We start from the raw sequence: 72,089 nt of genomic DNA, 5'->3' as shown, positions 1-72,089 counted from the left end.
AAAAGAGCACTCTGTTGGGAGGCAACCCAACCTGAGGTAGTTTCCTTTTCATTTTCATTTCAATAAAGATCACAAGTTGTTTCCCCTGTATTGCGAGGAGATAAGTTTGGTGTTCCACACCAAAACATTCCAAGAGTGAAAGTGTAATTCTAAGATTGGTGTCCCACCAAAGATATTAGTTAGAATCACACTACACCCCCAAAACACATTACTAGCTCCAACCAATCAAGGGAACCACTTAGTTGTAGTTTAGTCTCTAGTTAAGAATTGTTTTGTTAACAACATGATATGAGGTTCTCTGCATGTATGCAAACTTTTGTACTGGGCAAGAAACTAAGTTTGGTGTTCACACACCAAATTCAGTTCAGAAGTTCACAAGCATACATTCAAGCTAACTATTTCTCAAGTGCTTCGGGAACAAGCAACTTCCAATAACTTTGCAGGAACCTTATGAGGAAATGGTGCACCTTCATCCAAGGAAGTAAAGTAGCAAAGACTATGGATGATGACAAAGAGGAGGACAACTAGAAACCATCACCCGAAGGTTGTATTGTTACTTAATTCCATGTGCTGAGAATGCTAAAATTGGAAGTCCAAATGCACCTTTGATTAATAGTTGCTCGGAACCCTTTCAATTCTGCATTTAATTCTCCTTGCTTAAGTCTGTGTTATTGAGCCTGATGTCTCGAATGTTCACTTGCACCTTTCTTACTTGTGTGCTTGTCTCTTTTAAGTTAATCAAAAAGGAAATGTTATGAAAAGAATGAGAGTGGAGTTATTTTGTAAAGTGCATTCTGAATGTTTGTGGTAGGATGATTAGTGATGAGCGGATAATTTATACGCTTTTTGGCATTGTTTTTAGTATGTTTTTAGTATGATTTAGTTAGTTTTTAGTATATTTTTATTAGTTTTTAATTAAAATTCACTTTTCTGGACTTTACTATGAGTTTGTGTGTTTTTCTGTGATTTCAGGTATTTTCTGGCTGAAATTGAGGGACCTGAGCAAAAATCTGATTCAGAGACGGAAAAGGACTGCAGATGCTGTTGGATTCTGACCTCCCTGCACTCGAAGTGGATTCTCTGGAGCTACAGAAGCCCAATTGGTGCGCTCTTAACGGCGTTGGAAAGTAGACATCCTGCGCTTTCCAGCAATGTATAATAGTCCATACTTTGCCTGAGATTTGATTGCCCAAACCGGCGTTGCAAATCAGCTTCAGAATTCCCAGCGTTTAACGCTAGAACTGGCATAAAAATTGGAGTTAAACGCCCAAACTGGCATAAAAGCTGGCGTTTAACTCCAGGAAGAGTCTCTACACGAAAATACTTCAATGCTCAGCCCAAGCACACACCAAGTAGGCCCGGAAGTGGATTTTTCTGTCATTTACTCATTTCTGTAAACCCTAGGTCACTAGTTCACTATTAATAGGATCTTTTGACATTGTATCTGTACCTCATGACACTTTACACGTTTCTTTGTGTACCTTCTACGGCATGAGTCTCTAAACCCCATGGTTGGGGGTGAGGAGCTCTGCTGTGTCTTGATGGATTAATGCAATTACTACTGTTTCTTATTCAATCATGCTTGCTTCCGTTCTAAGATATCACTTGTTCTTAACCCGGATGAATGTGATGATCCGTGACACTCATCATATTCTCAACTATGAACGCGTGCCTCACAACCACTTCTGTTCTACCTTAGATTGAGTAGATATCTATTGGATTCCTTAATCAGAATCTTCGTGGTATAAGCTAGAATTGATGGCGGCATTCAAGAGAATCCGGAAGGTCTAAACCTTGTCTGTGGTATTCTGAGTAGGATTCAATGATTGAATGACTGTGACGAGCTTCAAACTCGCGATTGTGGGGCGTTAGTGACAGACGCAAAAGAATCACTGGATTCTATTCCGACATGATCGAGAACCGACAGCTGGATAGCCGTGCCGTGACAGGGTGCGTTGAACATTTCTACTGAGAGGATGGGAGGTAGCCATTGACAACGGTGAAACCCTACATACAGCTTGCCATGGAAGGAGCCTAGCGTGTTTGAAGAAGAAGACAGTAGGAAAGCAGAGGTTCAGAAGACAGAGCATCTCCAAAACCTCAACCCATTCTCCATTACTGCAAAACAAGTACTTATTTCATGTTCTTTTGCTTTTCACAATCAATCCTGATAATTTCTGATATCCTGACTAAGAGTTACAAGATAACCATAGCTTGCTTCAAGCCGACAATCTCCGTGGGATCGACCCTTACTCACGTAAGGTATTACTTGGACGACCCAGTACACTTGCTGGTTAGTTGTGCGGGATTGCAAAGTGTGATTGCAATTTCGTGCACCAAGTTTTTGGCGCCGTTGCCGGGGATTGTTCGAGTTTGGACAACTGACGGCGTATCTTGTTGCTTAGATTAGGACTATTTTGTTTTAGTTGGTTTAGAGTCTTTTATTTGAGTTTAGTTTCATATTTTAAGTTTGGTGTCAATTGCATGCTTTTGTTTTTCTTTTAATTTTCGAATTTGCATGTCCTTAGTCCCTTTTTCATCTTTAAAAAATTCTAGGTTTGGTGTCTTCCTTGTGTTTTCCTTTAGGTTTTCGAAAATTAGTGTTTGATTTTCTAAAAATTTTAAGTTTGGTGTCATTTTGTTGTTTTTCTCTTTCCTGATTTCAAAAAAAAAAATCAAATCTTTTTCAAAATAATTTTCAATCATATCTTTTTAATTGCCAATTCCAAAATCTTTTTAATTAGTTGATTGATTTAGTTTCCAATTTGCTTTGATTTTATTTTTCTTTTAGTTTTCGAAATTCTATTTTATTTTCCTTTTGTTTTATTTTATTATTTTCGGTCATTTTTAAAAAAAAAATAATCTACTTGCAATCCATATCATTTCCCTTTCTCCATCATGGACCTAAGTGGAATTGAGCAGTCCAGAAGGACTTTGGGGTCATATGCTAACCTCATTACAGCTGCATATGGGAGTAGCATCTGTATACCTCCCATCAAAGCAAGCAGCTTTGAGCTAAACCCTCAACTCATTATCATGGTGCAGCAAAATTGCCAGTATTTTGGTCTTCCACAGGAAGAACCTACTGAGTTTCTGGCACAATTCTTACAACTTGCTGACACAGTACGTGATAAAGAGGTGGATCAGGATGTCTACAGATTATTACTGTTTCCATTTGCTGTAAAAGATCAAGCTAAGAGGTGGTTAAATAACCAACCTACAGCAAGCATAAAGACATGGAAACAGTTATCAGACAAATTCCTGAATCAATTTTACCCTCCAAAAAGGATGACACAGTTAAGGCTGGACATCCAAGGCTTTAAACAAGAGGATAATGAATCCCTTTATAATGCCTGGGAGAGGTATAGAGGTATGCTAAGAAAATGCCCCTCTGAAATGTTTTCAGAATGGGTACAGTTAGACATCTTCTACTATGGGCTTACAGAAAAGGCTCAGATGTCCCTAGACCACTCAGCTGGTGGATCTATACATATGAGGAAGACGATTGAGGAGGCTCAAGAGCTTATAGATACTGTTGCTAGAAATCAACATTTGTACTCTAGCAATGAGTTCTCTACAAAAGAAGAAGTTATGGCAGTAGCCACTGATCCTAATCCTCAAGAACAGATGGTTGAGCTTAATCAGCAATTACACCTGATGACAAAACAGTTAGCAGAATTTAAAGAGATGCTCCAAGAAACTAAAACTGCTAACAAGAACATAGAATCACAATTGAATCAGGCAAAACAGCAGTTATCTAAACAGATAACAGAAGAATGCCAAGCAGTTCAACTGAGGAGTGGGAAGACATTGAATAACACTGCTCAAAGTAGCAAAAAGCCAAATAAGGAACAATTGACAGAGGATAACCAAACCACTGTCCAAAATCCCTCTGAGGACAGTAAGAGCCCGGAGAGGAGTACTTTTGGCGTTCAAACGCCAGAAAGGGGAGGAAAGCTGGCGTTAAACGCCCATTCCCTGCCCAGTTCTGGCGTTCAAACGCCAGAAAAGGGAGAGAAGTTGGCGTTAAACGCCCAATCTTCACCCATTCCTGGCGTTCAGATGTCAAGGGAAGATCAGACACCTGAGAGTGCTGACAGTAATCCCTCTAAAAAGGCTTCTCCAACCACTTCTATAAGGAATAAACCTGCAGCAACTAAGGTTGAAGAATATAAAGCCAAGATGCCTTATCCTCAGAAACTCTGCCAAGCGGAACAGGATAAGCAATTTGCCCGCTTTGCAGACTACCTAAGGACTCTTGAAATAAAGATTACGTTTGCAGAGGCACTTGAGCAAATACCTTCTTATGCTAAGTTCATGAAAGAGATCTTAAGTCATAAAAAGGATTGGAGAGAAACTGAAAAAGTATTTCTCACTGAAGAATGCAGTGCAGTCATTCTGAAGAGCTTACCAGAAAAGCTTCAAGATCCAGGAAGCTTTATGATACCATGCACATTAGAAGGTGCTTACACCAAGACAGCCCTATGTGATCTTGGAGCAAGCATCAATCTAATACCTGCATCCACTATCAGAAAGCTTGGGTTGACTGAAGAAGTCAAACCAACCCGGATATGCCTCCAACTTGCTGATGGCTCCATTAAACATCCATCAGACATAATAGAGGACATGATTGTCAAGGTTGGGCCATTCGCCTTTCCAACTGACTTTGTGGTGCTGGAAATGGAGGAGCACAAGAGTGCAACTCTCATTCTAGGAAGACCTTTCCTAGCAACTGGACGAACTCTCATTGATGTACAAAAAGGGGAAGTAACCCTGAGAGTCAATGAGGATGAGTTCAAGTTGAATGCTGTAAAAGCTATGCAGCATCCAGACACACCTAATGACTGCATGGGTGCTGACATTATTGACTCTTTGGTGGAAGAGATCAATATGACTGAGAGTCTAGAATCAGAGCTTGAGGACATCTTCAAGGATGCTCAGCCTGATCAAGAAGAAACAGAAGAAATAAAGGAATTTTCAAAAATTCCTCAGGAGGAGGATAAGCCTCCCAAACCTAAACTCAAACCACTACCACCATCCCTGAAGTATGCATTTCTGGGAGAGGGTGACACTTTTCCAGTGATTATAAGCTCTGCTTTAAATCCACAGGAAGAGGAAGCACTGATTCAAGTGCTAAGGACACACAAGATAGCTCTTGGGTGGTCCATAAGTGATCTTAAGGGCATTAGCCTAGCTAGATGCATGCACAAGATTCTGTTGGAGGATAATGTCAAACCAGTGGTCCAACCACAAAGGAGGCTAAATCCAGCCATGAAGGAAGTGGTGCAGAAAGAGGTCACTAAATTACTAGAGGCTGGGATTATTTATCCTATTTCTGATAGCCCCTGGGTGAGCCCTGTCCAAGTTGTCCCCAAAAAGGGAGGCATGACAGTGGTTCATAATGAAAAAAATGAACTGGTTCCTACAAGAACAGTCACAGGGTGGCGTATGTGTATTGATTACAGAAGGCTCAATACAGCCACCAGAAAGGATCATTTTCCTTTACCATTCATAGACCAAATGCTAGAAAGACTAGCTGGTCATGATTATTACTGCTTTTTGGATGGCTATTCAGGTTACAACCAAATTGCAGTAGATCCTCAAGATCAAGAGAAAACAACATTTACTTGCCCTTCTGGCGTGTTTGCTTATAGGAGGATGCCTTCTGGCCTGTGTAATGCTCCGGCAACCTTTCAGAGATGCATGTTATCGATCTTCTCTGATATGGTGGAGAAATTTCTGGAAGTCTTCATGGATGACTTCTCAGTATATGGAGACTCATTCAGCTCCTGTCTTGACCACCTAGCACTTGTCCTGAAAAGGTGCCAAGAGACTAACCTGGTTTTAAACTGGGAGAAATGTCACTTTATGGTAACTGAAGGAATTGTCCTTGGGCACAAAATTTCAAGCAGGGGAATAGAGGTGGATAAGGCAAAGGTAGAGGTAATTGAAAAATTACCACCACCTGCCAATGTTAAGGCAATCAGAAGCTTTCTGGGGCATGCAGGATTCTACAGAAGGTTCATAAAGGATTTTTCGAAAATTGCAAAACCTTTGAGCAACCTGCTAGCTGCTGACACACCATTTGTGTTTGACACACAGTGTCTGCAGGCATTTGAGACCCTGAAAGCCAAGCTGGTCACAGCACCAGTCATCTCTGCACCAGATTGGACATTGCCATTTGAACTAATGTGTGATGCCAGTAACCATGCCATTGGTGCAGTGTTGGGACAGAGGCATAACAGGCTTCTGCACGTCATTTATTATGCCAGCCGTGTTCTAAATGATGCACAGAAGAATTACACAACCACAGAAAAAGAGTTACTTGCAGTGGTCTATGCCATTGACAAGTTTAGATCCTATCTAGTGGGATCCAAGGTGATTGTGTACACTGACCATGCTGCTCTTAAATACTTACTCACAAAGCAAGATTCAAAACCCAGGCTTATAAGATGGGTGTTGCTTCTGCAAGAGTTTGATATAGAAATAAGAGACAGAAAAGGGACAGAGAACCAGGTAGCTGATCATCTGTCCCGAATAGAACCAGTAGCTGGGGCGTCCCTCCCTTCTACTGAGATCTCTGAGACTTTCCCAGATGAGCAACTCTTTGCCATCCAGGAAGCTCCATGGTTTGCAGATATTGTAAATTATAAAGCTGTGAGGTTCATACCACAGGAGTACAGCAGAGTGCAAAGAAAGAAATTAATTTCAGATGCCAAGTACTACCTATGGGATGAGCCATATCTCTTTAAGAGATGTGCAGACGGAATGGTCCGCAGATGTGTACCCAGAGAAGAAGCACAGAGGATCCTGTGGCATTGCCATGGATCACAGTATGGGGGACATTTTGGAAGTGAGCGAACAGCCACTAAGGCCCTCCAATGTGGCTTCTACTAGCCTACTCTCTATAGAGATGCCCGAGAGTTTGTGCGTAACTGTGATAGCTGCCAAAGAGCTGGTAACTTACCTCATGGATACGCCATGCCTCAACAAGGGATCTTAGAGATTGAGTTGTTTGATGTATGGGGAATTGACTTTATGGGTCCATTCCCACCATCATACTCAAACACTTACATTCTGGTGGCAGTGGACTATGTATCTAAGTGGGTAGAAGCAATTGCTACACCCACTAATGATACCAAGACCGTGCTGAAATTCCTCCAGAAACACATCTTCAGCAGATTCGGTGTTCCCAGAGTCATAATCAGTGATGGGGCACTCATTTCTGCAATAAACAGCTGTACTCTGCGATGGTCCGATATGGAATTAGCCACAAAGTGGCTACCCCGTATCATCCACAGACAAATGGGCAAGCTGAAGTCTCTAACAGAGAGCTAAAAAGAATCCTAGAACGGACTGTGATGGCCCGAAGAAAGAATTGGGCAAGGAGCTTGGATGATGCTCTGTGGGCATACAGAACAGCATTTAAAACCCCAATAGGAACCTCACCATACCAACTTGTGTATGGCAAGGCCTGTCATTTGCCCGTGGAACTGGAACATAAAGCCTACTGGGCAACCAGATTCCTAAACCTGGATGCTAAGTTAGCTGGTGAAAAGAGATTACTCCAGCTAAATGAGCTAGATGAATTTAGACTCAGTGCCTTTGAAAATGCAAAGATTTATAAGGAAAAGGCAAAGAAGTGGCATGACAAGAAGTTGTCATCCAGAGTCTTTGAGCCAGGACAAAAAGTTCTGCTCTTCAACTCTAGGCTCAGATTGTTCCCAGGAAAACTTAAATCCCGGTGGAGGGGTCCGTATGTGATTACAGGAGTGTCACCATATGGATATGTTGAGCTTCAGGATATTGATTCTGACAAAAAGTTCATTGTCAATGGACAGAGGATCAAGCATTACCTTGAAAGCAATTTTGAGCAGGAATGCTCAAAACTGAGGCTGGAATGATCCTCAGTAAAGGTCCAGCTAAAGACAATAAAGAAGCGCTTGCTGGGAGGCAACCCAGTCATTAGCAGGTTATATGTTTTATCTCTACAGTGGCAATTATCAAAATTGAAGAAATTCACAGAGTTACAGAAGGATTCAATGCAAAAAGCAGAGAAAAAGAGCTTACTGGCGAAAAAACGCCAGTAAGGGGTACTTTGGGCGTTAAACGCCAAAATGGGCACCATTCTGGGCGTTTAACGCCAGGTGTGCAGCATCCTGGGCGTTTAACAAAACGCCCAATGACAAAGGGGATTCTGGCGTTTAACGCCAGCCAGGGTACCTGGCTGGGCGTTAAACGCCCACAATGGCTAGCAAATGGGCGTTTAACGCCAGAAAGGTGGGGGACTGAGATTTTGCTTTCCAATCAAATTTTTTTCAAACTTTCCTTTTTTGACCCATACTTTTCTACATAAACACATTTCAACCTTTCATCATTCACCTTCAAATCTTCAAAAATCAAAATCATTCTTCAAATCTCTCTCAAATCCTTCCCAAATCTTGTTCAAAAACTCCACTTTCTCTCAAATTCTTTCCATATCTTCTCAAATCTCCTTCCAAATTTTCAAAATCTCTCCTCCCTTCCTTATAAATACACGTTCGGCCTCCCTATTCCCCCCACACCATTCGAATTTGCTCTTCTCCTCTCTCTCCTCTGTCCTTTCTTTTGCTTGAGGACAAGCAAACCTCTAAGTTTGGTGTGCTTTTCCGTGATCACTAAGCCAAGATTCATCAAGATCATGGCTCCTAAGGGAAAACAAACCAATTTAAGAGGAAAGAAAGAGAATAATCCAAAGAATCTTTGGAATCAAGAGAAGTTCTTAACCAAAGAACATGAAGACCATTATCATAAAATAATGGGTCTGAGGTCAGTGATCCCGGAAGTCAAATTCGATCTGAAAGAAGATGAATATCCGGGGATCCAAGAGCAAATTCGAAATAGAGGATGGGAAGTTCTAACCAATCCTGAGATAAAAGTTGGAAGAAATATGGTTCAGGAATTCTACTCAAATCTGTGGCTAACAGATAAGCAGAGAATGACTGGAACTGCTTTCCATACTTACAGAACCATGGTCAAAGGGAAAGTTATCTACTTCCATCTGGACAAAATAAGAGAAATCTTCAAATTGCCTCAACTGCAAGATGATCCTGAATCCTTTAATAGGAGAATGGTGAGAGCAGATAAAGGGTTGGATCAAGTTCTAGAGGACATATGCCTTCCTGGAACTAAGTGGATAACCAATTCAAGGGGTGTCCCCAACCAACTCAAGAGGGGAGACCTCAAACCAATTGCAAGAGGTTGGCTAGACTTTATTGGGCGTTCCATATTGCCCACTAGCAACCGTTCTGAGGTCACCATCAAGAGAGCAGTGATGATTCATTGCATTATGCTTGGAAAAGAAGTGGAGGTTCATCATCTGATTGCTTGTGAGATCTACACAATTGCAAATAAGAATTCCACTGAAGCCAAACTGGCTTACCCAAGCTTGATCTCCTTGCTCTGTAAAGAGGCTGGGGTAAAGATGGGAGTAGATGAATTCATACCCATTGAACATCCAATCACCAAGAAGTCAATGGAAGGACAAATGCAAGACAACTCTATCAAAAAGAGGGTGCAGGAGTTCCTCCCTGAATTTCCTGAAATTGGCTACTGGGCCAGCCTAGAAGCATCTATCACCAAGTTGCAAGAAACTATGGAGCAACTTAAGGAAGAACAGCAGAATCAGAACTGCATGCTCTGCAAATTGCTGAAGGAACAAGAGAAGCAGGGGCGTGAACTTCAAGAACTGAAACGCCAAAAATTCTCCCCTCAATTTGAGGGAGCATCCACTTCTCAAAATCAAGGTTGTTGAGTCCCAACTCTGTGAAAACCTCTATCATTAGGAGCCTATTTAAATTTTTGTTTTTCTATTTTTTTTACTAATCTCATCTTATATCTATTTTTGAGTCTTGTTCTTAATTCATAATTAATAAAAATTTTTTAAAATTCATGTCTTAAAGCTATGAATGTCCTATGAATCCATCACCTCTCTTAAATGAAAAATGCTTTAATCACAAAAGAACAAGAAGTACAGGATTTCAAATTTATCTCTGAAATTAGGTGAATTAGTTTGATGTGGTGACAATACTTTTTGTTTTCTGAATGAATGCTTGAACAGTGCATATGTCTTTTGAATTTGTTGTTTTAAGAATGTTAAAATTGTTGGCTCTTGAAAGAATGATGGAAAAGGAGAACTGTTATTGAGGATCTAAAAAATCATCAATTGATTCTTGAAGCAAGAAAAAGCAGTGTTTCAAAAAAAAAAACGAAAAAAATAGAAGAGAAAAAGAAAAAAAAAGCAAGCAGAAAAAGCCAATAGCCCTTTAAACCAAAAGGCAAGGGTAGAAGTAAAGTTGTGATCCAAGGCAAAAGAGTGTGCTTAAGAACCCTGGACACCTCTAATTGGGGACTCTAGCAAAGCTGAGTCACAATCTGAAAAGGTTCACCCAATCATGTGTCTGTGGCATGTATGTATCCGGTGGTAATACTGGAAGACAGAGTGCTTTGGGCCACGGCCAAGACTCATAAAGTAGCTGTGTTCAAGAATCATCATACCTAACTAGGAGAATCAATAACACTATCTGAATTCTGAGTTCCTATAGATGCCAATCATTCTGAACCTCAAAGGATAAAGCGAGATGCCAAAACTGTTCGGAAGCAAAAAGCTACTAGTCCCGCTCATCTAATTGGAACTAAGTTTCTTTGATATTTTGGAGTCTATAGTATATTCTCTTCTTTTTATTCTATTTTGATTTTCAGTTGCTTGGGGACAAGCAACAATTTAAGTTTGGTGTTGTGATGAGCGGATAATTTATACGCTTTTTGGCATTGTTTTTAGTATGTTTTTAGTATGATTTAGTTAGTTTTTAGTATATTTTTATTAGTTTTTAATTAAAATTCACTTTTCTGGACTTTACTATGAGTTTGTGTGTTTTTCTGTGATTTCAGGTATTTTCTGGCTGAAATTGAGGGACCTGAGCAAAAATCTGATTCAGAGACGGAAAAGGACTGCAGATGCTGTTGGATTCTGACCTCCCTGCACTCGAAGTGGATTCTCTGGAGCTACAGAAGCCCAATTGGTGCACTCTCAACGGCGTTGGAAAGTAGACATCCTGGGCTTTCCAGCAATGTATAATAGTCTATACTTTGCCCGAGATTTGATGGCCCAAACTGGCGTTGCAAATCAGCTTCAGAATTCCCAGCGTTTAACGCTAGAACTGGCATAAAAATTAGAGTTAAACGCCCAAGCTGGCATAAAAGCTGGCGTTTAACTCCAGGAAGAGTCTCTACACGAAAATACTTCAATGCTCAGCCCAAGCACACACCAAGTAGGCCCGGAAGTGGATTTTTCTGTCATTTACTCATTTCTGTAAACCCTAGGTCACTAGTTCACTATTAATAGGATCTTTTGACATTGTATCTGTACCTCATGACACTTTACACGTTTCTTTGTGTACCTTCTACGGCATGAGTCTCTAAACCCCATGGTTGGGGGTGAGGAGCTCTGCTGTGTCTTGATGGATTAATGCAATTACTACTGTTTCTTATTCAATCATGCTTGCTTCCGTTCTAAGATATCACTTGTTCTTAACCCGGATGAATGTGATGATCCGTGACACTCATCATATTCTCAACTATGAACGCGTGCCTCACAACCACTTCTGTTCTACCTTAGATTGAGTAGATATCTATTGGATTCCTTAATCAGAATCTTCGTGGTATAAGCTAGAATTGATGGCGGCATTCAAGAGAATCCGGAAGGTCTAAACCTTGTCTGTGGTATTCTGAGTAGGATTCAATGATTGAATGACTGTGACGAGCTTCAAACTCGCGATTGTGGGGCGTTAGTGACAGACGCAAAAGAATCACTGGATTCTATTCCGACATGATCGAGAACCGACAGCTGGATAGCCGTGCCGTGACAGGGTGCGTTGAACATTTCTACTGAGAGGATGGGAGGTAGCCATTGACAACGGTGAAACCCTACATACAGCTTGCCATGGAAGGAGCCTAGCGTGTTTGAAGAAGAAGACAGTAGGAAAGCAGAGGTTCAGAAGACAGAGCATCTCCAAAACCTCAACCCATTCTCCATTACTGCAAAACAAGTACTTATTTCATGTTCTTTTGCTTTTCACAATCAATCCTGATAATTTCTGATATCCTGACTAAGAGTTACAAGATAACCATAGCTTGCTTCAAGCCGACAATCTCCGTGGGATCGACCCTTACTCACGTAAGGTATTACTTGGACGACCCAGTACACTTGCTGGTTAGTTGTGCGGGATTGCAAAGTGTGATTGCAATTTCGTGCACCAATTAGTAAGCTAAGTTGGTTCACCAAGAAAGGAAAGAAAGCAACTATCCATCCTAAGTCCTATTTTTGAGACACATTCTTTGAGGCTAGCTAAACAATAAGGTCCCAGCAAGAAAAGAAAAAAAAGAAGAGCAATACAAGTGAAAATAAGAAAAGGAACACAATAAGAAACAATGCTAGGCACCAAGGGTTTCGAAACTAAGGCATGTATCTGTGGTGTTTATGTACAAGGGATATACTTGGATGAATAAGCTCTTAGGGGTGCTTTATCACTTGGTAACTTGGATTAACTAATCCGGGATTATCAGCTGAAAGTCCACTATCAAGAGTAACCCTTGTTACAGAGCACTTAGTAACCCAAAGAGGTGCTGGACATCAAGGTCTCAAGAAAGAAAGAATAACAAACCATGTGCCTGTGGTGTGTATGTATGAGGGAAAGAGACTTGAGGGAGTAAGCCCTTAGGGGTGTCTTAACACCTAGCACCTTAAAACCAACTGGTTTGGGAGTGTTGGCTGAAAGCTTATCATAAAGAGTCACCCTCTTACAAAGCACCTAGCAAAAAGAAAAATAAACTTTGAAAAAAAAAGAAGGATCAATAAGAAAGAAGCCTCAAGGGATACAATCAAGAGAGTGACTTATAAAGGCTTGAAACCTAAAAGGAAAGAACCTAAGTTGATATGCATGAAACTCCATGAACCATGAATGCTGCTTTCATCTTATCTTCTTGTTCTTTCATTTCATTTTTCTTATGCTTCAGTACTTAGTTAGGGATAAGCAAGCTTTAAGTTTGGTGTTGTGATGCCAGGGCATCTAGGCCAGTTTCACTGACCTTTTCTTTACTGTTTTAGGGTAGTTTCATGCATTTTCCTAGTAAACAAGGCAAGTTTTGGGTGAAAATACACTTACACCTTCATTTAAGCAACTATTGTGAATTTTGCATGATTTCATGAGATTTTTGCCAGAATTGCATGATATTTTAATGATGCATAATCTCATGACTTTGGCTAGAGCTTTGATGCACTTTAATTGCTTGATTTCAGGACAAATGAAGCATGTAAGAATCATGTTAGCATTCACGTTAACTTAGTTAACGTGACTACTAACGTGGGATGGCAAATAGCTTGCAACGTTAATGAGAAAAGTGATCACTAATAACGCCTGTGAAGCCATTCATAGCCTACGTTAAGAGCCACGTTAGCTAAGTTAACGTGGAACTTAACGTAGAAGAAAAAGAGGACTCCACGTTAATGAGAAACGTGAACTCCAATAACGTTTCTCCTCAACGTTAGTGGTAAAAGTGAACACCACTAACGTTGGGAAACTAGGCAATGCCCCACGTTAAGAGTCACGTTAAATAAGTTAACGTGAACTCTAACGTGGAAGAGGATCAACAATGCCAACGTTAGTGACATTCACTTTTGTCACTAACGTTGAATCATTTGCATTGCCTACGTTAACTCTCACGTTAAAATTGTTAACGTGAAAGTTAACGTGGAGTGGGGTTCAAAGAGCCAACGTTAGTGACACTCACTTTTGTCACTAACGTTGGGAAATGGCTTCATTACTACGTTAAGAGCCACGTTAACTTAGTTAACGTGGGTTCTAACGTAGGGGCTTAAGGCAATTGGAGCGTTAGTGACAAAGGTGAGTGTCACTAACGCTCTCGAAGGTGATAAGTGCCCACGTTAGGAGCTACGTTAGCTAAGCTAACGTGAGACCTAACGTAGGGAGCAAGAGGCAAGCAACGTTAATGGGAAAAGTGATTCCCATTAACGTTTGCGAAAAGGGCACAAGCCAACGTTAATGGGAAAAGTGAGTCCCATTAACGTTGGCCAAGAATTGAGAAGGAACGTTAGAAGTCACGTTAAGACTTCTAACGTTGAGAATAACGTGGGCATATAAGGGTGGAACGTTAGTGGAAAAGGTGAATGCCACTAACGTTCTCGCACCCAGAAATGTATTCCACATTAATCTTACTAAATGCCCAAGCCTAATTGATATTTCTCTGCAAGCTAGGCCCACTAAAGATGAGAATTGCTTCAACTCAAAGTCCAAAGCCCACATCCAAGACTTGAAGAACTCACTAGAAGATCATGAAGAGTAGTATATATAGGAGTAGTTTTGAACTAGCTGGGAGCTTTTGGACTTTTGGGAACTACTCTCTGTATATTTACTTTTCTGGATTCTTCTTTTCTGCAATTTTTTATTCCTAGAGCTATGAACAACTAAACCCCTTTCATTGGGTTAGGGAGCTCTGCTGTAATTTGATGGATCAATATTAGTTTTCATTCTTCTTCTTCTATCTTTTCTCTTGATTTTACTAGAAAGCTTTCAATCTTAATTCAATTGGTTAGTTGTCTTGGAAAAGAAACTCTCCATAATTGGATCTCTTCGGAACCTTGGAAGAGGAATAAAGAGATCATGCTAGAAATGCTTTCTCATGATGGACCAATTTGGGTTTGGATGGATATGTGACTATAATCCTACCAAGACTTGATTTGGGAAATGCATGTGGTATAATCAGTGACCATACTTCATCTCTTCTCATGAGCAATTGACCAAGGAATTGGCTATTGATCAAGATTTGAGAGATTAGATTACCAAGGAATTGGAATCCAATCACTTAAGATTGCCAAGGAGATCAATGAATGCATTGATTGAGGAAGAGATGAGAATGAACTTGATCCGGAGAATTGCAACATCTCCTAAACCCAATGATCTCCCCATTTCTGATCTTACCCATTCTCTTTAATTTCTTCCATTTACTTTTATGAGCATTACCCCAATTCCCCATTTAAGATTCTGCACTATAATTTCTGCTATTTACTTTCTAATCATTTAAATTTCTGCATCTCAATCTCAATTCTGTTTAGTTCAACTAGCATATTCTTCTAACTAAAGTTGCTTGATCAATCAATCCTTGTGGGATTCGACCTCACTCTATAGTGAGTTTTACTTGACGATAATCCGGTATACTTGCCGAAGGGAGATTTGTTGAGAGACAAGTTTCCATGCATCAGGGTCCATCTTAGTCACTTGTTGAATACTCTTCAACATATATAGTATATTCTGGTGGTTTAAATTAATGAATATATTCATAATAAATAAATTCTATATTTATGATATATAATGTATTAAATTTTTTAAAAATTAATAATTAATAATTTTTACTATGCACTTTCTAAATGTTAAAGAATTTAAAAATAGGATAACATAAGGGTTATTTTGAAATCGCAACTACCATTAGTGTTACACCAAAGGAATCAATTAAATAATATCAAATGTTATTGAGGTAAGCATTTTTCAACAAATAATTTGCCAATAAAATAATGAATAATTAAATACTAATTTAAAAATATTTTAAAATAAATAGTCAACTATGTTATCAGAATTTATGTTATGGTGTATTCTTGTAATTTTCATTATCGGAATGCCATAGTTGATTGCAGATTAAAAATTTTTTTCCGATAACAAAGTTATTTCTTTAGTAGATAATTACAAACATTGCTCAAAATTTATAGTTTCTGTAGCAATTGAAACTTGATTTTAATTACCAATCAAAAATAAGTATTTCTCCAATCATGTTTTATATGCATCAAACATTTGTTGGGAAAGAGGTCATACTATTGTTTACCAAGATAAGCACTTCATTAAACCTGACTGAAACTCCCAGGAAAACTGTATTACATTAGGATACATATTAAGTTTTTTTTTAACATAAACCCCAACCAAAACACCAGCAGCATAACCACTTACAACCTAACGCTTGCAAGATCTAGTTAACATAAAAGGAAAGATTAAAAACAACAGTCTATTTGTCTAGCATTTTCCCAAACATTTCAACTTGTCTCCTACGATCTTCATTTTCAAGCTCCAATGAACAAATTCGTTCATTTAATCTGTCAACTTCCTCCTTGTTAACTTGATTCAACTGCTCCGTGACACGTCTAAGAACGCAATAATTGTAATCACACATAGCATAACCTGTAGTAGAAAGATTATTATCAACCATTATGAATGAAACTTCTTGATGAGCAAAATATTTTTCGTAGCACAACGGACCATGAGCCACAAGATCTAGACCTTTGGCATTGTGGGAAAGAAACACCGTGAAGCCGAAAAGCACATTATCATCGATTGAGTTGATTTCTTGAGGAACAAAACTTGGGACACCAATCTGGAAGAATGAGCATGCTCACATCAACATTAGCTCCATGTCTTCAACATGCATGAACACACTCTCTGTAACTAGCTCCATCACTATACGACCCACATCAATAATATGACATTCCTTCCGGCAGTAAAAAATATTTCAATAAAAACCCAGGTACAAGCATTAGTAAAAAAATTATATATAATATCTCACCTCCTTGTTGACCGGAATTATCGCCACCACCACAGTGCTGGCTACCGGCTACCACTACTCTCGAAGATACTTGTTGAGAGGAAGGGATAGAATAAAAGGCCCCTTCTAACAATCTTGACGATCTTCTTCTCACTAGTTGAACAGGTCGTGTTGGCTAAGAGCTATGGTGCTGCACAACCAAGCAAGAGCCTCCGACAAATCACGAAAGCCACGATGTTCACTGTTCCAGTAACTGTTCACTTGTTGGTCACACTCTTACCATGATATATACATGCTGAGAACACGACCCCGCATGCACCACATAGATCGAAACCGACCACCATCACTGCTCGTCACCACTAACACGTATAAGAGAAAAGGTCTATTCGAAGAGGAAAGGGGAAATGGGGGAGGAAATAACATTGACGCAACTTAGACCCTCTCTCTCATCCAACATTGACTCATATACTGCAAAATAAAAGCCTTTATGTGTTTTTCGAAAAAAAAATGGATGAAAAAAATTATTTACATATCTTTATCTATTTTTTTTTATCAAAGATAGGGAGACTCGAACCCGCAACCTCTAAGTGAGTATGGGAAGACTATGCTATTTGAGCTATAGCTCGTTGGCATATCTTTATCTATTTAGTTTTTAGTATCTTTTAAAACTAGGAAAAACTACCAAAAGTACCTATGAAGTTTACGAACGCTGACAAAATTACCCATAAACTAAGGAAATTAATGATATGCCCATGGAAGATGAGTTCCATATGACAAAAGTATCCAAATCTTAATTTTTCGTTTATTTTTTAATAAAATTTCCAAACTATCCCCACCCTCAACCTCAACTCACTTTTTTAATCTTCCATAACTCAACATGCACATTTAAAACTTGCCATGGAATCCAAAACTACTCCTACAACAGATGAAATGAACCTTTTATGGTGGAAATTTTGGATAATAACGCAACATAGGATTACAGCGCCGAGATTAACAATAGAATCAATCAATACTGATGAAAAATCAGAGAAAGAATCATAAAGGAACAGTTTTTAATCGTTTCATTTATTTTTTCCTTTTTTTTCTTAATTTGAGGACTTTCTTTGTGTGAAGGGATTGGCGAAAAAAATGAAAAAGAGCTCACCATACTAAATTTATCTGCTAGGAATCGGTCGAAGTCCTCTACCACCACTACCACCATTGATTTTGACCTATTATAGGAGTAGTTTTAGACTCCATGACAAAGGTTTTAAAGGTACAAGTTGGGTTATGGAAGGTTGAAAAAATGAGTTGAGGTTGAGAGTGAGGGTAGTTTGAGAATTTTATTAAAAAATTAATAAAAAAATTAGAGTTTAGATACTTTTGTCATATAAAACCCATCTTCTATAGGTACATTATTAATTTCCTTAGTTTATGGGTACTTTTATCCGCGTTCGTAAACTTTATGAATACTTTTGGTAGTTTTTCCTTAAAACTATTATAAAATATTGTATTCTTAAGTTAAGTATATGATTTAATTTATTCATTGACATACGTAGTTCTTTTTCCGGAAGCTATATTATCGTAGTAATACTCAAACTGTGGAAACTTAAATTATATTAATATTTATTAATGATTATATAACTAATAATAATGTTAAAAATGTATTAAAAAATAGCATTTTTTTATTATACTTTTCTTGACCATAAAGAGAAAGAAATTATGGTCAGTTCCACAAAAAAAAATATTTTTCTTATATTCAAACATAATATAAATGTTCTGAAAAATTATCCTCATTTACTAGCCTAAAGTGTTTTCAGCTATCACTGTAATGCGTTGTTATAATGTAAACTCATACGAAAAGGAATACCAAAAAAATCATGTAAATTTAAATGCTTAATAGTTACCGGAGAGATATACTATTTACTTGATCAATGTAATTACGATTTTCAATTTTTTCTTCCACCACATCTTAAAAGATAAAAAAATATGAAAAATTAGTCAAAATGACCATCAATAATATTTATTTTTTAGAAAAAAATATTTTACAACAATTTTATTAAGAATGGTCAAATCTTTTCGTTAATATTTATAATATTTAACAAAAAATACCAAATTTTTTTACAAAACGACAAATATATCTTTAATTATCTTTTCATTTATGTTTCAATAAATATAATTACACGTATCGATCTTGCTGAATAATTTTTGTTTAAAAGATTTTTTTAATAACTAAATATTTCAAACAATCTTTTACATTAATTGTTCATAAATGTACTCCTACAAGAGTAGGTAATCATCTTGTTAAGTGGATCATACTTTTTAAGAAAATTCACTATACACACACCACGTCACATATCTTCACTACCAATTTAAAATAAAACTATGAACATTGTCATGCGCTTCCGCCAAGGATAAAAATACATAACCTATGGAACTGCCACGGGTGCAGACGGGTAAAAGATTGTAAAAGATGAAACTGTCACGGGTGCAGACGGAACTGCTGGAAGGAAGTGCAGAGGGAACTGCTGCTGTCTGAAGGAACTAGGAAGCGCAGACGGAACTGTCGCTTGTCTGAAGGAAGCGCATACGGAACTGCCGGAAAGAAACGCAGATGGAACTGCCACAAGGAGATGAAACGCTGACGGAACTGCCATGAGAAAACGCAGACGAAACTGCCACGAGAGAACGCTCACGAAACTGCCACAAGAGAATGCAGACGGAACTGCCACGAGAGAATGAAGACGGAACTGCCACGAGAAAACGCACACGGAACTGCCACAAGAGAATGCATATGAAACTGCCACGAAAGAATGCAGATGGAACTACCACGAGAGAATGCAGACGGAACTGCCACGAGAAAACGCAGACGGAACTGCCGAAAGAGAGCAAAAACTATATGATTTCTTCATGAGAATAGGAAAATAGCGAATGAATTGGTGTTTGATCATTCGACTCGAGAATATACAAGACGGAGAGAATAGGCTAGTCGGTGAGGTGAAAAAGCATCAAAGGAGTGACAAAAAGAAAAGAAGAATGGCACAAAAAAAATGCAAAAACTACGGTGATTTCACCGCAAGAAAAACAACCTATCCTCATCAAGGAGGATACCATGACTCTGATACCATATTAGAAATAATAGACTGGACTAGAGAAAGGATTTGTGTATTATTGACTACTCAAGTTGTAGAACCTATGCACAATTACTCAAGAGGGGGGTGAATTGAGTATTGCAACAACAATTAATCTTTTTACGAAAGTTAAAGACAATATACAAAAAGTGTTATTGTACTAGTATTTTTCCAAGAGCTTAACTCAATTGCTAAGCATTTATAAGGAGCTTTTACTTTCCAATAGACACCAACTCAAATAAATTGATCAAGCTTTTCACCAATCGGACTTAAGCCACTCCTTAAGTACTTACGAAGCTACTTTTCGATCACAATTTATTTGCTCAAAGGTAAAAGACAATAATATTGAAGAGATGAGTTTGGAGAGATGCAAACGCTATTTAGAGTGGTTCGGCACAATCCTTGTCCTACGTCCACTTTCTTTCTCAATCGCAATTGAGAAGTTCCACTATTGCCAAGCTTCAAGGTGCTCGCGCAAAACCTTTTACAATCCGAGTCCTTAGTTTCTAACACCTCACGGTATATGATCACCACTCGTATACTAACCCACTCCACTTAGAGATACCTTCTCTAAGATTTGCCTTGAGTACTTAGTATACCTCTTTGGTATCCTCACCGACTATAGTGTTTATAACTCTTGACTCAACCTTGGAGATCACACTCCAATTTACAAGGTGTACAAGAAAACAATTCTCAAAGAATTGTTGAGATGAAATGAGTACTCTCTAGAAGAGTGTATGATTACAAGTTTAGCACTATTGAACCAATTGATATTGCTCTCACAAATTGTGTATTATATCACCTTAAGAAAAGTGTAGAATGAAAGAATATGACAAGATAGTTTTCAAATACTCAAAATTAGTGAAATAAGGCTTCAATCCATCTATTTATAGATTCCCCAAACCTTAGAAACGTTGGGGAATTAATGGGATGAAGCCTTTATGTCAAAACTAGCCGTTTTTTATGTTTTTGAATTATTTGCATCGATGCATAACACTTTGCATCGATGCAAATGTGTCTTTGACGCTGAAATTTGAATTTTCAGCTAGGTTGCATCGATGCAAACATCTTTGCATCGATGCAACAAGTCGTTGCATGCTTTGCATCGATGCAAGATGAGTGTGCATCGATGCAAACCTTAAAGAATGGCTTAAAATCACTTCAAAATGCTTAGGATTGATCTCAAACTTGTTGGAGTCAATTCCTATGCTTTTGTACCTTTGAAAAACAAGTTTTTAAACCATTTGGCTAGCATCGAATTGCAAGATGTGCATCAAAACATTTTGTGAGTGTGTGTTGAGAGATTTAGCAATTGGTTCTTAACAAGAGGTTACCTAAGTCCTAAGACACTATACTTGTCTTCAAATGTTGTGGACTTGAGTTTCTTGTTGTTGTTGTGTTGCTTTCAACTCTTCATGCTTGTTCATTCAAGTTGTTTGTTGGTTTGTCTTTTCATGTCGTTTGTTGGTTTGTCATTCATCAAAACCTACGAATACAAACTTCGCATACAAGCAACATGATTTACAAGATATAGAAAAAAGAATGATCAGAGCAGAGAAAATAGACAAAAAGAGAAGAGTAATATAATGAAGAGATGTTTGTTTATTCATTTGTTGCTTGAGGCAACCCAAGAGATGTTTGTTTGTTTATCTGCTGCATTGAGGCAGTCAGATAGATGGTGTTACGACCACTGAGAATGCTTTCCTGGGATACCTTGCTATAATGCTTTACTGTAAGACAGATGTTGCTTACAGAGGTATCGAGATCAGTGTGCTCCTGTAAGACAGAGGTTGCTTACAGTGAGTGTGTTGTTGTTCCTGTAAGACAGAGGTTGCTTATAGTAAGTGTGTTGTTGTTCCTGTAAGACAGAGGTTGCTTATAGTGAGTGTGTTGTTGCTCTTGTAAGATAGAGGTTGCTTACAGTGAGTGTGTTGGGCGTTTATCGGCTAATAAGTTCCGCCCTGCAAGACAAAGGTTGCTTGCAGTGGGTGTTGCCAACAGGAAAGCCTTATCCAGACAGAGGTTGTTGGGTAACGTCAGGAGCGGGTATGTAACCAAGAAATGAGCTCATTACCTGCGCTAGGGCTAGACATGCATCATACTTGGCTGTGCATTTTCCTCTGTTATGATTGTTGTATGAATGTATGCCTTCCTTGTTTGTATTCTATTCTCTGTGTCTGTGTTGTATTTTCTTGTATTTTTCTGTTTGTGTTCTGTTTTCTATTTTCTCTATTTCCTCTATTTATATGTATCTTCTATTTACTGCTTCTTGTATTCTGCTATTTGTCTGCTAAACAACACGGAATTAATGAAGTTAACTAATAACCCCGATCTTACTAAGAACTCCCAAGTTCTTACCCCTTCTCTCTCTCTTTCCCCTTCAGATGGATGCATGAGTACCCTTCCGTAGTTTGCTGATGACTATTCTGCAAAGAGAATTCCGCTCTAGGTAGTCTTTTGAGTCTAGAGTGAACTCCGTTACCTGTTTATATGTATATACTGTGAGGCCAGCCAATGCTTGCACCCTGCTTATCTACAAACTTTAGCCTAAGTCCTCCGTACGATGCTGCTGTTATGTGGCCACTCGATGAAGTATTTGAGAGACGCTCTTTGATGACATATGATCGTGCAGAGGAGTAGTAGACGACCTTCCACCTTTTGATGACGTTCCACCTGACTTGAGTTTTGAAGACCTAGAACGTACTTTCCCTCGCTTTAATAGTTTAGAGGGACTAGGTGGGTATAGAGTCTAGACTAGCCTGGGGGCCAGCTTAGGGACTTCTTGAACAGGTCAGGACTTGGGATGTTGTATGTATATAGATATTATTTAGCTATATCTAGGGGTGTCATAACTAAAAGTCTATACTCTAATAAAGGCTGGATCACGGAATGTTACCAACTGCTTGAGATGTATTTATGTGTGGTTGTTTATAACTGTTTTATCTATTATTATCTATGAATTGATTATGAATGATTCTGTTTATTAATCCCAAACGTTTAAAAAAAAGTATCTCGCAAAATAACTACGCTTTTAACAACGAATCAGGTTCATATAATAAATAATAGATAATAATTAGGAAGACAAGTTGGTAGCGCTCAGTTTCTAGTATAATCATGACGTACCTGGGTCGTTACACCCATTACTCCATATTGTTCTTGGAGACTACGTACAGACTTCATATACATAATTCTCGTATACACAATCCGAGTTCATCCACAAAATAATTTTGTTCAACTTGAAAAACAAAAATCACTTTCAACCCATTCACTACCAATAGTCCTGGGCTGTTACTCCAATACTCTAAAAAATATTAAATCTAAGCCCATTAACAATCACTCCACGTGGCACGTTACTCCATTAAACCAAAAAAGTTAGGCCTCTTTTCTACATTAATGAATCTATGTGAGTGGAGTAATTAGTCCATTAACAATCACTCCACGTTGCACATTACTCCATTAAACCAAAAAAGTTAGGCCTCTTTTCTATATTAATGAATTTATGTGAGTGGAGTTATTATCATTCACTAAACCAATCAACACTAACCTTTTAGAGCAGCAGTCACATCCGATTCCCTTCCACATGTAAGATACTAAAGAGAAACACGTAATATCCACATGTGTGGACGTTTTATATAACCACATCATAGAATTTTTCTTACACATACAATAATATTTTGTCAAATTTTTTTTTGGATTACTTTATCTTCTTAATATTGACCATTTATAGAAGTGAAAAATGATATATTTGTTCTGCCCTAACAAATGGGAATCATTTCGTCTAAAAAGGCTATTTAAAAAATTGACACCGCTCTTTTTTGACAAATTTGCAAGTGGATATATTAACTTGGTAAAAATAATTTATTTTCAAAAATTTGAAAAGAAAAATATTGTTATTATCAAATAAATTAAAATAAAAAAGAAAACCCATAACTTGATAACCAATTATCCATAAGAAAAAAAAAAAACAAAGTAAGAATAATTAGTCAGCTAGAGATTTAGTCATTTAAAGAATAGGTTAGGTCTGAAAAATTATTTTATACTTGAAAAAATAACTATTTATACTCATGAAAGATATGAATGCTGATAAAACTATTGATAGATCAAAACAAACTTTATACTTATAAAAATTTAGTCCCATTTGCCAAAAGTATATATCCAAACGTCAAAGACGCGTTAGAAATGTTAAGTGAGAGCCCAATGTGGCATGCTAAGTGAGGATGTGGTATATTATTGCTATTCTAACGTGTCAAGGATGTTGTTAACGTTATAATGCTACCCTTCTCTTTCATTTGTCCCAAATTAAAATTCCTAAAATGACAACACGTAGTAGATCCAACCCTTGTGTTTTGAATGGTACCTTCAATGGAGATAAGGCTTCATTTTCGTGAGGAACCAAGAGAAGAATTTGTCTGAAAATTACTTTTGTGGGTAGTATATGGTATTATTACAATATGGAATGCTGAGTATTTCTGGGAGGTGGTTCATTCGCTGCCTTCTATGAAAGGTAAATCATGCTTGTCTATTAATTTGTATTGATGGGAGTGAAAGGATAAATGTGTTTGGCGTGAGTAGAGTCTGATTTCCTATTTTAATCTAGCTGGAAAAATTAGAAATAACTAAATAATAATAAAAACAAAAGATTATATGTCACATCTTCCCTTAACGTGCCAGTTAGACTCTCACTTAATGTTTTTAACGCGTCTTTAACGTCTAAATACTTTTGGCAAATAGCGCTAAACTTTCATGTATACAAAGTTTGTTTTGATTTATCTTGGTAATTTTATTGACGTGCGTATTTTTTATAAGTACAAATGGTTATTTTTTGAATTTTTTTAAATAAATAATTTAATTATTTTATTTATGAATATAGATAATTCGTAGTTTAAATATCATTTTGCATTATTTTGCATATCTCGAGTTGAATTCAAGTATATCTCGATTATATTGTAAACAAAATAAGCCACATGTCATGTACACAAATCACGTTTGCATACGTGATACATGGGAAGAGCGATATGCATGTATCTCGTTTATATTAGGGGTGTTCATAAAATAACCAAATTGTGGTTAATCGGTTAAAAAACTATAACCACATTTTGGTTAACCAATTTAATAAAATAATTTTAAAAACCATATCCATATTATTAAAAGTGGTTAACCAAAACCAAATTTTATGCAACTCTTGTGTTCAAATTGGTTAACTGATTTTTTTGTAAAAACCGATTTTTAACCGATTAAAATCGGTTTTTAAATGTTTTTGAAAAATCCAATTTTTTATGTAAAAGATCGGTTTAAAAAAATAGTTATTTTTTAAAACTGGTTTTTATTTTTATAACTGGTTAAAAACCAATTTTTGAATTTTTTAACCGGTTAATAACTAGTTTTATCACATAAAACCAATTTGGTTAATTAACCAAATTATATTTTTGGCTACCACAAAAACAGGTTTGGTTTTTGGATTAACCAAACCATGAGCAGCCCTAGTTTATACTGTAAATGAGATACACTTGAATTCAACTCGTTTACACTGTAATCAAGATATTAGAAAAGTTAATTCTTTTGCACGGTAAACAAGATAATGTACGACAAATTTCGATCAGCTATAAAAGGATCTACAACCATTACTCTTCTCTATAAACATTTCACTTCGTCTCCTCTGTTTCTTCAATATATTTAGTATAAATATCTAGTGGTAGTGGATATATTGTTGTAAGTGTATATCTCAATTGTCACATGAGAAATAGTGACACTGGGATTATATTTGAGTGTGATAATCCTATTCTGTTACGCACTCATTCTTTGTCTGATCTAAAGAGTCTAATATTGGCGATTCTCGGTGCTAATGGGACAAAAAATGTTGAAAGAGTTGGGTATAGGTTACTAGTACCGATGAAAAGTGATGTATTTCAGTTTCATCTATTTTGGCTCGATGGCGATGAGCATGTGCGCCTTATGTTTGATATCCTTGGGAGAATCATGGTAGAACAAGTGATGGAGCTTTCTATGAAGGTTGGTGATGTTGGTAGTGGTGGTTCTGGCCACTCAAATTTTTTCTAGGATGACCCATCTCTTGCACCACCGCCCATGCACTGTGCTAGTCTAGTGGTACACATGGACGTGGACGGTGAGGAGTCCGACAAAGAGTATGTTGCCAATAGTAACGAAAGTGGTTCTTTTGAGGATGATGATGATGAAAAATTTGTACCAGAGACTCCGATCAGTGGATTAGTTCGGTATCTTCTACCTACTCCGCAACTAATTCCGGAGTTATCATTATACCCAGCCACTATCATACATTGGATCTTGACGCAATGCACAAGAAAACTCAATTTTTCAATACGGGTAAGGACGATTACAACACAGACGGTGGTATGGAGTTTCGCATTGGTCACAGATTTAAAAGCAGAGAGACAGTAATGCAAGATGTGAAGAATTACAATATTTGAAGAAGTTCTAAGTACCGAGTTGTGGAGTCGGATTCATCAAAGTACTATGTGCATTGCAGGCAATTTGCAGCAGGATGTCTTTGGAGTCTCTGTGTTGCCTTCTAACAGAATCTCGGATATTGGTAAGCATTGCTTTATATTGTAATGTATATTCTTTTTTATCATGATTATTTTGGGGAGAATGTCTATCAATCCTATTTTAATTTATTAGGGAGGTGCGTAAATTTGGTGGACCGCACACCTGTTTATCCCCCACCATGTTTTAAGACCATCGACAGTTGGACAACAACCTCATTTGTATTGTCATCCTGTCCCTCATATAGTCCAATCCATCAGTTAATATCCCTATTCTTTGAATAATTCAGTTTCCCTCCTTACTCAGACAGCATTTGTAGCTCAAAGCAATAAGAATGTAACTATTGACCTTTGGCATTAACGTCTGGTCACTGTTCAATGCATAACGTTAATTCTGTTTTGAAAACATGTGGAATTTCTGCTTCTTTTGATTCTAATCTTGTTCAAATATGTGAATGTTGCACTATGGACAAAATGCACCAATTTCCTTTTACTAAATCTGAATCTGTTTATGCAACACCTTTAGATCTAGTTTTTATTGATTTTTGGGGACCAACCCCTATGCTTTCTAGAAATGGATTTAGGTATTACATATCATTTGTTGATGCTCATACGAAATACACTACTATTTTCTTACTGAGTCATAAATCACAATTTCTACAAGCCTTGAAAAATTACAAAGTGTTTATGAAAACACAAATAGGATTGAAGCTTAAAGCGTTACAAAGTCATGGGGGTATGGAATTCAGGTCTCATTCCTTTACTCAATTTCTCACTAAACATGGCGTTATGCATAGAATTTTATGTCCTCACACACACCAACAATAAGGTAGTGTGGAGAGAAGACACGAGCATATAATAGAGGTAGGACTATCTTTATTAGCTACTGCTGCATTGCTAATGTTTTTTTAGGAAGACTCCTTCACTTCTGCAGTGTTTATTATCAATAGATTATCCAGTTCTGCATTAGAAAATAAATTCCCCTTTGAAACTCTTTTTGGTAAATTGTCAGCTTATCATAATCTGAAAATATTTGAGTGTCAATGCTTTCCCTACTTAAAACCTTATAATAAAGTTAAATTTGCCTTTAAATAAGAAAAGTGTTTATTTCTTGGCTATGACAATCATTATCGGGCTATAAGTGTATGACTAAGGATGGTAAAGTTCATCTTTCAGGGCATGTGATTTTTGATGAAACAGATTTTCCATATATTTCTTTCTTTGGCAATAATTACAGCTGCAGATACGACCATCTCTAGTGATCTGTCCGCTTTCACTTTTAGCACTTCACCACCACCTCAGAACTCCCCTGCAGCCTGTGATGGTTCATCGCAACCCTCACCTCCTATAGACATACCTGGTTCATCCTCATCACCCACCAATCCTGACACCCAATCTTTAGACCATACCTCTTCTCATACTAGTCTTAGGTCCGATCCTTCTTTTCCAATTTCTGCCCTTAAAGTGCCCTTACCCTTAGATCCTCCTACAAACACAACTAATACTACCCCTTCTAATACTCATAATATGCTAACAAGATCAAAAACCAGAAGTCAAAGGCCTCAAGCTTTAGTTGCTAGTACAGAAGAACCTTATGATTTGCTCGATAACATTCCCAAGAATGTTAGGCAAGCTCTTCAGTGTTCCCACTGGAAGAGTGCTATGGATGATGAAATTCAGGCGTTGGCCAGATGGAACACTTGGGATCTAGTTAATTTACCAAACAATAAAACTGCTATTGGATCTAAATGGGTCTTTGCTATAAAAAGGGACCCTTCTAGTAACATAATTAGGTACAAAGCCAGGGTTGTTGCAAAAAGGTTTTTTGCAGGTCGAGGGCATTAATTACAGTCAAATATACAGTCCAGTTGTGAGGCCAACAACAGTGAAAATTGTGATTACTCTGGCCCTATCTCTCAGATGGACACTACGGCAATTCGATTTTGAACAATGCCTTTCTTAATGGCATTCTTGAAGAAGAGGTATACATGTCTCCACCAGCAGGTTATCAATTTAGGAATCCAACTCAAGTTTGCAAATTAAACAAAGCAATCTATGAACTAAAAGTGATATTTAACTTTTTGTTAAACGTACTACTCAATCTACAATCTTCCTCTTGACCTATGTTGATGATATTGTTGTCACTGGCAGTGACAGTGGTGAAGTCAATAAACTAATTTCTGATCTAAACATGTTACCATTCAAAGATCTTGGTAAACTTAGCTACTTTTTTGGGTTAGAATTTTTTTATTTAACAGATGGATCTATCATTGTCTCTCAACAAAAGTATGCTCGGGACTTGTTGCAAAAAGCTAATATGGATGCTGTCAATCCAACTCCAACTCCTATGGTCTCATCCTTGAAGCTAACATCTAATGGTGCTGCCCATTTTCAGAATCTGAGACAGTATAGGAAAGTTGTGGGATCCCTTCAGTACTTGACTATCTCTAGACCTGAACTTGCCTTTTCTGTTAACAAGGTCTCTTAGTTTATGCATTCATTAACAATTGAACACTAGAAAGCAGTGAAAAGAATACTACGATATGTGGCAGATACAATGTCAACAGGTATTAGATTTCAAAAATGTACTAACTTGAGATTGCTTGCCTTTACAGATTCGGATTGGACAGGGGACTTGAAGGACAGAAAATCGGTCACTAGTTATTGTGTATACTTAGGAAGCAATCTTGTGTCATAGAGAAGCAATAAACAAGACAAGGTTAGCCGCAGCAGCACTGAGGTAGAATACCGAAGCATGGCAGCAGCTCAGTCAGAATTGGTGTCAATTCAGCAACTTCTAAAGGAACTTAGAGTCCAACAATCAATAACACCTACCATATATTGTGTTAATCAAATAGCCTGTTCATTGGCTGCCAACCCAATGTTTCATACAAGGTGCAAACATATGGAAATTGACCTTCACTGTCTTAGGGAAATGGTGATAAAAAAAGAGCTTTATGTTTTTCATATACCCTCTATAGATCAGATTGGGGATATCTTCACCAAATCACTTTCTGCTCCTCTGTTTCACAAGTTTAGAGACAAACTTTGAGTGGTTCTTCAACCCACTGCTAAGTTTGAGATGGGCTATGGGTGAGTAAATGTAAAATGGTAGTTATAGACCCAAAACTAACTTCCCAATTCTATTATTTTGTTCAGGTGTTCTGGTATTTTCTTTTTTTCCTATTGCTATGTCCAGCTGTTGTGAACTCTATATATAGAGCAGTATCCCTGCTTCAATGTACACAATATTCTTCTATCTCAGTGAATAAACTTCAATTCTATTCTACTGCATTTCAGTTTTTGTTCTCATAGTTTGAACTTACCTTTATGCATTCAATTCTTGATTCATGTTCCATTGTTATCAAGTATCTGTGCAACTAGTCGAGTATGCGAGCAGTGCAGGTTTAAAGTCTCTGCCTCCATCACCCTAACTTCATCTTCTTCCGAAAACTTTACCGTTCCTATCAAACACTCAAATCTTCATCTAATTGACCCCTCTTAATTTTATTGTTTATTGTAGATATTTAATGCTAATTGCAATGGTTTCTGAAAATATTCGTCTAATTTTCTTTGTTATTATTGTTAGGGCTAGCAAAGATGTTCCCTTGTATTTTCACTGGGTGAGTTGAAAAGCATATCTTCCTTCTTAATTTGCAATGACAAAAAGAAGAATCACATATCTAAAATACTTTTTTTTGTTTATTTATTATTTAAAAGTATCTTTTTGAAAAAAATTATTTTAAAAAAATATAAATTATAACTTCTCAACAAAAATGTTTTTCTTTTTAATTTTTTTTAATATTTTTACTTTTAATGTTAGAAATTTACTAAACACACTAAAAAATAAAAAAGATTCTTTTTCACCGAAAAAAATATTTTTTTTATCAACTTATATTAATGACATACAAACAAGCACTAAATTGAAAAAAATGGATAAAGTAATAAAATAATACTTTAATCATCTTTTAATCAATATAATGGAACTCAAATGATAAAATTACAAATTCAAAAATAATTGAAATCAATATAATGGAACTCAAATGATAAAATTACAAATTCAAGAATAATTAAAGTATTACTTTATCATTTTATCATTCTCTTTACTTTTAGAAGATTTTTTTCTTTCTTTTTAAATTTTTTAAGCTGCCATTTTATATATGTGCTACACGTCAAATTGAGAATCATTTTGGCCAAAACTGAAATACTAATAATTTTTTCATTGAAGTTCACAAACTTCATTAACCATTTTGTGTATCAACCAGTCCAGTGCTTCATGTAATTTTTGGTATCATTTTTCACATAATAATCTAATTCATGAAATTGATGTTAAATAGCAACAGAAAATACCAATCAATCATAAAGTTGAAAAGTGAAATCAGCAATTCAATGACTTTCTTTTGTTCTACTCTAAGCACCATGAACAACTTATAAAAGTAACTTTTAAAATTCTGTAATTTTCATGGTAGTACAAAGATTCGATTTTAACAAGAAAGTGAGAAGGGGAAAAAAATTCTTTACTGCTATAGTTTGAACACAATTTATATTTCAGACATAAATTGCTCCTTAATCAGATTGTGAAGAAGTAAGATAAAATAAAACTAATGCCACCAAGATATGAACATCTAAGAGAACGCCATTCCCAGTACAAGCGTAAATGAAGACACTAATTCATAAAACATATCAAATCATGACCATAAACAGCTTTTGAAACCTTAATAACGTGAGTTATCAAAGACCCACGGCTCATGCAGAAATAGCTCCCTGCCATTCATCTGGACTGTTCCTGCAGCAATATCCTCTGCGCGTTTCCTCGATGCCTCAGCTTTTCTGGCTGATTCAGCTGCATCCTGCAGAAATTTGCATGAATACTATCAGCTTCAACACCATATGGAGGATAAAAAATGAAAAACTCCATGCAACTGAAAAAGGTTCCTCACAAACAACTAGCATAAAAGAATTTCAATCTGTTTTGGCAGTCTTTTCACCTAGGAAGTTCCAATACACCAATGTAATATTACATATTGTCCAATATCAATATTAATAAATAACCATGCCATATGGTTATCCAATTTTCGTTTCAATATAAAATAACCCACGACCTCCCACTCATGTGTGTGTGTGTATATATATATATATATATATATAGAATAAATTAATTTGCTCAAGCATAAGGCCTGACTTTTGAATTGAATGGGGATGGAACCTCTTCTGAATTTTTTACATTGATTGTTATGCCCATACACCATACATGACATTTGACACTAGAAATTGATGTATCAAAGATTACACGAGACAAGTCATGTGAAAAATTGACATGACAGGATCCGCTCCAAAATTGAATATATTTGTATTCTAAGTTCCTTGCTTTTTCTCTTTTCATCTCAAAGGTATTATATATCACAAATGCAACCAAAACTTCAGAATACATGATACACATCCACTCTACTGTAAATAAAAGTCTATATCGGCAGCATGTTCCATCTTATCTTAGAAATTAGAAAACAGTTTGTTTTAGTACTAATTTCATAAACTTCAGCTATAATACTATAATCTGCCAAATGCAGTTTATCAAACAAATCATATACATAGTGTCCAGATAATACAAAAAGTTAGAAACTAAAAGCAAATCATATGATAAAATGAGTATACTACTATACTTCCCTTTGGTCCATCAAGTTTTGTACGTGAATCTCTAATTTTGAAAATAACCTTTCTAACAGAAAGAGTCAAATTAGTCCTTAATTTCATTTTCATTATTGTTTTGTCGTGTGTTCATTAACATGTCACGTTGGATGACATGGATGCATTCCCAGTGGCTTCTAACATGTCATAGATAATAGACAAGCTAAATTAGATCTTGAAATTCCTGAAAATGTATTACAAGACCATGTGAATCGAGTATGTTGGTAACAAATAAAGGTAATATAGGTGAACTAATCTAAACATATTCTCAATACTATCTTAGTTGTCATCATGTAAGGTAAACTAATCTATATTTTAAAATTTCGAGGATCAAAGTCTGTGACTCAAAATTTGACTAAATTTTTACACTACACATCCTTCAGTTCCCTCTATTCCCCTCTAAAATCCCAACGTGCAAACAACCGCTCAAGTGAACATCTACTGTATCAAAATCAGTGCATAAACTGAAAATCCAGCTGTCCTGAGGAATTTAGTCCCAACCATACTCAATAACAAGACTACAAGGCCTCTTATTGCACAGTGGAATTCAAACAGTAATACAAGATGGTTAACCACTTTTCATAATAGTAGCCTAAACCTCCTTTATTATCACAACTTACTCGCTCCCCACGCTAACATGCAAAGAAAGGCTCTCTTATACTTTGTTAATAACATCATCACTACAATACAAGAAATTTGAAGTCTTTAATCACCTAAGAGTTATGAAAGATTAATTTGTGAATTTAATTTTTTACCTATAAGTTCATCATAAATTATTGTATGAAAAATAACAACGTCGTAGATCAAGTTTACAAGAAAACCCTAATAGAGAGAGAACCTTCTGGCGCTTCCAGGAGAGAAATTGATCTTGTGAGAGGGTAGGAGGTGTTGGCGTTGCTGTTGGCGCTTGTTCGGCGGGGTTGCCGTGTGGCGGTGGTTGTGCTCCCATCGTTAATTCGTTATGCTACCGGCCTACCGCCAAAAACCACAAACATTTTTAACCCCAAGGACTCCCCATACCCCAACCCCACAAATCTGCAAAGTCCTCAAAACTCTGTCGTTTTTGTGCTGCTGTTATTTTATTTTTTTATTTATTTTTTGGGTACATTTCTATTTGAATATATTTGTTAGCCTTCTATACAAATTGGACATTATTTCGTACTACTTTATACTATAAAAGAAGGGTAAATTATTATTTTTATTCACAAATATTTAAAATACGAATAAATTTATGTACAAAAAAATAAAATTAATATTGTATCTATAAAAAATGAAATTTGGATGACGACTCTATTAGAATCACAAAATTAATATTGTATTTATTTTTTGTCGGTACAATAATAATTTTATTTTTTATAGATAGATTTATTAGTATTTTAAATATTTATAAAAATTCATTCGTAAAAGAATCATATTGAGGTCAAAATTCTTTATGCGGCTATTTTGAAATGATTAAATGGACATTATTGATTCTTCTTGCGTTTAAAGTAATAACAATAGCAATTCAATAATGCTAGACTTAATTATCTTGGTACATAAAAGTAATATATTCTTAAAATAAAGATAAATTTAGTGAGATAATTGATAATTTTATGCGATATTGCTTTTTATACAAATAAATGTTAAAAATAGATTAATTTCCAAAACATGTGCCGAAGAAAAAACTTTGTACTCAAATATTTTATGATGCTAACTAGAAAACTATCAGAATTTATATTTTAGCTATCAATTAGCCATCAATATTTAAAAATAGAGTTTATCTATCTTGTGTCCTAAGAGCATTTGTTAAGATTACAAATTGAGAACATTTTTATTAAAAATACCAAAAATTTAAGTTTTCAATGTATTTATTTTGTATCTATTAAATAAAAAATTTAGAAACTTTCTACTAATAATAAATTTATTATGTACCTTTAGAACACATATTAGCTAAACCTTTAAAAATATAGGATAAAGTATATTGTTGAATTACTAGACTAAAGGAATTGAGTTGAAAACTAAATTATTACCAAAAACAATAATTTGTGATAATTCCCTAACATTTCTCAATGTTAAATAGTCTGAAATCAAATGTTGAAAATCCCATGTCAAAATCTATACTTCTTTTGGAGGACTATATGATACAAATACTTTTTTGAAATACAAATTCTGGGCAAAGATTTTTTTCGTGTCAATGAATTAGAAAATGACATGGTTAAATTTTACAGAAGGACACAGCAAGCAAACAAATAAGTGAAATATATAACCCTTTAAAGGGCCAAGAAATAATAGCATTTCCTCTGAATCTTTAAATCCTAGCCGACTGTTCTTTTTTATGCCAAGAAAGTTGTGATGATGGACATGTTATTTTAACACCAAATCTGTGCAAGGAATTGTGGATATTTTAAATTAGTTGCAGCCTTGCAGGTCATAAGTTACAGTGCCATCCATAATTCTTATTAACATGAACATAATGGTATAGTACCATAATAAGAGCCTTTATAAGGCGTCACAAAATAGTTCCACCTCCTCCATTCACTCGAAGAAGGGAGAGCCTAAACATCAAACAAAATGTCATCAGAATCACAACCGAACCGTTCAAGTGAAATGCTTGCTCATAAATTGCTCATTTTTCGAAGCAAGCGAAGTGTTATGGGTTGTAAAGCCAGAACAGTTGGATATCACATACAGTGAAAAGACAGTCAAGAAACGTGGTAAGATACTGATGCCCAAAAAATGCTATATGCTTCATTCGTACAGCTTCTTCAGATCATCTTTGAATTTAGCTTTCAGCTGTTCTCTCTTTATCTTAAGAGCAGCAGTGACTAATCCAGATTCTGGTGTCCATGGATCTGGAAGCAACTTTATCTTTGCTGGGATTTCAGATTTCTGCAGCTTTCCAGCTTTTGCAACCTGCAAAATAAATGTAAATAAACAATGTGATTTACCCAATGAAAAGATAAATAGAAGATAAGCCTTGTCACAGCAGCGACAGGCCAACCAAAACAATACAAACACGGCGACACCACTGGAATAGTTTGTCAACTCAACATGACACTATGGCAACTTAGGCATGAATGAACATTTAAATGGTTAATATTTTATTTATTTTTCATTTCTTTTATGCTTGAGCTAAAAAAGAAAAAGAAGAAGAAGACATGACAGACAGAGAGACATGCCAAATGCAGACTTTATCTATCTAACAGTTGTCTGGAACTACTACTAACAAGCAATAATTCATAACTTATGAACGGATATTTTTGGGTTTTGAGAAAGAGAGATAAAGTGAGTTCTGGATTCTGAAATTTATTGAACTAATGAGTTATAGTGTATGTTCATGTATTTATATGCAGAACATATAGCTTCTGCAACACACTAGTCTAACGGTAGTTTAGAGAATCATATTCTTATGTTAGTTATTGGCAGCTGTGGCAGTTAACCAAGCTGGCATAGATATGATCAACTCAAACTATCTTCGTTTCACTCTATTAAATGGATAATCAGCTAATCTAGACAACTCCCTATAGCAGCAAAACAAGCAGTCATCAATTATTAGCTCACCTTGTTAATGGCCTGCAGGACTTCATTGGTACTTTCAGTTTTGCTACACAGTTCAGGAAAATCTTTGTATTCAGTACCAGCTTGCTGAGCCCAATTCTCCAGAGACTTGCGTGATGGAACAATAAGAGCAACACAGTAATTATGAAAGGGATCTGCATGAACCATGACACTGTCCACATAATTACAAGTAGATAGCACTGCTTCAACCTGCAATTGAGTGAAAGTGGAATATAATTTTAAAACCCAACAAAATACTGTGAAACTTGTATCAGCACTTAATTTTGGAATCCAGAAGAATTAAGGTATAGCATTAGCTTAAGTCACCTTTCCAAGAGAGAGATATTCTCCATGTTGAAGTTTGACGATATCCTTCTTCCTATCTATGATTTCAAGACAACCATCTGGATGGAATTGCCCAATGTCGCCAGTATAAAACCAGCGTAAACCATTTTCATCAACCTATTAGAAGTTAAAATTTGTGAAATGCAGTTTAAGCAACAGTAGGAGATCCAAAGCAGGAAATATTGAGGAGAAAATGACATGCATATGTGCATGATTGAACATACCTTGTACACTTCATTAGTTTTCTCTTGATTCTTAAAGTAACCACCAGTAACACTGAATCCACCAACTACAACCTCTCCTCGTGGCATTGGTTTGTCTGAAGTCTTGTACCCTCCTTCTTCCCAAGAAACTAGCTATACAACCAAATTAATACAGATTAAAATTTCCCCATTTAAAGCTCTTTGCTGTCAATAGCAGGAAGTTCTATTGCAGCAAGACACTATAACAATTAATCAACATTACCATAATAGAAAGCAACATTTACAAATAGAAGTCGGTTGTTCAACACTAAAATTCTCATTGACAGTATAGATAGCATACCTTAATGTAAGCACAAGGAAGAGGTGGACCAACACGCCCCACACTGTCATCATCCCACTCAGAGAAGGCAGCCCCAGCAAATGTTTCGGTCAACCCATATCCTTGCCCAATAGGAGCTCTGTAGTGTTTGGACGAATACAAGAATAAATCAGAAAAAAGTATAAGCATGTTGACTATAACATGTTCAATGATAAGGTAGAGATTAAAATAGAACCACATTCCCCTAAAGGTACAGATGTATGGTAGAACACACATGGAAGCACATGTATAAAGATGACTAGTTGAATGAAGTATATAGTGCAAAGAAAGGAATCATCACCCTATGCAGATATTGATAAAGTGCTGTGAATCTCCGGATAAAGGGGCTCCACCACAAAGCATAAATCGTATGCGGCCTCCTAGTAAAAGGCGAATTTTTTTAAAGACAATGGTATCCCACACCAATTTCTCTATTCCCCAAGCCCCTAGCCAGCTTCCCTTAACTGCAGCCAGTCGGCGATTGTATGCTATCTGGAAAAGATTTTTCACAATTCCCCCCTTTTCCTCAACCTAAATTACAATATAAAGAAGAGTAAGGAAGAATAATAACCATTTACCTAGTAGTTTAAATCATTGAATATCCATGGGTGGATAGAGAAAATCAGAATTAATGCAATTACTGACAGCTGTTAAAATCCATGATTAACAAGAAAAATAATAGATTAAAGAATAACTCAACAAATGAGAGAAAGAATATATTACTCTTATGTGATTTGTTATACGAGAGGAATTCTAACCTCTACTTATAATACTAATAGTAAAACTGTAATGCTATATAATTATATATTGGTGAATATTGAACAGCGAAGTTCTAGTTAGGAGCCAAAGCCAGTGTAATAGTGATGACAGATGAGACGGTCAAGATAAATAACATTATCAACAACATTGTTTGTGGACAGAGTTTAAACTTGTTTAATAGTTTGCTTATGTGAGAACAATATAAACCAGAAAATAAAAGATAAACTAAAGGAAGCTATTCACATTAAAAATGATGGACAGAGATCTAAAAGTTGTTGGTAGAAATCATTAGGAAGACCATACATTAAGTGTAGTTATTGAAAACTTAGTTTTAGTACAATTTCCTCCTCTATTATGAAAAACCAACCAAAACTCTTTGATTTTTGCACTATTAAATTGTAACAAAGAAACCAAATAACATGACCACTAAGTACAAAATATTCATTCGCATAAGAATCACCAATCGCATCACTATCTTGTCAAACTCAATTCCTGTTGTTGTTTATAGCCTTAAATGATAAAAAAAGGGAAATATTATTAAATGTTAACAAAGAAACAAATAACAACACAACTGAGTGCGAATATCGACTAGCCTTAAATAATCATCAAACGAATCACTATCTCATCGTTCAGTGGCCAAACTCAATTTCTATTGTTGTTTAGCCTTTTATATTGAACAAAAAAAAAATGTGAAAATCAAATTCATTTGGAGTTGCTAATAAAGAAAAAATAATAGGGGGATTTGTGCAGTAAAGACAAATAGAATACAGAGGGAGGAGTAAATTGTTTAAAAAAATTTTAAATTTACAAGCAAAAGATCTACCAGAATGAGTTCAGTTCAAACCTTTGAAACAACTCCTTCTCGAATACGATCAAGAATAGCTGGTACAGCTGTCAGAAGAGTAGGCTTCAATACACTAACATCTCCCTTGGTTCCTTTCTTGATTTTATTAGATGTGTCTGTGAGAGTCAAAGGAGAGCCATAACCAATTGCAATCCCGGTAGCCAGCATAACAGACTGGACAATCACTTTAACTTAGGGTTAACAACATCAACTATTGAGACAACTATATGGTTAAGAAGATATTACCTCTGCAGCCATTTCAAAAACATGTGCAAGGGGCAAATAGGCTAAATATACATCCTTGGTACCCAGATTTGGAATCACCGTGATAACAGCCGCTGTAGTGGCTACGATGTTACCATGAGTAATCATAACGCCCTACACAAGTACAAATAATTAGCAAATCATCAGATTACGGCCGAAGATATATTGAGCATATGGAGATCATATTGGCTCAACAATGTTAATATACAACAAATGTTCTACTGGAGAGCCAGAGATTGATATTATGATATGCAAGAGGAATCAGGTAGATGAAGCAATGGACGTGGTGTCACAGCTGCACAGGCTAAAATGGATTATATAAGGTAAATCCCATTTCTAATGCTGGCACATGCTTGGAGGAAAAGAAAGTTTACGATCAAGATATATGTGATCAAGCTGTTGTTTGCCAGAGAATTGTCAAAAATCAACTGACTCAAGAACAGGAAATATCTCCTTAAGAAGAAAGTGCACTCTTTAAGCAATGGAACCAACGTCAACATAGCTACCCTATAAGAATTCTTTCCTGCCAAGTTTCATGGTTTGTCACCTAGGAGGAAATCTTTTCAGCAAAAACATTGGCTTTTCACTCCATGCCTTGAGGACAAGGAGATATTTTAGGGGGGGAGGTGGAAGTATTGATCCCAAGTTTGATAGTAGTTATGAGTATGAGCAGAGGAACTAGATGGGTCTAATGGAGCAAGAAAGTGGGGAGAGGGGGGCTAGTTTTGTTGACATGGCATACAAGAGAAAATGTGCAAAAGAACTTGCGGGTTTTTGGGTAGGAAACAGTTACGGACTTTGGTATTATAAAATGTCCAAAGTACCACATCAGTAGCAGTATGGGATGCTTAATATTGTATTTAAGGAGGATGGTTCTTCTCCCTTAACAGCTAGCTTTCAAAATGTGATTTTCCCACTTTCCTTACTTAACAATGGTATCAGAGGGAGACTGTCAGTGGCACAGAGAGGGCTAAGGAGACAAGATGAGGCTTCTGATTGACAAGAGGCTAAATAAAGTACCATAGATGCAGGGATGCTTGGTATTGTATTTAAGAAGTGATTCTTCCCCGTTACTAGCTAGATTGGTATATGAATGAGGGAATGTATATTACATAAAGCAAGACCTAGGAAGGTGAAAGTTCCTTCTACCACCTAGGAGTATGTTTGTTGCAGCATTTTTATTTTCTATACCATACTTGTTAGTCCATTTGGACTGTATTTCACCTTGGGATCTTAGTATCGTACCAATCTACAAGAAATGATTCAGCTGAACGATACAAATTAATAATGTTAAAAAGTAGAAGGTACATGAATGTTAAGGACCATAGGGCAGGAACGGCCTAACTAGCTTGCTGACTCAGCAGGGGGTGAAGGTCAAAGAGGGGTAGGCTTCATTTCGGTGACACTAGAAAGTGGGATTGCTTAGCTCCCTTAATTGTTTACACATTTTCTTGCATTTTTGTTCCTGTTCTTCTCTACCTAAGCTGATATCACTCTGATAAAACCAAAGAGAGTGATGATATAGAGAGTCTTTCTTCATTATTTGTGTAAATTCAGTGGCTTTTTTCCCCAGTCAATATACAGAGCATATTTTTTATTTCTTCACTGATACCAGTTTTAACAATAGAGTTTTACCCCATGGTACAGATCTTGTGCATATTTACCACCTAAACCAGCATATAATAAGTCATAGCAAGACCCCAGTCAGAATACCAAGGTCTATAGACTACATGCTTTAACAAGAACATGGTTTTTGAGAGTTGATACATTTATTAAGCATCATTCTGCAAATATAATAACATTTAGCACACCCACAGAAAACTAGAAAGAGAAATATAAGATTTTACATATGATATGCACACACACACACACACAAAAAGGAATAATAACATACAAGAAAACTTGAAGAAGAAACCAACCTTTGGCAGCCCTGTACTACCACTTGTATACATCACAACAGCAATAGCATCCTTGGAAGGAAAGCTCGGTTCAATGGGACTTTCTTTCCCAAGTTTCTCAACTTCACTAAAAGATGCAGTTTTCCAGTTGCCCAAACTTCCTGAGGAAGCATCTTTGTCTTCATCTTCAAAGTAAATAATGTTCTGAATAGATGGTAGCTTAGAACTTATTGCATCCAACATCTTCAACTTCTTTGAGTCGCATATCAGGGTTGAAACTTGGGTCTGTGGATATTCCAAGCAACGACATACCATACCACTTATATTATTAGATCATATACTTTTCTTATGACTACTATAATCTAACTACACACTGTATAACTATGCAAGAGATAACTTTTCCTACCTCATTTAGTGAGTGAATTAGGGCATCCTCCCCTAAAGTAGCATAAATAGTAACAACTGTTATACTCTGTCGGAAGCAACCCTGCAATCAGCATGACTTCTGTTAAAAATTTATGAACAAAACCATTATTTATCCTCAAGGCTACAAATGAAATAACACACAGAAATGAAGCTGATAAAGCAAACTTACCTGAAGGGAAATGAGCCACTCAGATCGAGTATCAGCGAAAATTGCAACACGGCTATCTATATTATGGCCAAATCTAAGGATACCAGATGCAAAGTTGCACACACGAGCAAAAACCTGTCCATATGTTTCCCATTCATACTCTCCTAAGTGTACTTTCTCAAACTTCCGGCCATCACTAGATGTAACAAAATCCTTTCCGATTAGCTTTCTTGTTCCTAGACATTGATTGTTGGTATATTTCTTACAACTTTGTTCAAATAGATGAGCCATGGTTGTAGCTCCTTTCCAAGGAACTTCAACCAACTCCTTTTTCCGAGCATTACGCACTGCGTAACCTGCCTCACCACCAACCTTTACTGGAACACCTCGTACCTTTCCTCTTCTCTTTCCCAAGAAAAGAGTTGAAAACAAAATAGGAAGTAGGATGCCTATGACTATAGCAGCTACAACTCCATATTCTCCATGATCTTTCATGAAATATATATTGTTGATATTAAGACTTTTTAACCAGGAGGGCATAGCATTTTGGTTGGCCATTTATTATTTTTGATGATTTATGGGTCCTTCTTAAGCAGCATACAAACTTACCTAAAAGCAGTAAAAGAAATTCAACATGAAGTGAGAAAAATGCAGAAGGATTGGCAGAAAAGGAATTCATTTCGGCAAGAGTATAAAACAGAGTATAGCATTCAAATATAAATGAATCAATAAATAGATAAATTTAAAAAAAAAATTATGTACGGAATAAGGACAAAACATGATATGAAGTTTATGTACGGAATAAGGACAAAACATGCTATCGTTACATGTATGAAATTCTTCAACTTCAATAACTGAAACACTTCCAATTACAACAGCATAACCAGTCTGCCTAATACTTTATATTAAAGCTGTCAAGAAATTCAAATAATAGAAACTAGAAACCGGATGCACACAAATATCATAGGATGGGAAGATAAAAAAAAAATTAAGTTTCTAACTAAAACCCAATTCCCAAAAGGAAACATATTTTGTAAATGTAGATTAGGAATTAACTAAATCAAATTTCAGAAAATTGGTGACTTGATTTTCTGTTAAGTGTAGTCATAACTTCCTTTTACCCACAAAAGCTAGAGTTCTAGATTAGGGAATCCATATCGGCCTATGAAAAGAGCTACATATAGGTCGGATTAATTAAGGTGCAGCGGGGAATATAATACAGAATATTGAGAGATGACTGAATCTCCTGTAAGACTTGCACTGCAATTTTTTTCCTTATTTAGAAGAATTTGAAGTTTTATTCACTTTTCATCATGCTTCACAAAAATTATGAGAAGTTTTGAGAAATGTGGAAACCATTAAACAAATTTCAGGTTTCAAAATCCATCTTGAAATCGGATATCGGTTATACAACTTATATCTCACCGCAACTTTGAGATTAAAACAAAATAAACAGCTGTTTCAAGCGATATTGAAAACTAAATCCGCTCAAAGATAATAGGCACAAACCACTACACATATAAAATAAGGCATATAGATAACAAGGGATCTAAGTTAAACAGAACAAGAATCAAACAAAAAATATACATGTCTCTCAATTCATCGCAGTAAAAATTAAGGTCAAGGCAGTAAACCCTTTTAGCAGGATAAGTTCAATCAGATAAAAATAAAATAAAATAAAATAATAAAAAAGTAATCTGATCAAAATCAACGATTCACCCATAAAATACCGAAAGCAAGGTTCATGTAACTTCAGCATTAGCTACAACAAGACCTAAGGCATTTCCCCCAAATGAAATAAATCGACCCTTCTTCCCGTGAGGTGAAACTGTTCCCAATGAAAAAATATCAAAGCAGAACTCAACGCCTCAGTAACAAAATCATGGAATTAATTTTGGTATAGAATACAAAGCACTATGGACGATTTGATTATACCAACAATGGAACTGAACAGAACTCGCGAGTGGCGATGACGTGGACAAGAAGTACCTGAACAACAGAATGGCAGACCTGCAGTGTCAGCCTTGCGTGCAATGGCCAGGGAATCTCGCCGACGATTGAGATTTCTGAGTCCGGCGGTGGTTGATCGATTCACGAGGTTCGGCGGTGGTGGGGGTAACGGAAAAGAAACGAAATGAAGAGAAGAGAAGAGAAGAGAAGAGAAGAAAGTGGGCAGTGGACAAATGGAAAAGAAGATGTTCGAATAATCAAATGTTGATTTCTTTATTCTGTTTCGTGTGTAGAGGAACCCACACTAAGGGGACGGGTGTCCCTAGTTACACGTAATCAATCACCTTGTCATATTCACACAAGTGCAACTTCAGTTTTACTGTTTTAATTTCAGTGTACGAGCGTAAGTACTATATTTTCTATGAATAAAAAATTTTTTCGAAAAAAAAAGGGATTTATGATATATATTATTTATTTTAATTTTTAAAAAATTATAAATTTTTAATTTTATATCTTAAATTATAAATACTAATTATTAAAATTGATTAATATAAAATAACTAGAAATTAGGTTTTTAAACTTTCTCTACATAAAAACCACACAAATTTATGTGGTATTTGGTGGGTGGTTGTATAGTATTTATGACTTTAAACTCTCACTATTAGTATTTAATTACAAAGCTAAACAATTTAGAATTTGGTTATTGATTTCGTAGTAGACCAAACTTAACCAAATTTAAACCAAATTTTTGGTTGCATTAAATTTCATAAAAATTTGTATATTTTTGTCATAATGGATACAAAATATATTAATTTAATATTTTTAAACATAATATATTTGTCTATGTTTCATTTACAAAATACAATTTTATATTTTTGTATTTCTATTTTAGTGTCCTGTGCCTATAAACAAACATAGCCTTATAACACTCATCTTTAAATATCTATTATAAATATATTTTGTTAAAATCTCACTAAAAAAATCAATGAAACAAAAAATAGAAAAAAGTTTTATATATATATATATATATATATATATATATATATATATATATATATATATATATAATTTTTAAATGAGAATTGCCACATCAAAAACTTTGTAAAAATAATCATTAAGAACAAAAATCTAACTAAAAACGAAAAGTACATTCTAGGATTAATCACTAAAAACGCTCTTGAAATATTCTGACATTTACAAAAATAACCCAATTTTTTATTATCGATAAAAATACTCTTAATTAGGTTGTTCCTATCGTTGTCAAGTCTCGTCTATTGCTGGTGTGGATTGGACTGCTGCCACTATTGGATTCCAAGGGAGAGAGGGCTCGCCGGAGGGAGGCCACTAGGAAGAGTGAGACGAAGGCAAAGAAAGCGCAGTCATCTTTGCTGGTGTGTCGTCGTTGAGTCATGCATCCTCAATTGCATCTTCTCTCTTCTTTATTCTCAGATCTTCTCTTCTTCTTTTTATGTGATTTTCACTTTTTGTTGATGGTTATTGTGTTGTGGTAGTTGTTGGTCGTTGTACAATAGATTCTAGCATTGGAAAGAGAAGAAGACGAAGCTCTGGTAGCAATGCTGGCTATGGCGCCACGAAAGTGGAGGGATGGAAGTTGAGAGAAAAGTAATTTCAGATTAGGTTATGTTTAATTTGGGAATAGAGTTCCCCAGCATTGATTCTTTTCTTTTTGCAGCCCCAATGTCACTGTCCTCTTCCTTTCCTCCAAGTATTCTGTGCAAACACTCTAATAAAATATGATGACTTGGGATATGAGAAATTGAGGACTTTTGGTTAAGAAGAAGGTTTTATAAGGTGAGGATAAGAGTGTTGATGATTGTGTTAGTGGTTAAGATTTGAGAGAAGAAAAGTAAGTGCGGAAAAATGAAAGAAGAAGAAGAGGTGCTAGTTCGCCGACAACTCTGTCACGACTGACAAAGGTGCTGCATATGGTAACTTAGAGGGTATGTGAGAAGAGAAGATGGGAGGGCGAGAGGAAATCGGGAAGAGATAGGAGAAGAGCGTGCGGGCTACATCATTATTTCGTTTGCCACATAAGTTACTTTGTTTGCCACATCACTCTAAAACGTTCACATGCCATGTCTATCTTTATGGATAGGTAGTTTTGACACATTTTTAAAACATTTAAGAGTATTTTTGTCGATAATAAAAATTGGGGACGTTGTAGTTGGTTAATCCCTCCTAATAATAGTATTTTTTTAATCAAAATAAGCTCAACACACTAATGTGGAGCAACAAAAGAAACAACAAGTACTTCATAAAAACATACAAACCCTGTATCCTCCGGCAACGCCATCAACCACCAAAAGGATCACTCTCGGTGCATTCGTTGTAGCTCAGCATCGTCTTCCTTATTACGAACTCCACACCTATTTCCTGATTCTGAAAAATCCTAGCATTGCGTTCCACCCAAATGTTCCAAATAACTGCAAAGAACCCCGGCAACCATTTCTTCTAATCTTGTTTTCGCTTATGCCTACCGGTCCACCGCTCAAACAGTTCCCTTATGGTTCCAGGAATAGGTCACACCTTCCCAAAAGACCTCAACCAACTGTACTACACCTGCCATGTTAGCTCACAGAGGAGGAATAAATGCTCCACCGACTCTATCTCCTTCTTACATAGTACACAGAGATTATCACTGAACCTGATAATGCCTAGTCTGCTCAACCTCTCCTTAGTATTCACTCTACCAATAAGCACAAACCACCCAAAAAGCTCAATTCTCGGTGGTACCACTCCTCTCCAAACTGAACTTGTGAAACTGTAGCTCGTTATCTCATCCGACAGAGTCTCCGATTGTAGGACCTGCACAACAGACTTGGTAGAAAATACCCCTTTACTATCAAACTTCCAAACCATATTATCATCTTTACCATCTAACAGCTTCATCGGCCTTAGCCGCTCATGAAGTTGATGGACAAGTTCCAGCTCCCATTGGAATAACTCTCTCCGCCACTGAAAATTCCATATCCACTCAAGCCCATCCCAAAATTCACAATCCCCTATCATCGATCCTTGCTTATTCGAAATAGAGAATAGTCTTGGAAAAGCCACCTTCAAGGGGCCACCTTGCAGCTAGTTATCTTCCCAAAATAGGGTACTCCTCCCATTCCCTACCTCCATCGCCAGGCCAGTAAGCATTTTGTCTTTTATCCTATGCTCTTTTATATTCAAATGACATATGTCTTTCCAGGGCCCTCCTTTAACCGGTAACTATTGATTTACTAGCATTACATCAGGATTCAGGTTGTTGCACGAGCATACAATCTTCTTCCATAAGGGGCACTCCTCTTTAGAATATCGCCACCACCACTTAAATAAGAGCGCTGTGTTCCGAAGCACCGCATTCCCAACCCCCAAACCCCCAGCCTTTTTTTTTGTGCCTGAACCAACTCCCACTTAACTAATGGAATACCATCATTACCATCCCCCATACACCACATAAATCGCCTTTGCAATGCAATCAGCTTATCCGCAGCCGCCTTTGGCATCTTGTATAGACTGAGGTAGTAGATAAGTAGGCTATTCAGTACTGATCCAATAAGAACAAGCTTGCCCGCTTTGGTTAGAACCTTTGCTTTCCAGAGGCTAAGTTTCTCTTCCACCTTATCAATTATCGGTTCTCAAGTCTTCACCATACGAGGATTCGCACCCAAAGAAATCCCGAGATACCTAACAGGTAGAACTGCTTGCTTGCACCCTAGCAAACTACAGGCATTATCTACCCAATCCTGCTCACAATTCACCGATATCAAACTTGACTTCTCAAAATTAATGCTCATCCCCGACATCAACTCAAAGCACCTCAATAGTCTCCTATAATTGACTATTGTATTCGTCACCGGGGGGCAAAACAATATCGTATCATCTGCAAATTGTAAGTGCGACAATTCGATATGCTCACCTCCTCAATTAGATATACTTTATTTGGATGAGATAATTTTGGAAAGAAAGAAAATGGGGGAGAAGAAAAGGGACGGAAAATTTGATTTTCTTTCGTTTGGATCAGGAAGGAAAATGAACGGAAAATAAAAAAGTATGCCTGGGCCCATTTAAAAGTTTTCACCTTGTAGTTGGGCAAAAAACTGAGATAGGAGAGAAAATATTAGTAAAAAGACACAATTACCCTTTCAATTACAGAAATTACAATCCCTAATTTCAATCTTTCCGGAAGAAGAGAACACCTATCGTTGTCTTAACCTATTTGGCTTTCTTCTTCAGCACTGCCAGCGTAGCTTTCCATCCGCATCCACGTTGCTACAGCAGTTTTGTTAACGTTGTGACAGGTGAAGCACATCTTCAACCAAGCATCTTCAACAGAAAGGTGAGTTCTTTTTTCAGTTGTAGTAGGTTTTTTTCAAAACGAAATGGAAAAAATCATTATAGCATATAGATTGTATTCCTCTTTTGTTTTTCAACTGAAATGTTCTGATTTTACATTTCATGGATGTCGTTTATTTTTGTAGTGGAAAAAGAACCCATAGATTGTATTCCTCTTTTGTTTTTCAACTGAAATGTTCTGATTTTACATTTCATGGATGCCAAGAACCCATAGATTGTATTCCTCTTTTGATTTTCAACTAAAATGTTCTGATTTTACATTTCATGGATGCCGTTTATTTTTGTAGTGGAAAAAGAACACATTCTACGTTGTCTGTTCTTAAATACTTCATTCGTTCTAACTCAAAAATCCACCGATATATGACCCAGTTCACGTTTGATCCTAGAAAGAACAAATTTTTAACTCATCTTGTATTTGAAATGGTTTGCCCTGGTTTTTATATCATGAGATTTTTTCTCAAACTTTATTACATTATGCTTTTTTTTTGACGGGGTGGTCCAAATATGAAGAAAAAATTTCAGGCAAGTGACCATAAAATTTAGTTATATTATTATTATTGAGACTATGAAAAGTGTGTGTGAGAAACAAGTAGAAAATGCCAAAAACTTACCTCTTAAGTCTTTATCAATATACAATTATACACTAGATAATTAGGCACTTGTATTTAGGAAAATTTACTAAAAAATGAAAAAAAAATATACATTGTGATTTGTGAAAACAACATATTAGAAAATAGAGAGTATAAAAAAAGATTAAGCTCCTAACGCATATAATGTAATTCTAAATCAATCTACTAATTAAACTTGAAGCTTTGACCGATTAAATCATTCAATTAATTTGAGCATGCATTTTAAACACAATTTTTTGTAGGTTAGCATGAAGCAATTTTTTGAAGACACAAGCCAGCTTTTCTTTCTCTTTTTTACTTTCTTTTCATGTAAATATTATCAACAATAGCTATCAGATATATCATTCATAAAGTGAGAGATTTCACAACCTCTTCTTTAGTTCATGCATCATTTGCTTAGTTCACTAGGTACTTGCTTTGTAGATGATTCTTTTTGTAGAATTAAAAAAAAAATTGAAAAAACTCCCATTGCATATCTTTAGAAAATTAACATGAATCGAAATTAAATTAATTTAATCAAAGATTGGTAGTGGGTAAACCACGACAATTACAATTATTTTAGATATTAGATATTAAATTGGATATATCATAAAAATCAACTCCTTATAATTTGTCTATTTATTATATATGCCATAAGAAGAATCTCTATCTTAATAATTCAAAAAACTTTAGGAGATAAGAATGTATAGTATTTTTAATATAGAGAAAGCAATTACAGAGTGTACGTATAGAATATGTACATATGCTTATCAGTTATCACAATATTTTTACATGTTTGATTTCTTAATTTTTTTGTTAATTTTTTTCTCTTTTTTTTAATTGATTTGATTTGTTTATTATATGCTTAAATTACAACCAATGGTAAGGTGAACTGAATCAATGTTATGGGTATAGTTTACTCAAAAGTCCATCACTTATTAAGTAGATCCACCTGTTTAGATTTTATTTATAGGTGTTGTGATGCATGTACTTAATTATTACAATTATTAATGGGACAACTTATTTCTTTTCTTTTTAGTTTCTTTTTTTTAGTATAAAAATGAATAAACAGACATAAAGAATAGGAACATATTATCAGTTATTACTGTGAAATAATTTCCTTCTTTGGTCTCATCCAATTTTTACTCGCAACTTTGTTTTTATGTTTTTCTCATTGGATTTTGGTGTTAAACCAAGGTATTTATTAATATATCATATCATTTACAGTTTGTTTTTATTGTTTATGGTAGCCAGTTTTGGAATCAAGTTTGACATTTAGGAGCTGGAAATAAGTGCTTCATATTAAGGTATTTTCGTGTTTATAACATGACACCATAGTGTTATATAAAATTTTATTTTTAATTATTTTTTATATTTTGATAAATGAATTGTTAAAATGTAAAAACATATGTGACTTTTTAGTCACTTTCTTTATTGATATGTCCACCCTAAACCTTATATTTTCATAGATGGATAATGAAAATATCGAAGATGCGAATCTCGAAGATAGAACAAACGTCATATATGATTCAGAATTTTAAGTAGGTCAAATCACTTCTACTGCCCTATATCATCCTGAACCAATACAAATATCAACTCGTGTCAGGGAAGAGTTAGAAAATAGACAACATATCTGTGTCACATCTTTCTTGTGTTGTAGTGCATCAGTTGTATCTTTTAGAATTAATATCAGAACATAGGCCTAGGCAAATTAATGACGACAACTTGGAAAGAGAACTTAGGCGTACTCAATTAATGACACAGTTACTGGAGTCTGAAAAGTGCCGAGATGTCATACATATGGGCCTTGAAGCATTTAGGCAGTTGTGTCAGAAATTAAGAGGAACTGGTAGAGTAAAGGATTCAACTCGTTCTACGGTTGAAGAGCAAGTCGCTAAATTCCTATATATTATAGGGCATAATATGAAAACTAGAACTATGTCTTTCTTTTTCCACCGGTCAGGAGAGACAATTAGTCGTCACTTTCACAATGTCCTACATGCTATTCTATCGTTAGAGGGAGACTTCTTCAAGCAACCATCTGGTGAGGAAGTTCCTTATGAAATACTTAATAATAGTCGATTCTATCCGTTTTTTAAGGTACTAACTCTTTTGATTTACTTAGTCGCATTTATATAATTGTCAATGAAATAATTATAATACTGTTATGTTAATAAGTCAATATACTTTCCCAAAAAAGGATTGCATTGGAGCTATAAATGGAACTCATAGTCGTGTGAAGGTACCAAGGGTGGACGCCCCTCGTTTTCGCGGACGAAAAGATCACCCAACACAAAATGTTTTAGCGGCCTGTGGTTTTGATATGAAATTCACTTATGTGTTGTCCGGTTGGGAAGGAACTGCCTCTGACTCAAGAATATTGAAAGATGCTTTAAATAGGGAATATCCACTTCGAATTCCCGAAGGTCTGTGCTAATATAATTTATGAAATCAGCTACATAAAGTTAAATTTATAGTCATAGTATGTTATAATTTAATTTTTGTATACAACTGTTGTAGGAAAATTTTATCTAGGCGATGCTGGTTTCATGCTGAAGCCTGGGATACTTACACCATATAGAGGTGTTCGGTATCACCTGAAAGAGTATTCACTACGTGAGACACAAAATCCTAAAGAACTATTCAACCACCGGCATTCTTCATTAAGAAATGTCATTGAAAGATGTTTTAGAGTTCTAAAGAAAAGATTCCCAATTATAGCTGGCGACACTGAACCATATTATTCATTTGAAACTATAAGAGATTTTTTTTGGCATGTTGTATACTGCATAACTTTTTGATGGGTGTTGATGTTGATTAATCTATAATTGATGAGGTTGACAGAGAATTGCTACAAGAACGCAATATAGATAGATCACAACCAATTCAACAACGTGATGAGGAATATAGGCATGCAGCATTATTACAAGATAACATTGCGGTTGAAATGTGGAATGTGTATCAAACATTATGAGTGATTATACATTTGATATATTTGAATATGTATATATATGTGTAGTGTAACACCCTACCATACAGAGTCTTATGCTTAAGTCATAATTCCAAAGATGGCAAGGTATTACGACCTCTAAAATAAAAATTTAGTACGTATAGTAGTACAAATGATTGATTATAACTAGGAGCCTTTGTAGAAAAAGGGGTAAACAAAAACCGCAACTCAAAAGCGCAACACTCCGATCGATAGCGTAACGAACAAGGATAAATCAACGCGAGATTATATATATACAAAAGAGTGTCAAAGACAGGAATATCAAGACTCAAAATCCGGCTGCGAAGATAACCGGGCCGAGCATAGCAATATATACATATGATAAAATAAGGAAAACCCCAAAGGAAACCCAAAGGGACACAAAAACAGAAACCTAATCTCCAAAATCTCCCATAAGAGGAGTCATCACAGTTTGTATTATTTAATGGAGATAAAAGTATCTATGCAAAACATATAAACCAAATCATAGTCCCGAGAACAAAGGATCTTCGCAAATCTAGAAGTCTCCAGCATGCCTCAGCGGGAAACCTCACGTCCTGTATCTGAAAACCACAAAATCCGCATGGGTGAGAACCAGAGGTCCCCAGCATGGTAACAGCTTCCACATATATAATACATAATAATAGAGGAAAGCCAAAGGCAATCCTAGAACTTCCTCCAAATAATTCAAAGCTTATAAACAAGCTAAGTCATAAAAGGGCATATGACTAAAGATTCTTCAGTCTAACTAATACTTTCCTTTCTAATTCCTTCACACCTCCCAACCACCAGCAGGAGTATAATGTAGCAAACAGAGTTATATCAAACAAGGAATATACAATTAGGAACAAATAAGGCATTTAGACAATTAGCAAGTAATATGCAGGCAAATAGGCAATCTCAAACAATTCATATAGTATGCATATGATGAATGCCTGTCCCTAGTGGCTGATGATATCATCTGTCGGTTATAGAGCCAACCCGACAAGTCCTGGTAGCTAACCATTGGACTGTCCCTCTGTCACGCATCCCCAACTTGAGTTATACTCGTCATAAACTTGATCATAATCATGATCTATATCCATCACCTTCACTGGTGAATATTTACGGGGGCGAGCTCATCCGGGTCTTTCACAGTGCCAGGCCACACTTATGACACAGGGTCAAAAGAGTTTCGAGTCTCAACCTGGAGCATGTGGTGGCTAGCCATTGCTTCCTCCCAGGGAAACTTTCATCTCCAACAGTGGAAGTACAACATTCACAATTCATTCAATAGCATATATGCATTTATACATAGCCATAATCATGGCTCCGCCGTAACACGGCAATAATCTAGCCATCCGGCTCATGGTTAAATCCATAACCAGCCAATATTCATAGCATACATAGCTATTCCGGCTCACGGTTCAATCCAGAACCAGCCAATCGGCATCACAGTTAAATCCATAACTAGCCATCTCATTAACAAATACGGCCTTTCGGCCCATGGCATAACAAGCACTTCCACCACCATCCTCCGCCTCTCACATAATCATCTTTGATCCTCATTGATCATTCATTTTTCCCTTGCTACACTCGCAAGTTACCACATCCCCTAGCTCCTTTTCTAATAGCTAGGCATATCAACATGATTTAAGACATAAGTGGTGAGATCGGAGGCTTAGAAGTATGAGATTTGGCTTTTAAAACTCAAAAATCAACTTTGGGATGAAAACAGGACCACGCGTACGCGCACTCCACGCGCACGCGTGGATGGCCACAAAAACTCATCGGCGCGTAGGCGCCCTTCACGCGGACGCACACATTAAAAAATTAGTCAACGGCGCGCACGCGTCAACCACGCGTACGCGTGGGTACTCTTGTGCCCCAGGCACAAAACTGGCACAACTCTGGCACAACTCTCTGGAAAATAGCTGGGCATTGGGTGCAGCCCATCGGCGCGCCCGCGCACATCACGCGCCCGCGTGGATGGCGCTTTCTGGAAGAACGGCGCGTACGCGCCATGTGCGCCTACGCGCAGGGGGTTACTCTGCTAAAATTTTTCTAAGTTAAAAACTGCAGAATTCACAAATTCAACCCCCAATCTTCCGACGGACATAACTTCCTCATTTTAAATCGTTTTTCACCCGTTCTTCGAATGGCATAGACATCCCGGATCCAATTTCATTTCTAAATAGATTTGGCACAAAACAGAGATCCGTAGTCCAAGTTATGTCCCGTCAAAGTATGCCCAAAAACCATATTTTTCATAAAAATCACAAGGTGCCATTTTCAAAACAAGCAATTTTCAACTCTTTTCAAAACCAATCAAAACATGCCAATTTCATCCCTTTTCTTTGAAATCAATCAATATATATCAAATTCAACATCAAGCCTCCTCAACTCACACATTGACACATTACCACAATTTACAAAATCACTATCCCATCGTTCTAGCCCACTTCACCCAAGTGGCTCAAACCCAAACATATTGACATATCATATACTCTTTCTCATGCCAATTTTCAACAACACCAATTCCAATTAACCATCATTATACAGAATCAATGTCATATTCACCATCAACATGGTTCAACCCACAATTCAACCATAACCAATTATCAAGCATATATCACAACATGCATATTTCTTATACATCATACTATCAAGGCATCAATAATCATCATCACATATATGACCACATCATATATCTCAACCATTCAACAACACCAACAATTCAATGCCTATCTTAGGGTCTCTAGCCTAAGTATTTCCTACCACATTACATATTAGATACGGAAAACCGAAACCATACTTTAGCCGATTTCCCAAGCTCAACCGGAGCACTTCCAAATCACTTATCCACAAGCTCTCAAGGCGTCAACACCTCCAAGAATAGATTTTTCACCACCAAAGCCCTTTTCAAACTTTTCAATATCACCAATCAAGCTTCAACATCCACATATACACAACCTAAGCCACAACCATCATACCCATACACAACATCTCAAAACCCAAATATCATAAAACCACAAAATACACTAGGGTTGAGAATCTTACCACACCCAAGGTCCAAGGAGACAAGATTAACCTTCTCCTTCAAGAGAGTTGGGTCCTATAACATCAAAGAGCCCAAAATCTCAATATTTTTTCTCATGAAACTCGAAATCAAGGCCAGAAATTCGAAGAGCAAAACGTAATTTACCTCAAGATTAATTGTATGGGTTTTGTAGAGCTCTCTGCGGTGAACACGTGGCCGCAAATGGTGCGGCAATCGGAGCTCTAGATCAAAAGTTATGGTGGTTTGAAGATCAAGTAAGATATAGAAGTTTGAGAGAGTATTCTTCTCCTCCCTCACTCCATTTCAGCGTGTGTGTGTAACAAATGAGGAGAGAGAGTACTGAAAACTAGGGTTTTGGTTTAGTTTAGTTGGGCCAAGGGCCCACTTTGGGTCCGGTTGGCCCGGTTTGGCCCGTTCGGTCCAATCTAGGTCCGAATTCTATAAAATTGGTACCGAAATTCTTGTCTCAACCTCCTCTATCACATTTAGCCATAAAAATCACATTTTGGGCTTTCTAGAATAAATTCTCATTTATGGGTTAATTAGCCGTTAATTAACCGGGTCTTACATGTAGTTTATTGTCAAAGTTGTTTAATTGGATTTTTTAAGAAAATGTTACAGGTTAAATAATGCCAAATAAAGGAAATAAAACAGAAGCAACTCAACCTTCTAAAGACAACTTAAGATGGTTTGATGAGATGGATGAAGCTCTGTTAAATGTGTTAGCAGAAGAAGCATTGAAAGGTAATAGACACGATGGCTCGTGGACAACTGAAGCATATGCCAATGTTGTGAAGACTTTGAGTATAGCTATAGGCCCCCACATAATAAAGAACCACATCAAGAATAGAATGAAGATACTGAAAGATCATTTTGCTGAAGTGTATGACTTATTTCATCACTTAAGTGGATTTGCACGGAATCCTGTAACTAGAAAGTTTGAAGCTGAAGAAGAAGTGTGGCAAAACTTTATTAAGGTATCTTATACTTTTTTATTACTTATATCAGTGATGAAGTGAGTCACAAAATAATTTTAACTTTTTTTATGTAGGAGAAACCTCAAGCAGAAAAATGGAGAAAAATGCAAATTAAGCATTATGATATTTTGAAGGAGTTGTTCGGAGCTGATAGAGCTACCGGTAAAGGGGCTGCTACTTCACGAGAAAGGATTCAACAACTTGATAGAGATCCCATTGACTTGAATGACTCTTTTGAAAATGTTGGATTTTCTGACATAGATGTGAATACGGGACATGATATCCCAACATTTTCTGCTAATTTAGATTCACCAAGTGCTCCTCATGGTTAGCCAAATCAATTAGGAGGGAATTCAACTTCGAGAGGTACAAAGCGTAAGTCTCCTATGAATGATTTTTTGGAGGTACAAAGTGTAAGTCTCCTTTGAGAATTACTACCATGGCCGACGCTGTAAAAGAGGGTAGTTATCTGTCTAGAAAGCTACATGACGTGGCTTAGAGGCAGGTTGAATCAGCTGAGAGACAAGCTTCTGTAGCTGAGAGGCAAGTTTCGATCGCCGAAAAACAAGTCTCATTAATTGAAAGACAAGTCGAGATTGCTGAAAAAGGATTAGCTATTATACAACAAAGTAGGCCTCGCATTTATAGTGAATCAGATGTATGGGATATATTGACTGAATTGGGTCTAGTAGGTTCATTTCGGATGCAATGTTATCAGTTTTTATGTGAAAATGAGCAAAAAAGCGCCAAGTTTTTGGGATCCCACCTGAAATGCGACTGGATGCACTTTTTCATTTCATGACTGCTGCTGGTGTTCGCTTAGGAGATATGGTACTTCCAGAAAATATTCACCGTTACAGGTAAAATTTTTATATGCGCCTAATCTCTGGTTAATTTGAGGTTATTGCATTTAACAATTGATTATGTGTTTCTTATTGTCGTAAATTATGACTATATCTACATATATTTGAACAAGAGATCATTTTCTGTTTTATTTATATTAACACATGGTTATAAATCACTTTTTGCTGATACTTTGAGATTGATTGGTTGTTTGAATAGAAAGATATCAATAAAATAGATTATCATAATCAACTCTGATCTTTGTGTTAATTTGTCTTTGTTGTATATACTCGTGCAGGAATCTTAAAACTTGAAAATGTTTGGGACCAATGAGTACAGAGGACACCTAGAAATTCATCATGTGTTAATATCTTTAACTCGGAAATTTTTTTTTTTTGAAATAGATGGGTACAGATGACTCAAGCTATGTACAATTGATTTTTTGGACGTAGACCTATACTGATTACTCTGACCATGAAGAATGACCCTTTTGAAAAGTGTTGTGTGGTGATAAAATGGTACTATTTTAGAGTCCTGGTCGTTGTTACATTTTTTTCGTTTTGTTATATGTTTATAGAAATTGTATATGATTTTTTGTCATACGTAGTAAGAAAGAAATGCTAGTCACTTTTGATAATATTTTATTTTGTAAATATAATTTAGTGGAACTTTTTTTTTAAATATGATTAAGGAGATTAATAATGTAGAGTATGAGTAGTTTTTATTATTCTTTTAAGAAATTATTTATTTATATGTATTTAAAAAGAATGATACTAATTTTTATTTACGACATTAAACTACTACAGAAAATGATACATTCAAAAAAAATATTATTGTTAATAAAGATAACACTTTCAAATTCTTAAATGTAATTGGGATCACTTTTTGTATTTTAGGAATAATTTAAATACATTGGTATATTATAATTTATATATAATATAAGGAAGGGTATTTATATAATTTCACTTGTTTATGATTTTCTCTCTTCCTACTTTTCCTTTCATTCAAACAAAAGAAAAATTTTCTCCCATTTTCTTTCCATATATTTTCTCTTCATCCAAACAACATATAAAAAATTAACATTTCCTTTTATTTTCTTTCCTTCTATTTTCTTTCCTCCCATTTTATTTCCTCTCATTTTCCATCATCCATCCAAACAAAGTGTAAGGGGACGGGTGTCTCTAGTTACACGTAATCAATCACCTTGTCATATTCACACAAGTGCAACTCCAATTTTACTGTTTTAGTTTCAGTGTACGAGTGTAAGTACTATGTTTTCAATGAATAAAGGGTTTTTTCCGGAAAAAAAAAGGGATTTATGATATATATTATTTATTTTAATTTTTAGAAAATTATAAATTTTTAATTTTATATCTTAAATTATAAATACTAATTATTAAAATTGGTTAATATAAAATAACAAGAAATTGAGTTTTCAAACTTTCTCTACATAAAAACCACACAAATTTATGTGGTATTTGGTGGGTGGTTGTATAGTATTTACGATTTTAAACTCTCATTATTAGTATTTAATTACAAAGCTAAACAATTTAAAATTTGGTTATTGATTTGGTTGTAGACCAAACTTAACCAAATTTAAGCCAAATTTTTTGTTGCATTAAATTTCATAAAAATTTACATATTTCTATCATAATGGATACAAAATATATTAATTTAATATTTTTAGACATAATATATTTGTCTATGTTTTATTTACTAAATACAATTTTATATTTTTGTATTTCTGTTTTAGTGTCCTGTGCCTATAAACAAACATAGCCTTATAACACTCATCTTTAAATATCTATTATAAATATATTTTGTTAAAATCTCACTAAAAAAAATCAATGAAACAAAAAATAGCAACAAGTTATATATATATATATATATATATATATATATATATTATTTTTAAATGAGAATTGCCACATCAAAAACTTTGTAAAAATAATCATTAAGAACAAAAATCTAACTAAAAGCGAAAAGTACATTCTAGGATTAATCACTAAAAACGCTCTTGAAATATTCTGACGTTTACAAAAATAACCCAAATTTTTATTATTGATAAAAATACTCTTAATTAGGTTGTTCCTATCGTTGTCAAGTCTCGTCTATTGCTGGTGTCAATTGGACTGCTGCCACTATTGGATTCCAAGGGAGAGAGGGCTCGCCGGAGGGAGGCCCCTAGGAGGAGTGAGACGAAGGCAAAGAAGGCGCGATCATCTTTGCTGGTGTCGTCGTCGTTGAGTCATGCATCCTCAATTGCATCTTCTCTCTTCTTTATTCTCAGATCTTCTCTTCTTCTTTTTATGTGCTTTTCACTTTTTGTTGATGGTTTTTGTGTTGTGGTAGTTGTTGGTCGTTGTACAATAGCTTCTAGCATTGGAAAGAGAAGAAGACGAAGCTCTGGTAGCAATGCTGGCTATGGTGCCACGAAAGTGGAGGGATGGAAGTTGAGAGAAAAGTAATTTCAGATTAAGTTATGTTTAATTTGGGAATAGAGTTCCCCAGCACCGATTCTTTTTTTTTTTGCAGCCCCAACGTCAGTGTCCTCTTCCTTTCCTCCAAGTATTCGGTGCAAACACTCTAATGAAATACGTTGACTTGGAATATGAGAAATTGAGGACTTTTGGTTAAGAAGAAGGTTTTATAAGGTGAGGATAAGAGTGTTGATGGTTGTGTTACTGGTTAAGATTTGAGAGAAGGAAAGTAAGTGCGGGGAAATGAAAGAAGAAGAAGAGGTGCTAGTTCGCCAACAACTCTGTCATGACTAACAAAGGCGCTGCGGATGGTAACTTGGAGGGAATGTGAGAAGAGAAGATGGGAGGGCGAGAGGAAATCGGGAAGAGATAGGAGAAGAGCGTGCGGGCTACATCATCGTTTCGTTTGCCACATAAGTTACTTTGTTTGCCACATCACTCTAAAACGTTCACATGCCATGTCTATCTTTACGGATAGGTAGTTTTGACACATTTTAAAAATATTTAAGAGTATTTTTGTCGATAATAAAAATTGGGGACGTTGTAGTTGGTTGATCCCTCCTAATAATAGTATTTTTTTAATCAAAAAAAGCTCAACACACTAATATGGAGCAACGAAAGAAACAACAAGTACTTCATAAAAACATACAAACCCTGTATCTTCCAGTAACGCCATCAACCACCAAAAGGATCACTCTCGGTCCATTCGTTGTAGCTCGGCATCGTCTTCCTTATTACGAACTCCACACCTGTTTCCTGATTCTGAAAAATCCTAGCATTGCGTTCCACCCAAATGTTTCAAATAACTGCAAAGAACCCCGGCAACCATTTCTTCTGATCTTGTTTTTGCTTATGCCTACCGGTCCACCGCTCAAACAGTTCCCTTATGGTTCCAGGAATAGGCCACACCTCCCCAAAAGACCTCAACCAACTGCACCACACCTGCCATGTTAGCTCACAGAGGAGGAATAAATGCTCCACCGACTCTATCTCCTTCTTACATAGTACACAGAGATTATCACTGAGCCTGATAATGCCTAGTCTGCTCAACCTCTCCTTAGTATTCTCTCTACCAATAAGCACAAACTACTCAAAAAGCTCAATTCTCGACGGTACCACTCCTCTCCAAACTGAACTTGTGAAACTGTAGCTCGTTATCTCATCCGACAGAGTCTCCGATTGTAGGACCCGCACAACAACCTTGGTAGAAAATACCCCTTTACTATCAAACTTCCAAACCATATTATCATCTTTACCATCTAACAGCTTCACCGGCCTTAGCCGCTCATGAAGTTGATGGACAAGTTCCAGCTCCCATTGGAACAACTCTCTCCGCCACTGAAAATTCCATATCCACTCAAGCCCATCCCAAAATCCACAATCTCCTATTATCGATCCTTGCTTATTCGAAATAGAGAATAGTCTTGGAAAAGCCACCTTCAAGGGGCCACCTTGCAGCCAGTTATCTTCCCAAAACAGGGTACTCCTCCCATTCCCTACCTCCATCGCCAGGCCAGTAAGCATTTTGTCTTTTATCCTCTGCTCTTTTATATTCAAATGACATATGTCTTTCCAGGGCCCTCCTTTAACCGATAACTGCTGATTTACTAGCATTACATCAGGATTTAGGTTGTTGCATGAGCATACAATCTTCTTCCATAAAGGGCACTCCTCTTTAGAAAATCGTCACCACCACTTAAATAAGAGCGCTGTGTTCCGAAGCACCGCATCCCCAACCCCCAAACCTCCAGCCTTTTTTGGTGCCTGAACTAACTCCCACTTAACTAACAGAATACCATCATTACCATCCCCCTTACACCACATAAATTACCTTTGCAATGTAATTAGCTTATCCGCAGCCGCCTTTGGCATCTTGTATAGGCTGAGGTAGTAGATAAGTAGGCTATTCAGTACTGATCTAATATGAACAAGCTTGCCCGCTTTGGTTAGAACCTTTGATTTCCAGAGGCTAAGTTTCTCTTCCACCTTATCAATTGTCAGTTTCCAAGTTTTCACCATACGAGGATTTGCACCCAAAGAAATCCCGAGATACCTAACAGGTAGAACTGCTTGCTTGCACCCTAGCAAACTACAGGCATTATCTTCCCAATCCTGCTCACAATTCACCGATATCAAACTTGACTTCTCAAAATTAATGCTCATCCCCGACATCAACTCAAAGCACCTCAATAGTCTCCTATAATTGACTATTGTATCTGTCACCGGAGGGCAAAACAATATCGTATCATCTGCAAATTATAAGTGCGATAATTAGATATGCTCACCTCCTCAATTCGATATACTTTGTTTGGATGAGATGATTTTGGAAAGAAAGAAACTGGGGGAGAAAAAAAGGGACAGAAAATTTGATTTTCCTTCGTTTAGATCAGGAAGGAAAATAAACGGAAAATAAAAAAGTATACCTGGGCCCATTTAAAAGTTTTCACCTCATAGTTGGACAGAAAACTGATATAGAAGAGAAAATATTAGTAAAAAGACACAATTACCCTTACAATTACAGAAACTACAATCCCTAATTTCAATATTTCCGGAAGAAGAGAACACCTATCATTGTCTTAACCTGTTTGGCTTTCTTCTTCAGCACTGCCAGCGTAGCTTCCCATCCGCGTCCACGTTGCTACAGCAGTTTTGTTATCGTTGTGACAGGTGAAGCACATCTTCAACCAGGCATCCTCAACAGAAAAGTGAGTTTTTTTCAGTTGTAGTAGGTTTTTTCAAAACGAAATGGAAAAAATCATTATAGCATATAGATTGTATTCCTCTTTTGTTTTTCAACTGAAATGTTTTGATTTTACATTTCATGGATGCCGTTTATTTTTGTAGTGGAAAAAGAACCCATAGATTGTATTCCTCTTTTATTTTTCAACTGAAATATTTTGATTTTACATTTCATGGATGCCAAGAACCCATAGATTGTATTCCTCTTTTGGTTTTCAACTAAAATGTTCTGATTTTACATTTCATGGATGCTGTTTATTTTTATAGTGGAAAAAGAACCCATTCTTCGTTGTCTGTTCTTAAATACTTCATTTGTTCTAACTCAAAAATCCACCGATATATGACCCAGTTCACGTTTGATCCTAGAAAGGACTAATTTTTAACTCATCTGGTATTTGAAATGGTTTACCCTGGTTTTCATATCATCAGATTTTTTCTCAAACTTTATTACATTATGCCCTTTTTTGATGGGGTGGTCCAAATATGAAGAAAAGAATTCAGGCAATTGACCATAAAATTTAGTTACATTATTATTATTGAGACTATGAAAAGTGTGTGTGAGAAACAAATAGAAAATGCCAAAAACTTACCTCTTAAGTCTTCATCAATGTACAATTATACACTAGATAATCAGGCACTTGTATTTAGGAAAATTTACTAAAAAATGAAAAAAAAAAGTTATACATTGTGATTTGTGAAAACAACATATTAGAAAATAGAAAGTATAAAAAAAGATTAATCTCCTAATGCATATAATGTAATTCTAAATCAATCTACTAATTAAACTTGGAGTTTTGACCGATTAAATCATTCAATTAATTTGAGCATGCATTTTAAACACAATTCTTTGTAGGTTAGCATGAAGTAATTTTTTGAAGACACAAGCCAGCTTTTCTTTCTCTTTTTTACTTTCTTTTCATGTAAATATCATCAACAATAGCTATCAGATATATCATTCATAAAGGGAGAGATTTCACAACCTCTTTTTTAGTTCATGCATCATTTGCTTAGTTCACTAGGTACTTGCTTTAATTTCTAGATGATTTTTTTGTAGAATTAAAAAAAATTGAAAAAACTCCCATTGCACATCTTTAAAAAATTAACATGAATTGAAATTAAATTAATTTAATCAAAGATTGGTGGTGGGTGAATCACGACAATTACAATTATTTTAGATATTAGATATTAAATTGGATATATCATAAAAATCAACTCCTTATAATTTGTCTATTTATTATATATGCCATAAGAAGAATCTCTATCTTAATAATTCAAAAAACTTTAGGACATAAGAACGTATAGTATTTTTAATATAGAGAAAGCAATTACAGAGTGTATAGAATATGTACATATACTTATCAGTTATCACAATATTTTTACATGTTTGATTTCTTAATTTTTTTGTTAATTTTTTTCTCTTTTTTAATTGATTTGATTTGTTTATTATATGCTTAAATTACAACCAACGGTAAGGTGAACTGAATCAATGTTATGGGTATAGTTTACTCAAAAGTCCATTACTTATTAAATAGATCCACCTGTTTAGATTTTATCTATAGGTGTTGTGATGCATGTACCTAATTATTACAATCATTAATGGGACAACTTATTCCTTTTCTTTTTAGTTTCTTTTTTCAGTATAAAAATGAATAAACAGACATAAAGAATAGGAACATATTATCAGTTATTACTGTGGAATAATTTCCTTCTTTGGTTTCATCCAATTTTTACTCGCAACTTATGTTTTTATGTTTTTCTCATTAGATTTTGGTGTTAAACCAAGGTATTTATTAATATATCTTGTCATTTACAGTTTGTTTTTATTGTTTATGGCAGCCAGTTTTGGAATCAAGTTTGACATTTAGGAGCTGGAAATAAGTGCTTCATATTAAGGTATTTTCGTGTTTATAACATGACACCATAGTGTTATATAAAATTTTATTTATGTTGTTAAAATGTAACAACATATGTGACTTTCTAGTTACTTTCTTTATTGATATGTCCACCCTAAACCTCATATTTTTATAGATGGATAATGAAAATATCGAAGATGCGAATCTCGAAGATAGAACAAACGTCATATATGATTCAGAATTTCAAGTAGGTCAAATCACTTTTACTGACCTATATCATCCTGAACCAATACAAATACCAACTCGTGTCAGGAAAGAGTTAGAAAATAGACAACATATCTGTGTCACATCTCTTTCTTGTGTTGTAGTGCATCAGTTGTATTTTTGGAATTAATATCATAACATAGGCTTAGACAAATTAATAACGACAACTTGGAAAGAGAACTTAGGTGTACTCAATTAATGACACAGTTACTGGAGTCTGAAAAGTGCCGAGATGTCATACGTATGGGCCTTGAAGCATTTAGGCAGTTGTGTCAGAAATTAAGAGGAACTGGTAGAGTAAAGGATTCAACTCGTTCTACGGTTGAAGAGCAAGTCGCTAAATTCCTACATATTATAGGGCATAATGTGAAAACTAGAACCATGTCTTTCTTTTTCCACCGGTCAAGAGAGAGAATTAGTCGTCACTTTCACAATGTCCTACATGCTATTCTATCGTTAGAGGGAGACTTCTTCAAGCAACCATCTGGTGAGGAAGTTCCTTATGAAATACTTAATAATAGTCGATTCTATCCGTTTTTTAAGGTACTAACTCTTTTGATTTACTTAGTCGCATTTATATAATTGTCAATGAAATAATTATAATACTGTTATGTTAATAAGTCAATATACTTTCCCAAAAAAGGATTGCATTGGAGCCATAGATGGAACTCATAGTCGTGTGAAGGTACCAAGGGTGGACGCCCCTCGTTTTCGCAGACGAAAAGATCACCCAACACAAAATGTTTTAGCGGCCTGTGATTTTGATATGAAATTCACTTATGTGTTGTCCGGTTAGGAAGGAACTGCCTCTGACTCAAGAATATTGAAAGATGCTTTAAATAGGGAATATCCACTTCGAATTCCCGAAGGTCTGTGCTAATATAATTTATGAAATCAGCTACATAAAGTTAAATTTATAGTCATAGTATGTTATAATTTAATTTTTGTATGCAACTATTGTAGGAAAATTTTATCTAGGCGATGCTGGTTTCATGCTGAAGCCTGGGATACTTACACCATATAGAAGTGTTCAGTATCACCTGAAAGAGTATTCACTACGTGAGCCAGAAAATCCTAAAGAACTATTCAACCACCAGCATTCTTCATTAAGAAATGTCATTGAAAGATGTTTTGGAGTTCTAAAGAAAAGATTCCCAATTATAGCTGGCGACACTGAACCATATTATTCATTTGAAACTATAAGAGATATTTTTTTGGCATGTTGTATACTGCATAATTTTTTGATGGGTGTTGATGTTGATCAATCTATAATTGATGAGATTGACAAAGAATTGCTAAAGAACGCAATATAGATAGATCACAACCAATTCAACAACGTGATGAGGAATATAGGCATGCAGCATTATTACGAGATAACATTGCAGTTGAAATGTGGAATGTGTATCAAACATTATGAGTGATTATACATCTGATATATTTGAATATGTATATATATGTGTAGTTTATTGTCAAAGTTGTTTAATTGGATTTTTTTAAAAAATGTTACAGGTTAAATAATGCCAAATAAAGAAAATAAAACAGAAGCAACTCAACCTTCTAAAGACAACTTAAGATGGTTTGATGAGATGGATGAAGCTCTGCTAAATGTGTTAGCAGAAGAAGCATTGAAAGGTAATAGACACGATGGCTCGTGGACAACTGAAGCATATGCCAATGTTGTGAAGACTTTGAGTATAGCTATAGGCCCGCACATAACGAAGAACTACATCAAGAATAGAATGAAGATACTGAAAGATCATTTTGCTGAAGCATATGACTTATTTCATCACTTAAGTAGATTTGCATGGAATCCTGTAACTAGAAAGTTTGAAGCTGAAGAAGAAGTGTGGCAAGACTTTATTAAGGTATCTTATACTTTTTTATTACTTATATCAGTGATGAAATAAGTCACAAAATAATTTTAACTTTTTTTATGTAGGAGAAACCTCAAGCAGAAAAATGGAGAAAAATGCAAATTAAGCATTATGATATTTTGAAGGAGTTGTTCGGAGCTGATAGAGCTACTGGTAAAGGGGCTGCTACTTCACGAGAAAGGATTCAACAACTTGATAGAGATCCCATTGACTTGAATGACTCTTTTGAAAATGTTGAATTTTCTGACATAGATGTGAATACGGGACATGATATCCCAACATTTTCTGCTAATTTAGATTCACCAAGTGCTCCTCATGGTCACCCAAATCAATTAGGAGGGAATTCAACTTCGAGAGGTACAAAGCGTAAGTCTCCTTTGGGAATTACTACCATGGCCGATGCTGTAAAAGAGGGTAGTTATCTGTCTAGCAAGCTACATGACGTGGCTCAAAGGCAGGTTGAATCAGCTGAGAGACAAGCTTCTGTGGCTGAGAGGCAAGTTTCGATCGCCGAAAAACAAGTCTCATTAATTGAAAGACAAGTCGTGATTGCTGAAAAAGTATTAGCTATTATGCAACAAAGTAGGCCTCGCATTTACAGTGAATCAGATGTATGGGATATGTTGACTGAATTGGGTCTAGTAGGTTCATTTTGGATGCAATGTTATCAGTTTTTATGTGAAAATGAGCAAAAAAAGCGCCAAATTTTTGGGATCCCACCTGAAATGCGACTGGATGCACTTTTTCATTTCATGACTGCTGCTGGTGTTCGCTTAAGAGATATGGTACTTCCAGAAAACATTCACCGTTACAGGTAAAACTTTTATATGCGCTTAATCTCTGGTTAATTTGAGGTTATTGCGTTTAACAATTGATTATGTGTTTCTTATTGTCGTAAATTATGACTATATCTTCATATATTTGAACAAGAGATTATTTTCTGTTTTATTTATATTAACACATGGTTAGAAATCACTTTTTGCTGATACTTTGAGATTGATTGGTTGTTTGAATAGAAAGATATTAATAAAATAGATTATCATAATCAACTATGATCTTTGTGTTAATTTGTCTTTGTTGTTTATGCTCGTGCAGGAATCCTAAAACTTGAAAATGTTTGGGACCAATGAGTACAGAGGACAATTAGAAATTCATCATGTGTTAATATCTTTAACTCGAAAAAACTTTATTTTTTTTTGAAGTAGATGGGTACAGATGAATCAAGCTATGTACAATTGATTTTTTGGACGTAGACCTATGCTGATTACTCTGACCATGAAGAATGACCCTTTTGAAAAGTGTTGTGTGGTGATAAAATGGTACTACTTTAGAGTCCTAGTCGTTGTTACGTTTTTTGCATTTTGTTATATGTTTATAGAAATTGTATATGGTTATTTGTCACACATAGTAAGAAAGAAATGCTAGTCACTTTTGATAATATTTTATTTTGTAAATATAATTTAGTGGAACTTTTTCTTAAATATGATTAAGGAGATTAATGTACGCGTGCGCGTGAATGGTGCTCTATTTTTTCAAAATTTTCCTATGTTTTTGCACCAATCTAAGCATTCTAAACCTCTAAACAGCTACCAAAATACCATAAAACCTTATTTAACATACTAAACTACCAATTAAATTCAACTATCTAAACAAAAACATGAATTTAAACTGATTTTACCAATATTTACAAAAAGAGAAAATAAAAAGAAGTTACCATGGTGGGTTGTCTCCCACCTAGCACTTTTGTTTATTGTCCTTAAGTTGGACTTATGGGGAGCTTCTCTCAAGGTGGCTTGTGCTTGTACTCATCTTGGAACTTCCACCAATGCTTGGACTTCCAATAAGCTCCATCATTCAAGATTAATATCTTCAAGCTTTGATGGAGTTCTTCACAAACCATGGGCTCCCAATGTTGATCCTCATGTGTTCCCGAATCCCATATTTTGTCTTCACACCCATCTCCAAGTTGATTATCATTAATCCATGTGGGTGGTGAGCAAGGTGAATTCTCAACAAAGTGACCAAACATCCTTCTAGACCCATGTACTCTAGTTATACACCAACCTTTGCTATCAAGCCTTGGACATGTGACCATAATGATGCTTCCAACCACTAACCATCTCCTTTTTGCTCTTAAAGCCACTAATTTTTCTAAGTTGACCATCCGTTTCAAGTAAACCATATTCAAGGGGAATAATAAAGCTTGAGTATAAGGAATTTACCCACTTGAATGAGAAAGCGAATGGTGGTGGCTTGGGGAGAGGTATTTCCAATGTGCTAGTAAACTCCACTCCCTTGTTTTCTTCCTTGATTGCCTCCACCTTTTCACAAACTTCTTCATTCTCAATCCTTTGTTCATCAACTTCATCTAACTCTTCTCCATCACTCAAGTCATAAATGGGAGGTTGCGAGAAATCTACCTCCACATCACTTTCAAATTCATTGGGAGAAGGTTCTTCAAATTCAAAGGATTCTTCACCAAGAAGATTGGATGCATGATCTTCATCACCAAGGGAACTCAATTCTTGCTTCATTCTCTCCAAGTCTTCATATAGAATATACCTCGGAGGTTGTGCACATTCCTCCTCAACATCAAATTTACTCTTCTTGGAGGGATTTTCTATAACTCTAGGTTCCCATGGAGGTTCCGCATCTCCTAAGTCTTCAACCACTTCTTCCTTTTCTTCAATAATCATAGGCTTCTCCAATTTCTAATACAAAGTGGCATTCCTCATTTTCCATCGGAGTTTCCAATCTCTCCTTCATGCTATGCTCTTTAATTGATTCTCCACATGTGACCATGGGAGTGCTTTGAGTGCTCAAGCATTGGGAGGCTAAAATGCTTACTACCTTGGCCAAGGTAGCCATAAATTCTAGTGTCTCTCTTTTTATTTCTCCTTGCCCTTGAAGTATAAGGCTAAGGATTTCATCCATTGAGGATTGGAGTGGGTAAGAGGGTTCATTGTCTTGGAGAAATGGTTCATTATAGGAAGGTGGTTCTTCTTGGTAAGGTGGTGGTGTGTATTGAGGTGGTTCTTGGGAGTAGTAATCTTGGAATTGTGGTTCCATGTATGGCTCATATGGTTCAAAAGGAGGTTGGTATGGTGGGTAAGGATCATGGTCATATGGAGGTGTTTGTTGAAAATAGGCTTGTGAGTGTGGTTGAGGTTCATGTTGAGGATATGACTCATAGGCATATGGTGGTAGTTCTTGAAAATCACAAGGAGATTCACCATAGCCATTGGATTGATATGCATCATAGAATGGCTCTTCTTCATAGTGCATTAGTGGAGGTTGTTGCCATGAGGATTGATCATATGGCTCCTCCCACCTTTGGTTGTCCCATCCTTGATACACATCTTCATTGTAGTTCCCATCACCTACAACAAAGTTGTAATCACACTCATAGCCAAAATGAGAATTCATGGTGAAAAGAGAAAACAAAAATCAAAAGCTAATAGAAAATAAGAGAGACAAAATTCTACAAATAGCAAAAAAAGCAAAAAAAAAAGCAAGATATTCACATATGTACAATAACCAATAACATAACACCATTGCAATTCCCCGGCAATGGCGCCATTTTGATGATTTGGATTTTTGACGGTTTAGAATTTCACAAATGAATTCTCGTTGCAAGTATAGTTTCTAAACCAACAATAATCCTTTCATACAAAAGATTGTTTGTCACAAGTAACAAACTCCTAAAATTAATAATCGAAGTATTCAAACCTCGGGTCGTTCTCCCTAGGAATTGTAATGAAGTGTTTTGTTATTGGTTGTGAGTTATTTTTGGGGTTTTAATAAGAAACATGAAAGATAAATGGCAAGAAAGTAAACTAAGGCCTAAAAAGGTCTTGGCAAGGGTTGGTGGTCAAGGATCTCTATCCTAATCACTAACCACAATATGAGAATTGGCAAGGATTAATCTCATTAAATCATCCTCTAACTAGTAGTAAAGGAAAGTCAAATGAGCTATATCAATCCTAGTCCATAAGTCCTAACTCTCCACTAATTCAATTAGTGAGAACTAGAGTCAATGGATCCCAATCATCAATTACTTGGACATTAGTAACTCAAGAGTTCCTAAGTTACCTTTCCAAGCCAAGAACATAAAACTCTACTCTAGAATCCAACCAAGCATTTTCTCAAACACTTGGAAGGCACAAAAGAAAAGCATAGTAAATTGACAACAAGAATGAAATCTAACAACAATTATTGAAAGGAATTAACAACAACAATCAAGGAAATCACAATTATCATGAATTACCTCAAATTGCATTATTGAAAGAAAAAAAAGGAACAACAATCTATCCAAAACAAGTGAAGAATTACAATTATTATAGCACATAACTAGAAAGAGGGAGAAGAGAAGATTAAGACTTGATAAAAGAGAAGTGAATTAAAGCATGAATTAAACCTAGATCTAAGAAGAGAGATTAACCTAAACCTAATCCTAATTCTAGAGAGAAGTGAGAGCTTCTCTCTCTAAAAACTACTCTAAACTAAAACTATGACTAATGGTAATGAACTAATAATTTCCCCTTCAATCCTTGATCCTTTTATTCCTTTCTATCAGCAATTGGCGCCAAAATGGGTTCAGAAACCCTTCCAAATCGCCAGGAACGTGTTGCTTTAATGAAGTCATGTGCGGACTGCGACGCGTGCGCGCATAATACGCGTGCGCGTCCCTGGCCGATTCTGCAATGTGCGCACGAGCGCCTTGTGCGCGTGCGCGTGCTTGGCTGATTTCACTTCTTTGACTTTTCATGCTTCTCTCCACTTGTATGCTTCCTTCCTTGCTCCCTTTGATCCATGCCTAGCCTATTCAATCTTGGAATTACTAGCAAACACATCAAGGCATCTTATGGAATCAAAGAGGAATTAGAATTCATCAAAATAAGGCTTAAAAAGCATGTTTTTACACTTAAGCACAAATACGGGAGAGATTACAAAACCATGCTAATTCATAGGTTAAATGTGAGAAAAGGTCGTCAAAATACTCTAAATTCAATACAAGATAAACCGTCAAATTGGGGTTTATCAGCGTCCTGCCTCCAACATCCACACCCACGATCGGCACCTGTTCATACCCCTGGCAACCAGTCGCGCCTCCCTTAGAGACCGCCGACAACCTTCCCTGCTCAGTCAGCCTAGCCCATCCAGCGTCCCCCTCTGCGCTCACAAGGTCTGTCTCGGCGTGTCGCTCGTCGCACCCAGGCGCTGCAGGAGGAGCCCTCTCATCCCTCCTACCCTCCACGCCCTCGCTCATCCGCCAATCAGCCACGGCTTCCTCAGAGACAGCCGGCGACCGTCCCTGCGCCGTCGTCCTGGCCCGTCCGGCGTCCCCCTCCACACTCACGATGTTGATCTCCCCGTGCCTCACGTCCCACCCAGGCGCACCAGTAGAAGCCTTCGCACCCTTCCTACCCTCAGCCCGCTCCAGTCTACCACGGGTCATGGCAACCCGGTCCGCTGCTCTCCAGCCCAACACAGGTCCACTTGGTTTCCCCCACCCTACATCCATAGCCTCACACTCCCGTGCCCCCATGCCATGCTTAGTTGGTATTGGGCTTAAGTTATCGAGGCCCAATTCCCCTCCCTCTATGTAGCGTCCAAACTTAGACTTTAATGGCTTACCCATATTCAAAGGCCCAGTAAATGTAACTTTTGAACCAATAACCCTCTCTACCCCAGTACTAAACTCATGTGTAACCGTTCTGTCAAAATCCCCTTCCTCAATCCCACCAAAACTCTGCACAACCTCCTTCCCTTTATTTTGGGTACTACTCTCCGACTCTGTTACTTCTCCAAACTTTTTGAAATTCAAAAAATCAACGTTCATATCATTCAATAATACCTCAAAATTGACTATTCTGCCCTTGTCATGGTCCCCCCTATTCATTTTCGGTGATCAGGTCCGCCGCCGGATCCCACGTCAACTCTGCCTTCCTCCGGCTATGTTCACAAGACCCATCGACAGCTCCCCCTTTGTAGACCTGCTTCTGCTCCACCGAAATCCCAGTCTCATCCGCCTCCCCTCCCATCTCTTTCACAATACTTAAATCTCCGTCTCCCCAATAGCAATCCGTACCCACTCTCTAATTTCATCAAACTCGCATGTGTCAACTTGAAACCTTCCCACCCGAAATGAAGCCTCTGCTCCTGTTGGAATAGCACAGTGGAAAATGTCTCCCCATAGGCTTTCTACCGCTTTAAATGTTTCAGACGACAATACATGAAGCGACATTCCATAGCATTCCAACCATACTCTGCGAGACCCACCGCATTCTGATTCCTCCCATCGCCTGATCCGATGAAAAACTTGTAGCATAGTATCCAGTTTAAACGTGTACACGCTGCAACAGTATGCTCCACCGTATCAAAAGTCAATAAAACTCTTGTCTCTCCGATCTCCCGGACATCTTCCACATGAGGCACATTTGTGTGAATAACCCTCTGCAAAGATCGAAGTTCCATAAGTTTCAGTGTGTACCCTACTAAGCTCCTGGCCAACCATTCCATATTTGCTGCCACTACAGGTACTTTAACCCTTTTCGTACTCCCATTGCCCTGCTGAACATGAATTTGGTCCCCTGCCATCACTTCCCCTTCCACAGGATTCTTAGCCGCCTCATTCTCCATAATGATCCTCTCTGAACTCCTTTGTAGCTGTCGTCCGGTATTTACCACCACCCGTTGGGCCCCCGCCTGCACATTCCTTCGAAACTTGGCTTCCCCCACCGTAACAGTTTTACCACGTAGCCTGAATTGGTTCATTTCTGCAATAGCTTTCAGGGCACCACCTTTCGTCGTGTAACGAACAAATGCGAATAGGTATGCCATTGTACTTTTTTGTTTCCTGCAAGGATAAATATCATCGATCCTCCCCGTCCAGCAGAACAACTGATACAATTCTCTCCTAGAGATATCCTCAGGCAAATTATCCACAAAGACAGTAAAAGAATCCTTTTCTAGCTAATCGATGATATTCTTCCTTAGTCCAAATCCTCGGATCCTTCAATCGTGAATAGCATCCCCTGCTCCCACCTCCCCTGGTCCTAATAATAGTATTTAAGATATCAAAGTCGACGTCTAATCTTATGTGCCAAATTTTTAACAAAAGATGTTAAAAGTGACTTTGTTAATAAATCTATCAAATTATCACTTGAGCAATTTATTGAACATCAATTTCCATTTACGAGAATAAAAAAATTGTAATGCATTTGCATAGCTATTTGTAACTAGGTTCATACAAGTGAAATAATTCTATATCAACTTTTTTAGGAGATAATGAAAAACTTCCTTGATTCTATTACAATGTATTCTAGTCGGAGAGAAATTATAGTAAACTAATAAATTTATAGTAATAAT

At 36.3% G+C, this 72,089-nt stretch overlaps 3 protein-coding genes, 1 long non-coding RNA gene and 1 other non-coding gene across 6 annotated transcripts; 3 read left to right on the top strand and 2 right to left on the bottom strand.

Moving 5' to 3' along the window:
- Positions 1-23,944: 23,944 nt before the first annotated feature.
- LOC140175430 (uncharacterized) lies at positions 23,945-29,561 on the top strand. 2 transcript variants are annotated; one of them, XR_011866203.1, is made up of 3 exons: positions 23,959-26,319; positions 26,409-28,751; positions 28,888-29,561. It is a non-coding gene; the product is annotated as an uncharacterized lncRNA (long non-coding RNA). The 2 variants fall into 2 exon arrangements; XR_011866202.1 differs by having other exon boundaries at positions 23,945-28,751.
- Positions 29,562-30,768: 1,207 nt separating this feature from the next.
- LOC112710426 (uncharacterized) lies at positions 30,769-33,379 on the bottom strand. Its single transcript, XR_011866201.1, has 2 exons — positions 32,796-33,379; positions 30,769-31,122 (listed from the first exon to the last, which is right to left on the bottom strand). It is a non-coding gene; the product is annotated as an uncharacterized protein (transcript).
- Positions 33,380-34,318: 939 nt separating this feature from the next.
- LOC112710425 (long chain acyl-CoA synthetase 8) lies at positions 34,319-43,036 on the bottom strand. Its single transcript, XM_025762633.3, has 12 exons — positions 42,729-43,036; positions 40,761-41,348; positions 40,572-40,652; positions 40,187-40,450; positions 38,250-38,381; positions 38,004-38,177; positions 36,702-36,931; positions 36,383-36,500; positions 36,064-36,195; positions 35,822-35,956; positions 35,498-35,704; positions 34,319-34,849 (listed from the first exon to the last, which is right to left on the bottom strand). Exons 2-12 carry the CDS (start codon positions 41,295-41,297, stop codon positions 34,685-34,687), a joined length of 2,175 nt encoding a protein of 724 aa, XP_025618418.1. The 5' UTR covers positions 41,298-41,348; positions 42,729-43,036; the 3' UTR covers positions 34,319-34,684.
- Positions 43,037-49,414: 6,378 nt separating this feature from the next.
- Positions 49,415-50,633, top strand: LOC140175060 (uncharacterized). Its single transcript, XM_072201965.1, has 4 exons — positions 49,415-49,759; positions 49,860-50,085; positions 50,180-50,249; positions 50,504-50,633. Exons 1-4 carry the CDS (start codon positions 49,415-49,417, stop codon positions 50,631-50,633), a joined length of 771 nt encoding a protein of 256 aa, XP_072058066.1.
- A 12,122-nt stretch (positions 50,634-62,755) lies between these two features.
- Positions 62,756-64,157, top strand: LOC140175059 (uncharacterized). Its single transcript, XM_072201964.1, has 5 exons — positions 62,756-62,898; positions 62,988-63,387; positions 63,488-63,529; positions 63,641-63,713; positions 63,808-64,157. Exons 1-5 carry the CDS (start codon positions 62,756-62,758, stop codon positions 64,155-64,157), a joined length of 1,008 nt encoding a protein of 335 aa, XP_072058065.1.
- The last annotated feature ends 7,932 nt before the right edge of the window (positions 64,158-72,089 follow it).

Source organism: Arachis hypogaea, chromosome 9 (genome assembly GCF_003086295.3).
Source record: "Arachis hypogaea cultivar Tifrunner chromosome 9, arahy.Tifrunner.gnm2.J5K5, whole genome shotgun sequence".
NCBI classification, from domain to species: domain Eukaryota; kingdom Viridiplantae; phylum Streptophyta; class Magnoliopsida; order Fabales; family Fabaceae; genus Arachis; species Arachis hypogaea.
Note: the sequence above shows the minus strand (reverse complement) of the source record. Positions and strands in the feature narration are given on the sequence as shown.

Coding starts and splice junctions, on each gene's coding strand:
- LOC112710425 (XM_025762633.3), bottom strand. CDS start 41,297: ATGGCCAACCAAAATGCTATGCCCTCCTGGTTAAAAAGTCTTAATATC. Junction 36,501..36,701: donor TTTATCAATATCTGCATAGG/GTGATGATTCCT, acceptor CAAACACTACAG/AGCTCCTATTGGGCAAGGAT. Junction 34,850..35,497: donor TCCTGCAGGCCATTAACAAG/GTGAGCTAATAA, acceptor TTTATTTTGCAG/GTTGCAAAAGCTGGAAAGCT.
- LOC140175060 (XM_072201965.1), top strand. CDS start 49,415: ATGACACAGTTACTGGAGTCTGAAAAGTGCCGAGATGTCATACATATG. Junction 49,760..49,859: donor GATTCTATCCGTTTTTTAAG/GTACTAACTCTT, acceptor TTCCCAAAAAAG/GATTGCATTGGAGCTATAAA. Junction 50,086..50,179: donor TCCACTTCGAATTCCCGAAG/GTCTGTGCTAAT, acceptor CAACTGTTGTAG/GAAAATTTTATCTAGGCGAT.
- LOC140175059 (XM_072201964.1), top strand. CDS start 62,756: ATGGATAATGAAAATATCGAAGATGCGAATCTCGAAGATAGAACAAAC. Junction 62,899..62,987: donor CCAACTCGTGTCAGGAAAGA/GTTAGAAAATAG, acceptor ATCATAACATAG/GCTTAGACAAATTAATAACG. Junction 63,714..63,807: donor TCCACTTCGAATTCCCGAAG/GTCTGTGCTAAT, acceptor CAACTATTGTAG/GAAAATTTTATCTAGGCGAT.